The sequence below is a fragment of the Mustela erminea genome, chromosome 9 (genome assembly GCF_009829155.1).
Source record: "Mustela erminea isolate mMusErm1 chromosome 9, mMusErm1.Pri, whole genome shotgun sequence".
NCBI classification, from domain to species: Eukaryota; Metazoa; Chordata; class Mammalia; order Carnivora; family Mustelidae; genus Mustela; species Mustela erminea.
Window position 1 is genome coordinate 97,522,917 of NC_045622.1, and position 72,089 is coordinate 97,595,005.

General features: G+C 39.2%; 4 protein-coding genes across 4 annotated transcripts; all 4 read left to right on the forward strand.

Annotated features, from left to right (window-relative positions):
• The first annotated feature begins 10,039 nt into the window (after positions 1-10,039).
• On the forward strand, positions 10,040-10,969 carry LOC116599686 (olfactory receptor 4X1-like). The gene has a single exon (XM_032359669.1). It carries the CDS (start codon positions 10,040-10,042, stop codon positions 10,967-10,969), a length of 930 nt encoding a protein of 309 aa, XP_032215560.1.
• Positions 10,970-19,078: 8,109 nt separating this feature from the next.
• LOC116599860 (olfactory receptor 4S1-like) lies at positions 19,079-35,818 on the forward strand. The gene is given in 5 exon segments (XM_032359812.1): positions 19,079-19,170; positions 29,558-29,564; positions 34,918-34,966; positions 34,969-35,496; positions 35,499-35,818. Coding segments are annotated over 5 exon segments (996 nt in total).
• Positions 35,819-47,677: 11,859 nt separating this feature from the next.
• On the forward strand, positions 47,678-48,607 carry LOC116599616 (olfactory receptor 4B1-like). The gene has a single exon (XM_032359570.1). It carries the CDS (start codon positions 47,678-47,680, stop codon positions 48,605-48,607), a length of 930 nt encoding a protein of 309 aa, XP_032215461.1.
• A 17,456-nt stretch (positions 48,608-66,063) lies between these two features.
• LOC116599354 (olfactory receptor 140) lies at positions 66,064-66,972 on the forward strand. The gene has a single exon (XM_032359166.1). It carries the CDS (start codon positions 66,064-66,066, stop codon positions 66,970-66,972), a length of 909 nt encoding a protein of 302 aa, XP_032215057.1.
• Positions 66,973-72,089: the final 5,117 nt, after the last annotated feature.

The window sequence follows — 72,089 nt, forward strand, 5'->3', positions numbered from 1 at the left end:
GACTTATTTCACTCAGCATAATCTCTTCCAGTCCCATCCATGTTGCTAAAAAAGTTGGGTATTCATCCTTTCTGATGGAGGCAGAATACTCCATAGTGGATATGGACCACATCTTCCTCATCCATTCGTCCGTTGAAGGGCATCTTGGTTCTTTCCACAGTTTGGTGACCGTGGCCATTGCTGCTATAAACATTGGGGTACAGATGACCCTTCTTTTCACTACATCTGTATCTTTGGGGTAAATACCCAGGAGTACAATTGCAGGGTCATAGGGAAGTTCTACTTTTAATTTCTTAAGGAATCTCCACACTGTTCTCCAAAGTGACTGCACCAACTTGCATTCCCACCAACAGTGTAAGAGGGTTCCCCTTTCTCCACATCCCCTCCAACACATGTTGTTTCCTGTCTTGTTAATTTTGGCCATTTTAACTGGTGTAAGGTGATATCTCAATGTGGTTTTAATTTGAATCTCCCTGATGGCTAGTGATAATGAACCCTTTTTCATGTGTCTGGTAGCCATTTGTCTGCACAGCAAAGGAAACAGTCAAAAAAACAAAGAGGCAACCCACGGAATGGGAGAAGATATTTGCAAATGACAGTACAGACAAAAGGTTGATATCCAGGATCTATAATGAACTCCTCAAACTCAACACACACAAAACAGACAAGCATATCAAAAAATGGGCAGACGATATGAACAGAAACTTCTCCAATGAAAACATACAAATGGCTATCAGAAATTATTTAAAATTTTAAAATTAAAATATTTTGCAAGTTAGATAGCTTATTGTTTAGTTTATTCTCTCTCTCTCTCTCTCTCTCTGTGTGTGTGTGTGTGTGTGTAGGAATATTTTATATTTAGTTGGCTTTGAGTCTTATTTATAAAGTTTGTGGTAATCACCAAATGGATGCACCATCATTTATAAAAGTTGTCTACTGATAAGTATTTGGACTGTTTTTAAATAATGTTACATCTGGATCACAGGGAAAAAGCCATGAGTGGAGAAGGGAGTTGGGGGAAATTGGAAGGGGAGGTGAACCATGAGAGACTATGGACTCTGAAAAACAATCTGAGGGTTTTGAAGGGACGGGGGGTGGGAGGTTGGGGTACCAGGTGGTGGGTATTATAGAGGGCACGGATTGCATGGAGCACGGGGTGTGGTGCAAAAATAATGAATACTGTTATGCTGGAAATAAAAAAAAAAATAAATAATGTTACAGTAACTAACCTTGATTTAAGTATGTGCAACCAAACTAGGATTTATTTCCAGAAATGAAACTGCTTGTTCAAATGTGGGTATTTATAAATGGATAGATAATATCAGATTGCCCTTCATAAAATGTGTACCCATTTGTACTCTCAACAATTTTGTCTTTCCCATGAAATATTTTGTTAAATTTGTTAATGTAATAGTTGAAAAAATGGTAGATCCAAAAATTTTAATTTACACTTCTATTATTTCTGAGGTTGGGTGTATTTTTATATATTTAAAAGCCATGTATTTTCTGTAAACTGCTTCTATCATTTTCCTATATTTAGATTGTAGTCCATTTTATTATGTTCCAAGGACAGGTTATATATAAAGAATTGTCCTTTCTGATATGAATTGTAGATTCCCTCCACATGTCATTTTTTTTTACTTTGTTTATTGTGTGTGTGTTCTGATATATAAAAGTCTGTTTTTTGGTAGTTAATTATCATTATATCCCTTTGTGGTTTCTAGAATAGCCAGGACTGCACTGTTTCTTATATTGGAGCTTTAAAAATGCTTTCATATCTTAAAGGCTAGTTCCTTCTTGTTGTTCTTCTTTTTCAAAATTCTGCTAGATACTGTTTCTTCACATGAACTTTAGATTTAGTTTTACTTCTCTTCCTATTCTATATCCTCATGAGAATTTAGGATTGACATCATATTACATTCATAACAAGTATTTAGAAAGAATCATAATCTTAATGATGTGAGTCTTCCCATCCAAAACCATGGTTTGTCTTTCTGTTTGTGGATGTCTTCTTTTGTCTTCCCTGGTAGAGTTTTAAAGTTAAAAAATATTTAAAACTGTGGTATTTTAATTTCTAGCTATCTGAGATATAATTGGTATAACACTGAATATAACATAATCAGGTAATATAACACTGAATAAGTTTAAGGTATACGGTATGATGATATAATACACACATATATTGCAAAATGATTGCTAGAATAAGATTAGCTTACACTTTTATCACCTCACATAATTGCCTTTTTAATGGAGAGAACATTTAAGGTCTATGTTCCTAGCAACTTTTAAGTATATAATAAACAGCATTATTAACTGTAATAATCATGCTATACATGATTTTACCACAGCTTATTCATCTTATACTGAAGTTTGTACCCTTTGACTAACATCTCCCCATTTTCCCCAACTCTGGCCCCTGACAACCACTACTTTCCTCTGTTTTTATGAGTTTGGCATTTTAGCTTCTCTATATAAGTGAGGTATACAATATTTGTCTTTCTCTGATTTTTTTCACTCAGTGTAATACCCATAAGTCCATCTGTGAAGTTGTAAAAGGCAATATTTCCTTCTTCTTCATGGCTAATAATTTAATATTTCATTGTATATATTTCATTTCAGCTTGAAGATCTCCTTTTAGAATTTCTTCTAAGCCCAGTTTAGTGGTGAGGAACCCTACCAGCATCTGTTTGTTTGAGAAGGTCTGTATTTTGTCTTCATTTTGAAGGACAACTTTGCTGGATAAAGTATTTTTGGTTGGCATTTTTTTTCCTTTAGCACTTTGAATATACCATTCTACTCTCATTTGGTCTGGAAAGTCTCTGCTGAGAGAGCCAATGATAGCCTTAGAGGTCTCTTGTTTGTGAGAATTTTCTTTTTCTCTTATTGCTTTTAAAATTCTCTCTGTCTTTGCTTTTATTTTATTTTATTTTTTAAATTTTTAAATTTTCTATTAACATATAGTGTCTTTGCTTTTAAATAGTTGTATTATAACAGTCTTGGAGAAGATATTTTCATGCTGAAATTTTGGGTGACCTATTAGCTTCATGGACTTGGATGTCCAAATATCTCCCCATATTTGGTAAACATGAAACCATTCTTTCTTTAAATAGGCTCCTCCCGCCACCTTCCTTCTCTTCTCCTTCTGCAGTAGTTCTAGACTGTTTCTTTTAATGATATCCTGTTGTTCACACAGGATTTCTACACCCTTTTCTTCCCTCTCCCCGTGTTCTCCTTTGACTGCATAAATTCAAAAGTCCTGTCTTCTACTCCTAGATTCTTTCTTCTGATTGGTCAACTAGGATAATCATTCACAACATCTACCTATATCAGAAAATCGTGTTGTACACCTTGAATGCATACAATTTTTACTTGTCAACCACAATTGAATAAAGCTGGAAAAATTAAAATAAACCCAATATGATTTTTATTACCTTTCTAAGCAAATGGTGTGTGTGTGTGTGTGTGTGTGTGTGTGTGTGTGTGTGTTTGCATGTGCACATGAATGTGTAGGTGTGTGACAGGAAGATATGATGTAAGGCAGGAATGAAGTGCACTCTCTCTATGTCCTGCAGGCCAGCAGAAATGCATGCATGGGTCACTATTTGTGTTTCTCCATTCCAGTCTTCCAATCTTTGCTACCCTTAGAAGTCCTTCCTAGGTTCAGACTGTAAGCCAGCTGTCAGTGCTATTGAGAATCTTCAACAATATTTTCTTCTCCAGAGTTTCCTTAGTGAGAAATTGAGAAAGACTGAGTTTATGACAGTAGCCAGTGTCATTTAGTATGAAATAGTAGGAAGTTACTGATGTATATGCAGAAGGAATTAACATAAGTTTCTTAAAGTAGTGATAATTCCTGGTGCTTTAAAAAAGTTTGAGTTTTTTTTGCAGTGTTTCAGATGGGTCATGGTTAGGAGGAAGAGACCACATGTATACCATAGATTCATAATTTGTTTGCTCCAAGATATGGAACTTTGGTGAAGCAGCAATACTACACAGAGCAGAAGCAGATGGGGGTGATTCCTACTTTAATTTCCCACTGGCCTCTTTGTTTCCTAATGGGGCACCTGTTTGGGCAGGAAATGTTATACCCAGACATTTAACCCAGATGCACAGTTTATTAGCTGCATAGGTTTGAACTATTCTCCTAATCTTTCTGAGCTTCTTTTATTGAATCTGTTGAATGGCAATAGTAGGGTATGGTAGTAGATTGTTACTATGACCATCTGTGAGATGTTAGAAAGGTTGAAAGACATAATACTGCCCAACACAAGTGTGGTTTCTAGGAGACTATGCTGAACAGTTAGGGAGCTCTAATCTTCCTGAAGCCTTTGCACGTGAGAACTGTGTGCTGAAAATTTGTGGTAAAACACCTAGAACTTTAAGAATGAGCAGCTGGAAGATCCTTGTGCTAGGAGTCAGGAAGGAGCTGTTTTTTTTTTTTTCTTCCTTTTCAACTGTTTTCCCAAGTGAATAATATGGACAAGATGACCCTGGAAGGTCTTTCCATGTCTAGCATTCTCTGATCAGGTGACCTGTTGGAGTATGTGTGTGAAGTAGTCCAGGTCCACTGGGCTCAAGTCTCCCTGGAACTCACTGGCATCATTGCTCCAGTGAGGGGGCAAGGTCAAAATAGGACACCAAGAGCCTTTTGCAGAAGTCTGTGGTGGGGACAGAGGGATGTTGTGATACTGAGTTCTCTCTGCCACTTGCTTGAGAATGCAGAGGGAAACCTCTAGGGACCAAGACAAGAGGGTGGTTAATCATGTGGGACAAGTAGAAGTACCAACTTTGTAATTGGATTAATTACAGATATATCCCTTAGTCTCTTGGAAGGAAGTCCTTGGCAAGTTGACTTTTGCTATTCTCAGAAATCCCCCAGACAGGAGATGCTAAAAAGTTTAGGGAATTAAATTCTCTGATTGAAGTCTACCATCTCCTACACCTTAAATGCTCCCAGCTTCACAGTGCAACAGATAATTTCCTCAAACCTTATTTTGATGGATTTTAGAGTAGAATGGCCTTGTACTGTTCCCCTGTAACTTTCTAGTGAGAAGGTTATGAAGTGTTGGAGGCACATGGAGGTGGTAGCATTGATGTTACTTGGTGAGTCCACAGAAGAAGATCAGAATTTAATGTCACCTTTATGTGTGGTAGAGATCCTGAGTCTGTTCATTCACTGAGCCCTTACCATGGGCGGGCAGAGCCTCCAGCAGAGTCTTTCACACACAAGGGCACCCTTTTTGGTGTTACTCTGGCTTCCACACACTTCCATGTATAGAAAGGCTTTCTTAGATTTGCTCACTCTTTCAGCCGATGGGGCAGACCTTTGACATCACCCTGTTAGTCTTTCCTGCCTACTTAAATGACAGGGTGAGGAAGTAACTCTGCATCTCAGCTGACAGCAGGTGTTACAGTGATTCTCACCAGAGCTACTAGTAACATGGCCAGTGTGGAGCCATTTGCAAGGCTATTTATTTATTTATTTATTTATATTTCTTTTTTCTTTTCAGCATAACAATATTCATTGTTTTTGCACCACACCCAGTGCTCCATGCAATCCATGCCCTCTCTAATATCCACTACCTGGTTCCCCCAACCTCCCACCCCCCCACCACTTAAAACCCCTCAGATTGTTTTTCAGAGTCCATAGTCTCTCATGGTTCACCTCCCCTTCCAATTTCCACCAACTCCCTACTCCTAACTCTCCATGTCCACCATGCTATTTGTTATGCTCCACAAATAAGTCAAACCATATGATAATGGACTCTCTCTGCTTGACTTATTTCATTGAGCGACTCACACATTTTTGAGATATTTTGAAAAATTCAAGGGGCCCAATATATTCTCACAACTGGCCTTCTCTTGTAGAAATGAGGGCTTTCGTCCCACTTGAGCCTGGATGGAGATTAAACTATTCAAAAGCCTACATTTTACCAAGGACCACCTTGAATCAAGATTTCCAAGATTTAGATCAATGAACGTTAACATACGCCTTTTATTTCTCTGATCAGTTTATCTATAGAGGTTGGTAGTGAAGCAAATATGTTTTCCTGGGGTGACCTGTGGAAGTGATTCAGTCTTCCGACTACAAAAGATTCAGAAGATAAAGGTAAGAATCAAGGCAATAAACAACATTTAAGGTGGGTTCATTCACTTGTTCTCTATGAAGCATGCTTTGGAATTATTTTCACAAAGAGACTTTTTTTTAATACTTGATATCCCTACATATCTGTTAGCCTCTGTGCTGTTTACAAGACACGCACGGTGATACCTTGGTTTTGACGTGGGTTTAGTCACAGATGGAGGATGCAAGGATCACATAGAAACTCATTTGCATCTGAGTTCCCAGCTCTGAGGAAGGTATGACACAGGTCATAAGAGACACTTCAGAAACCTTCAAAGCTTACAATCTCTATTATGTTGAGAGATGTGACAGGGGCATGTGAAATTGCTAAAGAATAATATAATCCTTGGTGACAAAGTGCTGGAGCTAAGGTCTCCTGTCACCAAGGCATGTCTGCCATGCACAGGCTTCTTTCCCTCGCAGCTCACTTTGGCTGACTCTGGAAATATCCTCTCCCCGCTGGTATCTCTGAGTTCTGCTCAGGCTTTCTGCCCAGAAATTATACCTCAGGAAGGTGGAGAACTGAGCAGAACAGACTATTGTTCATTTTCTTGCTGGCATATATTTTTAGATCCTGTTCTAGCTTTGCTTTGCTGGTGTTACAAGTAGTAATCTCTCTCTTTGACCACTACTTCTGTTCTGGAAGCTGGTCATGGGTGGGCAGCAGGGGAGGAGCCAGTGGGTGAGAGGAAACTGAAGTGGGTCTAGTCCAGCTTCTGCCTGAGAAGCCACATGGTGCTGGGTCCAGATGCCCCTTCTGTGGGAGGAGGAATCCATGAGCTTCCTTCCAAATCTAGCAGCTTATGATGACCCAGTGAGGGAACTAGCAGGAGAGACCCTGCTTGACTCCTCTGGTATGGGATGTCATTGGAGGACAACTTGCAAAGGATTCTGGACAAGGCTGGTCAGAGCAGTTTTATTTTTCAGAATCCACAGAACAAGGATTTCTGTGACAGGAAATGTATAGTGAGAAAACATAAGATAGGGCGGATTTGAAAGATTTGAAAAATGCTCACAGAAGTCATGTATCGAGGCCACTCTGTTTTAGGCTTCTAAGTGCATCCCACTTTAGGTTTTCTTAACCACAAAACCTGGAAGCATGCAGTTACTTGCTGGTTGAGAAGAACACATACTTAACTTTCAGGGTCTCTTCCTTGGCTCTGCCAGTTAAAGTCAGAATTAAAGTCACTGCACAGGTGACATGTCTCTGCACTGTTGGTGGTTTACCACTCTGATGTTCTCATTATGAAATCTCTCTTGAATGTTCGCCATATCTACTCAGAGTTTTGAAAATGTTAATTTCCTTTTCTTTCTTCCATTGTAAAGACTTAACAACTGTAACCTTTTAGAGAAAAATTTGTTGGTTACACGGTGCATACATATAGATATATACATTGTATAATCATCTTGCCATCTTATTTTCAATAATTTTGGAAAGACAAATGCAACTTTTTTTTTGAAAATCTGAAATCTAAAGTTGTCCTTACTTGGTTACACGGTGCATACATATAGATATATACATTGTATAATCATCTTGCCATCTTATTTTCAATAATTTTGGAAAGACAAATGCAACTTTTTTTTTGAAAATCTGAAATCTAAAGTTGTCCTTACCAGTTCTCTGAGAGGAACTCTCTGATACCAAAAGGAATTTTAGAAACAAACAGCATTTACCTTCAAATCTAATTTCACAGGGTATTTGCCTAGTAATAGAGCCATTTTTCTCATTAGGGTGAAGTATGCCATATGTTGATTGCCTAACAAGTTGATGCCTTGATGATGCCTAACAAGTCATATCTGACTTGCCTTAGCCCGTATTGTGGAATGGATTTTCTACAGTAAGTATCAGAGTTTCTCAGACTCAGTTATTCTGCATCCTCTGAAACTAAACAGGCTTCCTAACGGGGGTAAGACAGAAGCTAAGGTGGGTGGGAAACAAAGTTGCCAAGCTTCAATCATTGTCCTTGGAGGTAGGAATGGAGAAGGGCGAATGTGAGTCATATGAATTTGTTTAATTGATTACTAATGGTAAAACATACATAACATAAAAATTTACCACCTAAACCGTTTTGAAGAGTACAGTTCGTGGTGTTCAGGTACATTCGTGTTGTGCATCCATGGCTATCCTCCATCTCAAGAACTTTCATTGTCCCAAGATCTGAACCCATTAACTCTACATCCCCTCCCCCAACCCCTGACATTCTACCCTCTACCCTTCTACCCTCTGTGTCTATGAGCTTATACCCTAGGGACCCGTGTAAGTGGACTCCTGCAGTATTTCTCTTTTGGGGACGGGCTTGACGTGTTGTTTAGCATATTCAGTCCCATTTCATTAGGTAGCCCTTTGTTTTGTATGCTTGTTGTAAGATGCTTAACTCAGAACCCAAATGCTGCAAGACTATCCAAGCAAAGGTGGGTGGCAAGCCAGCCTTGTGGAGTGGGGGTCCTTATTATGTCCCCATCACACACTGCACTGACAGGGTGACAAGCAGAGTTAAAGCATAATCAATTACATTCTGACACTCTTATCAGTTGTACCCCTACAGAGTTATAATTTGTTTTTAAACTCATCTTTCAAAACAGCATCATGGAAAGATATTATTTGTTCTGTTTGTCAGATGAAAATTCCAGGCTTTCTAGGGTTTCTGTACTGTTCAGTGTCACACGGCCAGGAAACAGCTGTGCTATGATTGTAGCCAGGACTTCTGATTCTAAACTCAGGGTTCTGTGGCCAGGTCACAGTGCCATGGCTGCTCTCCCGTTCATGGAGGACTGGTCTGGATGGCAAGCTGGCTGTCAAGTGCAGGAATATCCACTTTGGATACCTTCCTGTTTGCTGACTGGCTTGTTTCTGTGGGAATCACCACTTCGGAGGCTGTGATGGTGGATTATCTGTGTCTGATCACCCTCTGTCAGTCCTTGGAGGCCACTGCAGTGCATGTTAGGGTTTCTCTAGCATGCCTTTGCTTCAGGAGGCAGTCCTGACACCCACTTCAGGCTCTTTCCCTTTGTGGAATTGCTGTGCTCTGAGGCCCTGAGTGCACATGAGGGGATGTCTGCTGGGCCATCCCCGTGGAGTGGTAGGCTGTTATGGAATGTGCCTGACTTTTGAATTATTTCTTAGACATTGGTCAGAACTATTGAAGCAGTCTGCTACTGACTCACATCTCCCTCTGCCATCTCTCCCTTTATGGACGATGGCTGAAGTTGGTGACTGTCCTTCCCCCCTCCAGCTTTTTAAAAACAACTGCAGGGGAGCCTGGTTAGTTCCACAGGTTGTGGGATAATTGAGGTTGAGAAGGTCTATAAAAGGCCTAAGACTGATGATTCACAGACCTGTACCCCTGAAATAAATAATACATTATATGTTAATAAAAAATAAAAATAAAAAAATAAAAGGTCTATAAAAGTTCTGTAAAAAATTGGTTCCACATCAAGGTATAAGATAAGACTGACTTGAAATCTAAATTATACAACCAGTATGAGACCCACTTCAGGAGCATAAGATTAGTGGAAGCATTTAAGTCTTGAAGAATTCAGACCTCAGTTCAGGTATGAACTGTGAGGACTTGATTGAATCTCTGAGGCTCAATTTTCTCATGTAGAAAATATCCTCTCATTTTTGTTGTAAGAATTCTTTAGCTAATGTAGGTGTGTCTGCATTAGAGAAAACCCTTTGAGGCAGCATTATTACAAACTCAGTTCTATTTTGGGACTGATATCAAACACTTGATGATTGTTTTTTCGTCTACTTGTCTCAAGGAGAACATGTTTTGGAGGAGCCCAAGGCTGAGAGGGGACTCAAGAGGGGAAGAATGAAAATTGTCTTCAACACCTGAGAAGGATTTTTCTAAGTATTGGAGGAGAGTTCTTTGATTTCTTGATTCTAGTCCACTAGCCCCTGTGCTTTAAAACATGGCAACTGTAAACAATGTGACTGAAATCATTCTCTTGGGGTTTTCCCCCAAACGGGATGTGCAGAAGATCATTTCTGTGATGTTTCTCCTCATGTACACAGCCATTGTGCTGGGTAATGGCCTCATTGTGGTGACAGTCATGGCCAGCAAAGGGCTCACCTCCCCCATGTATTTCTTCCTCAGCTATTTGTCCTTTGTGGAGATCTGTTACTGCTCTGTCACAGCCCCCAAGCTCATTCTTGACTCTTTCATTGAAAGGAAAACCATTTCCCTCAAGGGATGCATCACTCAGATATTTTTCCTCCATTTCTTTGGTGGCACTGAGATCTTTCTCCTGACAGTCATGGCCTATGACCGCTACGTGGCCATCTGTAAACCCCTGCACTACACTGCCATCATGAACCGGCGTGTGTGTGGCCTCCTGGTGGGTGCAGCATGGGGTGGGGGCTTGCTGCATTCTGTTGGGCAAACGTTCCTCATTTTCCAGCTACCCTTCTGTGGCCTCAATGTCCTTGACCACTACTTCTGTGATGTCCACCCTGTGCTGAAGCTGGCCTGCTCAGACACCTTCCTTATTGGTGTGCTCATCATCATAAATGGTGGCACCATTTCAGTGGTCAGCTTCATGGTACTACTTGCTTCCTACGTAGTCATCTTGAACTCACTGAGGACGCGGACCTCAGACGGTCGGCGCAAGGCGCTGTCCACCTGTGCCTCTCACATTGCCGTTGTGGGTTTGTTCTTCATTCCCTGTTCCTTTGTCTACTTGAGGCCTTGTGTCACCCTCCCTGCAGATAAGATAGTTGCTGTGTTTTACACAGTGATCACACCTCTCTTAAACCCCCTCATTTACTCCTTCAGGAATGCTGAAGTGAAAAATGCCATGAAGAGACTGATGAGGAGGACAGTGATTTGGGAAGAGAAGTAGATGATTTTGTTGGGGGAAATAGGAGGAACAAGGGTTGGGAAGTTGGGGCAGTGAGATCTCACTCTGTCTCTACCTTTAATTGATGGGCTGGCCTTTCTTGGTCAGTCACCTTTTATTTTTTTCTTTAAATTTCGGTTTTCTCATCTTTATGGGATCGGACAGGATGAAGGAGCCTCTAGAATGAGGTCTACAGGTCTTCTACTGATGCATTTTCATATTTGACAGTGACCTTGAGGCAGGTTGGCTGTTTTTGAAAGAATGAACTCTTCTAGAAAACCAGGTTCTTTCTGGGAATAATAAAGAGGTTAAGTAGAAGAGGAGGAGGGCTGCCTTGGGGTCATTGTCCGTGTGTCTTTTGTGTTGGAAGAGCCTGAACCTTTGGATTTGGGGAGGAGGAAGGTAGGGAGAGATACAGAAGTCACTCAAATGCTTAGACATTTTATTAACTTGATATACTGAAGGTTTGCCCAGTGAATTCTGGGCAGCCCAACTGACCTAGAAGGGTTTAGTGCACAGAGCAGAAGTCATTAGAGCTTCAGATGTAAAAGTGGTTGTTATCTTTCTCTTTTCTTCTCAATAATCTAATTGAGATAGCAATATTACATCACTGAACACAAACACTCACTCTTGATATTGTTTCTGAGAATAATATTTATGGGCCCAGCATGCTTCCGCTGCACAACAAGAATAATATTTATAAATAAACAAGGAACATGTATGTTTATGTATATTTTACTATTAACCAGGATATTTCATATATTTTATCTCATTTAATCCTAAAACACTATGGTGACCCTGATATGAGGAAGTGGAGATGCAACATGGGGGCTTAAGAGGGTAGGAGAAGAATAAATGAAACAAGATGGGATTGGGAGGGAGACAAAACATAAGTGACTCTTAATCTCACAAAACAAACTGAGGGTTGCTGGGGGGAGGGGAGTTGGGAGAAGGGGGGTGGGGTTATGGACATTGGGGAGAGTATGTGCTATGGTGAGTGCTGTGAAGTGTGTAAACCTGGCGATTCACAGACCTGTACCCCTGGGGATAAAAATATATTATATATTTATAAAAAATTAAAAAAAAAAAATAAAAATTAAAAAAACCCCACTATGGTGAGGTGGGTGTGACTCTCCTCTTTTATAGATGAAGAGACTGAATCTTGGGGAGATCAATATTTTGATCAAGGTCACACAGCCTAAGTTCAAACCTAGTTCTGCCTGATTTCTAAGCCTTTGCTCTCTGTGTACATTCCTCTGCTTCTCCTTAGAGATCACTGAGCATAAATACTTCTAAATCTCTGAATTCCAAATCTGAGGGCTGATATTCTCCTTATTGTTGGGTATTTCCCTCCAGAATCATTTCAGAGCAAATAAAAATTGTTTTTAAAAACTATGTAGCATGAACTGCCTTATGAGTGTTCACAGGGATTTCTGGGTCTGTAGAAAACTAGTGTCTGAGATGCCAGATCTGGAAGTAGAGGGTAGGAAATTAGGAAGATATGAAGCTTCTTTTAGCTCAAGGTCCTCTTCTAGTGCAGGCAAAACATGGGCATTGAACTGCAAGAATTACCTAATTCATGGGATTAAAACTCAATATGCTGGCCAAAGAGAGATTTTTTTCCCCCTTATGACATAATGTTGAAAACAGAATCATTCTTGAGAATACCATACAGATTGGAAAATGGGTAACAGGAGTCAAAATCTATGGGGTGCCTGGGTGACTCAATGGGTTAAGCCTCCGCCTTCGGCTCAAGTCATGATCCTCAGGGTCCTGGGATCGAGCCCTGCATTGGGCTCTCTGCTCAGTGGGAAGCCTGCTTCCCCCCCACCTCTCTGACTGCCTCTCTGCCTACTTGTGATCTCTCTCTCTTTCTGTCAAATAAATAAAGTCTTAAAAAAAAAAAAAACTATATGAGTTGAGAACCCACAAATAAATTTCCTAAAATTAAATCTCAGGAAAGTGCTGCCCCACAGGTGCTACAATGTTCACTTTGCAGTGCAGGAAAATGCAGCTCAAAGATTCTTCCAAAGCCTTTGATATTTTGTCTACTTGAGTTGTTTGTCAACTATATTTCAGAGTCCAGAATTCTTCACAGGTGAGTTCAGGATCTTCCTGTGTTGCTGTCTTGAACACCCCCTCTGAAGAGAGAGAGAGCGTGCACATGCAAGAAGAAGGAAAGGAAGAGAGAAAATCTCAAACAGGCTTCACCCCCAGTGCAGACCCCAATGTGGGCTTCTATCTTATGACTTGGCATGACCTAAACTTAAATCAAGAATCAGATGCTTCACTGACGGAGCCACCCAGGTTCCCTATCACCTCTCTGATTTTCGAGTGTTGAAACAGCCTTGCTTTCTTAAGATAAACGCCACAGGGTCTATTATCGCTTGTATACATTCCTGCATTTTATTTAAATGTATTTTAGTCAGAATTTTTTGCATCTATGTTCATGAGTGATGTTTGTGATTTCCTTTTTTTAAAAATTAATTTATTTATTTTCAGAAAAATAGTATTCATTATTTTTTCATCACGCCCAGTGCTCCATGCAATCCATGCCCTCTATAATACCCACCACCTGGTACCCCAACCTCCCACCCCCCCACCACTTCAAACTCCTCAGATTGTTTTTCAGAGTCCATAGTCTCTCATGATTCACCTCCCCTTCCAATTTACCCCAACTCCCTTCTCCTCTCTAACACCCCTTGTCCTCCATGATATTTGTTATGCTCCACAAATAAGTGAAACCATATGATAATTGACTCTCTCTGCTTGACTTATTTCACTCAGCATGATCTCTTCCAGTCCGGTCCATGTTGCTACAAAAGTTGGGTATTCATCCTTTCTGATGGAGGCATAATACTCCATAGTGTATATGGACCACATCTTCCTTATCCATTCGTCCGTTGAAGGGCATCTTGGTTCTTTCCATAGTTTGGCGACCGTGGCCATTGCTGCTATAAACATTGGGGTACAGATGGCCCTTCTTTTCAATACATCTGTATCTTTGGGGTAAATACCCAGGAGTGCAATGGCAGGGTCATAGGGAAGTTCTATTTTTAATTTCTTGAGGAATCTCCACACTGTTCTCCAAAGTGACTGCACCAACTTGCATTCCCACCAACAGTGTAAGAAGGTTCCCCTTTCTCCACATCCTCTCCAACACATGTTGTTTCCTGTCTTGTTAATTTTGGCCATTCTAACTGGTGTAAGGTGATATCTCAATGTGGTTTTAATTTGAATCTCCCTGAGGGCTACTGATGATGAACATTTTTTCATGTGTCTGATAGCCATTTGTATGTCTTCATTGGGGAAGTGTCTGCTCATGTCTGATGCCCATTTTTTTTATATGATTATCTGTTTTGTGTGTGTTGAGTTTGAGAAGTTCTTTGTAGATCCTGGATATCAACCTTTTGTCTGTACTGTCATTTGCAAATATCTTCTCCCATTCCGTGGGTTGCCTCTTTGTTTTGTTGACTGTTTCCTTTGCTGTGCAGAAGCTTTTGATTTTGATGAAGTCCCAAAAGTTCATTTTTACTTTTGTTTCCTTTGCCTTTGGAGACGTATCTTGAAAGAAGTTGCTGTGGCTGATATCGAAGAGATTACTGCCTATGGTCTCCTCTAGGATTCTGATGGATTCCTGTCTCACATTGAGGTCTTTTATCCATTTTGCGTTTATCTTTGTGTACGGTGTAAGAGAATGGTCGAGTTTCATTCTTCTACTTATAGCTGTCCAGTTTTCCCAGCACCATTTATTGAAGAGACTGTCTTTTTCCCACTGTATATTTTTTCTTGTTTTGTTGAAGATTAATTGGCCATAGAGTTGAGGGTGCATATCTGGGCTCTCTACTCTGTTCCACTGGTCTATGTGTCTATTTTTATGCCAGTACCATGCTGTCTTGGTGATCACAGCTTTGTAATAAAGCTTGAAATCAGGTAATGTGATGCCCCCAGCTTTATTTTTGTTTTTCAACATTTCCTTAGCGATTCGGGGTCTCTTCTGATTCCATACAAATTGTTGGATTATTTCCTCCAGCTCTTTGAAGAATACCGGTGGAATTTTGATCAGAAGGGCATTAAAAGTGTAGATTGCTCTAGACAGTATAGACATTTTAACAATGTTTATTCTTCCGATCCAAGAGCATGGTCTGCCATCTTTTTGTGTCTTCTTCAATTTCCTTCATGAGCGTTCTGTAGTTCCTCAAGTACAGATCCTTTAAGTCTTTGGTTAGGTTTATTCCCAGGTATCTTATGGTTCTTGGTGCTATAGTAAATGGAATCAATTCTCTAATTTCCCTTTCTGTATTTTTATTTTTAGTGTATAAGAAAGCCACTGATTTCTGCACATTGTCTTTGTATCCTGCCACGTTGCTTAATTGCCGTATGAGTTCTAGTAGTTTGGGGGTGGAGTCTTTTGGGTTTTCCATATAAAGAATCATGTTGTGATTTCCTTTTTAAAACATTTTTTGTTAGGTTTTGGTGGTAGAGTTATGCTGTTTGGATGAATTACTTGGGAAGTTTTCTCTTCTATTTTAAAAAACATTTAGTAAATTTGGTGTTATTTCTCCTTTAAGTGGTCTTAGCTTGGAATTCTTTTGGTGTGTGTGTTTGTAAACTGTGGGTTCGATTTATTTAACAAGATACAGGGCTATTCAGGTTTTCTGTCTCATTTGGGTCAGTTATGTAAGTTGCTTTTTTTGGGGGGGAGGAATTTATACTTTAACCTGAGCTGTAGAATTTGATGAGCTTAAGTCAACAAATGACATTAATATTAAAACTTAAGGTTATTCATAATATTCTCTCATTATCCTTTATTTTCTGAAGAAGGTGTAGTGCTAATCTTTTCCTTTCTCAGATTAAAAATTTGTGTTTTCTTATTTTTATTTTTGTCTTTTTTTTTTAACTTCAAAGCCTATTTAGGGATTTCTTAGTTCTCTTCATATCTTCGCAGAATCATTGTCTGGCTTTTAGAAAAAACATTTTCTATTTTTGTTTTCTATGTGATTAATACCTATCTTCTTTTTTTCCTTCTACTTTGATTATATTTACATTTTCTCTTATTTCTTTTCTCTCTCAAGGTATAGACTTAGTTCATAGATTTTACACTTTCTTCATTTTTAATATAAGAATTTAAAATTGTAAAATATCTTTTTTTTAAGGTTTTATTTATTCATTTGGGAGAGAGAGAGAGAGAGAGGGAGAGAGAGAATGAGATGGGAAAAGGTCAGAGGGAGAAGCAGATTCCCCGTACAGCTGGGAGCCCGATGTGGGACCCAATCCCTTGACTCAGTGATCATGACCTGAACCAAAGGCAGTTGCCCAACCAACTGAGCCACCAAGGTGCCCCAAAACTGTAAAATATCTTTACGCAATGCTTTAGCTGCCTCCCACAAAATTTCTCATGTATTTTCATTATTATTCAGTTGAAATGTCTTCTAATTTTTAAAAATGACTTCTTTGACCATGGGATTATTAACAAGTACAGAGTTTATTTTTCCAAATAGTTGTTTTCTTTCCTTGATATCTTCTTTTACTGATTTCTAGTTTATCTTTTTCCTTTCTTTTTTCTTTTTTGTTTAAATTCTATTAGCTAACATATAGTACATCATTAGTCTCAGATATAGTGTTCAACAATTTATCAATTGTGTGTAAAATCCAGGCTCATCACATCACATGCCATTCTTGATGCCCATTACCCAATTATCCCATCCCCCCCACCTCTTCTCCAGAAAACCTTGGTTTGTTTCCTGTAGTTAAGAGTCTCTCAGGTTTTTTCTCCCTCAACAAAGACTTCCCATTCAGTTTTCCCTCCCTTCCCTTACAATTTCTGGGCTGTTTCCTATGTTCTCACACATGAGAGAAACCATATGATAATTGTCTTTCTCTGATTGACTTATATCACTTAGCATAATACCCTCCAGTCCCGTCCATGTTGATACAAATGGTAATATTCATCCTTTCTGATGGCTGCATAATATTCCATCACACACACACACACACACACACACACACACACACACACACACACCCCACATCTTCTTAGTCCATTTAGCTGTTGATAATAGACATCTTGGCTCTTTCCACACTTTGGCTATTGTGGACACTGCAGTTATGAATCTTGGGGTGCAGGTGCCCTCTAATTTCTAGTTTAATTCCACTGTGAATGATGTCATTTTTTTTTCATTTATTTGAAACTTGTTTCATGGCCTGTTGTAATGTCTATCTTGGTGAGCGTACCACATATGCTTGAAAGAGTAGGTATTCAGTTTTAGGGTTCTATGCTCTACAAATATCAGGTAGGTTAAGGTGGTTCATATGATGTTGTTTGGATCTATGTTTTTAGTGATTTTTAAAACTGAATCCTATTTCTTTCTTTCTTTTTTTTTTTTTTAAGATTTTATTTATTTATTTGACAGAGATCACAAGTAGGCAGAGAAGCAGGCAGAGAGAGAGGAAGGGAAGCAGGCTCCCTGCTGAGCAGAGAGCCCGACGTGGGGCTCGATCCCAGGACTCTGGGATCATGACCTGAGTCGAAGGCAAAGGCTTAACCAACTGAGCCACCCAGGTGCCCCCTGAATCCTATTTCTGCTTGCTGGGGTGTGTCATAGTGGTGGTGTTAAAATCTCTAGCTATTATTGTGGAATTATATACAGATTTCTTTCAGCCCAAGAAAGAAAACACTGCAGATGAGAGAATGGCATATCAGAGATCTTAAGCCACTTGTTAAAGGTTATGTATCTCCAGGTGGCAAAGTCAGCATTTAAGCAAGGCAACTTGACTCCTTAGTTCATACTTTAAAGCACCCTATTATGTTGCCCACCCCCCATGTCTGTCTTATGTTCCTCACAGGGAAGAAATGCTTTTCAAAATGTTATGGTAACATAAGGCAAGAGTCAAATGTCAAGTTTAGTTTAAACTGGTCTTTGTTACTTAAAAAAAAAACCAATAAAAAATCCATTCCTATTTAATACCAGCTACTTATATTTCTATATTTCCATATAATATATATTATATTTAATACCTCCTCAAATAGATAGCATAAAACCATGTTTGTATAGTAATTGCTTAATAACTACTGCTGAATGAACGAATTTGGGATGATTCAGCACAGAGATCCAAAGTCAGGATAAAAACAGTGGCTCCCTTGGCCTGTCAAGTTTGAACCACTAAGTTAATGTGACAAGGGGGAATGGCTGTCCCTATGGCCCACTCTTCTAACTGGGATGCAATGCCCCTGGGGTCTCATTAGCAAGCCTCAAGGCACTCTTGCGAACCATGAATGTGCTCTTGCTTCCAAAGAGGAACTCACTTCTGGCAATGGCTTTGGCTGGCGTGACTCCACATACGCTTCCCTGAACCTTCTGTGTTTAAAAATTTTACTGCAGCCTTTCACTTCTCTGACTTCTTGACTTCTTGACGTCCGTGGCTCCACTGAAGAGAGTGGAGCTCACTCAGGTCTGTTCTCACGGAGTCTTGGTGTTCTGGGGACTCTCTGGCTGGAATAAGCCTGAACTGCCCAAGGATCCTTACAGAAAACAGGCGTCCTCCCTGGCGTTGCTCTCTCTGTTTTATTCTCAGTGTCCAGATATCAGCCCTGCTGCACAGTATCTTAGTATTTCTTAGGTTCCTGCCTTTGAATGCATCAAGTGTGAGTTGATTGATTTTTTTTTCTTGTATCTCTGGAATCCTCCTCCATCAGCCATTTTCTTGTTCATCCTTTAGCTGCTGAGGACACGTCCTCTCTGGGCGATCAGATGCTCCTACTTCCCAAGTCAGGAGTGTTGTCTAGTGATTAAGAAGGTGCTTTTGAACCCTGGTTTGCATTACTGGCTCTGGCCTTTACTAGTGCAGGAACGTGGCCAAGTCACTCATTCACTCTGACCCTCATTTTCCTCATTTGAAAACATAGGAGCAATCACAGTAGTGCCTCAGAGTGATGTTGTGTTGATTAAGTGAGATGATGCCTTTAAATCACATTGTGTAGGTCCTGGCATACAGATCTCCTTGATCAAGGCAAGCAGACCGTATACCACTATGGTTACTATTCCCTCTGCCCAGAGGGTGCCTCCACACAAATCTTATTCTTTAGAGGCTTGCCATATGACTGCCCAGACCATGGTGGAGTTATTGCTCACGGCCCGGGAGAGTGGAGGGGTCAGAGTTCACAGAGCCGCCGGCTTCCCCAGCCTTTCAAACAGGCTGTCCTGGTATGTGGTCTCTGACACCACTTAATTGTTTGGAGATGGAGGAATTCAGGGTGTGTTTCACTGAGCTGCAGTCTTGGCTCCCTTTTCCTGTAGCCCAGGCCCACCCTGCAAGGTGTTCTTTCCTGTAAATGAAACTTCTGATACCTGAAGCTTGAAGGACTGTTAGAAGATTTATTTACGGGGCACCTGGGGGGCTAAGCATCTGCCTTCAGTGGGTTAAGCATCTGCCTTCGGCTCAGGTCATGATACCAGGGTCCTGGGATCGAGTCCCCCATCAGGCTCCTTATTCAGTAGGAGGCCTGCTTCTCCCTCTCCCTCTGCCTGCTGCTCCCCCTGTTGGTGCTTGCTCTCTCTCTCTCTCTGTCTAATACATAAATACAATCTTTAAAAAAGATTTATTTACATTCTAGTCTTTTAAAGTAGGAATGTTTCTAGATTGCATTATAAACTTCCTTTCTCTTTCAAGACAGACAATGTATCTGAAAACTGGTAAGGGATCCCATACAGTGTAAGGCATTGCAAACATGTAATGTGGACCTCTAACTCCCAACCAACCCCAGACAAAGCAGTGAAAAGAATTAGTAATGACAAAAAGCTACCTACTTGCTTTTTCTATTTTTAAAAAAATATTTTATTTATTTATTTCGAAAGAGAGAGAAGGAGTGCAAACACAAGTGAGCATGAGCAGGGGGAGGGGCAGGAGTAGAGGGAGAGAGGAAATCTTTTTTTTGTTTTTTTTTTTAGATTTTTGACTGAGAGAGAGAGAGAGATCACAAGTAGGCAGAGAGGCAGGCAGAGACAAAGAGGGAAGCAGGCTCCCTGCTGAGCAGAGAGCCTGATGTGGGGCTCAATCCCAGGACCCTGAGATCATGACTCGAGCTGAAGGCAGAGGCTTAACCCACTGAGCCCCCCAGGTGCCCCAAGAGAGGGAATCTTTTTAAAAAAAATTTAAAATTTTTTAATCTTTAAATTTTTTAAATAATCTTTTTATTTTTTAATTAATTTTTTATTTATTTCCGGCATAACAATATTCATTATTTTTTCACCACACCCAGTGCTCCATGCAATCCGTGCCCTCTATAATACCCACCACCTGGTACCCCAACCTCCCACCCACCCGCCAATTCAAACCCCTCAGATTGTTTTTTAGAGTCCATAGTCTCTCATGGTTCACCTCCCCTTCCAATTTCCCCCAACTCCCTTCTCCTCTCTAACTCTTTTATTTTTTTTTACTAACATATAATGTATTATTAGCCCCAAGGGTACAAGTCTGTGAATCGCCAGGTTTACACACTTCACAGCACTCACCATAGTACATACCTTCCCCAGTGTCCATAACCCCACCACCCTCTCCCTAGCCCCCTCCCCCGGCAAGCCTCTGTTTTGTGAGATTAAGAATCTCTTATGGTTTGTCTCCCTCCCGATCCCATCTCGTTTCATTGATTCTTTTTCTACCCCCCAAACCCCCCACGTTGCATATCTACTTCCTCATATCAGGGAGATCATATGATAGTTGTCTTTCTCTGATTGACTTATTTTGCTAAGCATAATACCCTCTAGTTCCATCCACGTCGTCTCAAATGGCAAGATTTCATTTCTTTTGATGGTTGCAGAGTATTCCATTGTTATATATATACCACCTCTTCTTTATCCATTCGTCTGTTGATGGACATCTAGGTTATTTTATAGTTTGGCTATTGTGGACATTGCTGCTCTAAACATTCAGGTGCATGTGCCCCTTCGGATCACTACATTTGTATCTTTAGGGTAAATACCCAGTAGTGCAATTGCTGGGTTGTAGGGTAGCTCTATTTGCAACTTTTTGAGGAACTTCCATGCTGTTTTCCAGAGTGGTTGCACCAGCTTGCATTCCCACCAGCAGTGTAGGAGGGTTCCCCTTCTGAGAGAGGAAATCTTAAACAGACTCCATGCTGAGCAGGAAGCCTGAGGTGGAGCTTGCTTTCAAGACCCCAAGACATGCTACCTCCTTTGGGCAATGTACACTGTGAATCTCTGAAGTTTTTCAGTAGTAGAAGGCCAAGGAAGGAAGGAAGGTGTACACACCAGCATTGCAAGAGGGAGGGGACTGGAAGAGAGCCCTGCGGGAGGGATAAAGAGAGCTCTCTGATCAGATGATCTACAGTGTCTCCCAGATTGCATTGTAGTTCCACTTGTTGGTGGAACTCGCAAGTACTTAAACACTAATTTTTTGAGCTTCCTTTTCTTCATCTCTAAAATGAGCATATTATAATAGTTATCTTAAAGGTTGTGGTGATCATGAACTGGGAGAAGGTGTGAAGCTCATGGACGGAGTCTGGCCTCCAGAAGCTCTGCCATGGTGATGGGGACGTGATAGCAGGAGGGGGGATCACTTACATTCTCTGCCATCCTGATTCATATCCTCACCAACTAAGAGGGCCAAGGGTATATTGATGGTTTAAGGATGGCATGAGGGTATGAGAGAGGAGTAATTTAGTAAGTATGTAAGTAAATAAGATAAGTATGAGAGAGGAGGAAACAAGGACAGAAATGAGTATAAACTTGGGCAAATTACTTAATCTCTCTAAGCCTCACTTTCCTTATTTGTAAAATGGGGCTAAGTATGGTAAATACATAAGAATGTTTTGAGGATGAAATAACATAAGCCATGTATTATTTTATTATTGTATAATACAAATCATGAAAGTGAAGCACAGATGATGATGGTGATTTTCCCTGGGAAAGTCTAGGTCAGAATAGAATCTCTTGAATGGAAGGAAAGGGAGGGTAAGTCATGCTGTGGAGAAGCACGTTGTTTGCTCTTTAAACTTGGAGGGATTGGCTTGAAGAATCGGTAGCTGAGTACCTTGTCCATTAGGTATCCCTAGTTTTATGATTCTTTGTATTTGATATTTAATAAAAAAGTTTTGAAATAAATGGAAATGGGAAAGAAACTTGGAAATAAATCCTACGACATTGCCCTTGTGAACCAGTCCCCCACCAAGTCTGACCAGCGGCCATTGAGATCTAGTAATGCTTGATATGTAGTGGGCACCTACTAAATGCTGGGCACTGTGCTATTTCTACATTATCTCACAATAGTTACCCTAGGTGATATGTATTACTATCTGCACCTGACATATGAGGGAATTATCTTTCTGAGAGGTCAGGTGACTTGCCCAATGTCATTTGCCTACGCATTCACTTCCTTATTCATGCATTTCTTTGCTCAACATGCTTTCATGATTTTTCCAGGTCTGCCTCTGGTCTATCCCAGCTGGGGTAGACATTTACATGGAACCTCAAAGTTTCTATATAACTAAATGCTTTCTATAGACAGTATTTTAACTACGGCATAAAGAGGTGTTATGGGTATTGGTTATGACAATGTGTGACCTTGAGAAAATAACCATGAGTTTTAGATCCTGCCTATGTAAAATGAAGGAATAAATAAAATGCATTTTAAAGGTAATTGTGTTGATTTAAAATAATATATGCAGGGAGCCAAGTCTGTCTGGCACATGTTAGTGTCAGTTAACATGAGCTCAATGAAATAAGATTACTTGCAGTTGTGAAGTCCTGTATATGTATAGGTTGTTACCCTTATTTTTGACTTCCATTATTTATTTTGACTTCTATTATTTATTCATTCATTTAATGAAAAAATACGAATTTAGAACTATTATGTGCCAGGCATATTCTAAACACTTGAGGTATATTAGATAAACAAACAGACAGTAAGCCCTGCTTCATACAACTCCTGTTCTAGTAGAGGATGCAGACAATAAAATAAATATAATAAATAAATTGATTATATAATATGTGCAATGGAAGTAATATGTGCAATGGAAAGAAGAAAAAGTGGAACAGAGTAAGGAAGATTGGGAGTGCTGAGATGTCGCAATTTTGAACAGGGTGATCAAATAGTTGTCTTGAGAAAGTGTGTTTGCAAAAAGACTTCAGGGACATGAGAGAGTTAGCCAATAAATATTTAAGGGAAGAATGTCCTGGGTAGAAGGAACAACCAGAGCAAAGATTCCAAGGTGACAGCATGCCTGGTGTGTTTGATGAATATTATGGAGGCCAGTGTGCTTGAAACAAGGGAACGGAGGGGAGAGCTGGAGGAGATGAGGTCAGAAAGGCAGTGGGGGTAGGCCCATGTACGGCACTGTGCATCATGGCAGTTGTCCTGGGTTTTACTCTGAATGGAAGGGCACCCATGGAAGGGCTTGGAGGAAGTGCTTCAGCTGTCATGAGGAGAGCAGACTCGGGGAGCAGAATGTGGTAGAGGACAATTAAGGGAACCACTAGGAAGGAAGGGAGAGGTGGCTGTGGCTCAGAGCAGGGAGGAAGCTGTGGACATGGTAGAAGTAGATTCTCATTACATTGTGAAGGCAAAGACAAAATAAGTCTTAACTGAATAGGTGTGAGATGTGAGAAAAGAGGAAACAAGGAGGACTCCCAGATTTTTAGGCTGGCCATTCAGAAAGGCATGGTCACATCATTGGAGATAGAAGTCTGTCTGGAGAATATATTTTCTGGGAGAGGGAAGGTGTTCCTTTTGGACATGTTGAGGTACACAGGGCAGATATTTATTCATTATTTTATTTTACAAACACAACCTGAACTCACTATGTGAGTGCATATTGTGTGCAGACATTGAACATTACCTATATACAAGTGGTCAGAAGCCTTGCTATCAAGCAACTGAGAGTCTAGTGGGGGCATATAAATGAACAATTAGAGCAAAACATCATCATGACAGTGTGCTCCAGAAGCAATGGAACATAGAGGAATTGATGGGTATCCTTATCTTTTTAAACCTTTTTTTTCTTTCTGGAAATTTCACCACATTTACTTCTTTAAATTTGAACCATCTTTCATGCATTCTGTTCTTCCTTCTGGGACTTCTTTTTTATTGAAGAATAGTGGACAGACATACAGTGTTACATTAGTTTTAGGTGTACGACTCAGTAAATCAAGAATTCTGTATATTACGCAATGCACATCATAAGCACAGTCACCAGATTGTACCATACAACATTGTTACACTATCAACTAATTAACTAATTTTTATTTGAGTATAGTTGACACATGATGTTACATTAGTTTCTGGTGTACAACGTAGTGATTTGACAAGTTTATACATGAAGCTATGTTTGCTACAAGTACAGCTAACCATCTATCCCATTATATCACTATTACAATGTCATTGACTGTATTCTTTATTCTCTGCATTTTATTCCTGTGACTTACACTTTCCATAACTGAGGCCTGTGTCTCCTCTCCTCTTCATGCATTTTGCCCAAAACGCTCTCACCTTCCTCTTTGACAATGATCAGTTTGTTCTCTGTATTTATATTTCTGATTCTGCTTTTTGTTTAATTATTTTGTTCTAGATTCCATATATGAGCGTAGTCTTATGGTTTTTGTCATTCTCAGTCTAACTTTACTTAGCATAATATCTTCTAGGTCCAACCATGTTGTCTCAAATGGAATGATCTCATCCTTTTTAATGGTTGTGTAACAGTCCGTGAGTGTGTGTGTGTGTGTGTGTGTGTGTGTGTGTATCACATTTTCTTTATCCATTCATCTTCAGATGGGCACTTAAGTATCCTCTGTGTTTTGGCATTTGTAAATAATGTGAAATAAACACAGGGGTGCATTTTTTTTTTTTTTAGTTAGAGTTTTCATTTTCCCTGGGTAAATACCCAATAGTAAAATTTTTAGATCATATGGTATTTCTATTTTTAATTTTTTGGGGACCCTCCATACTGTTTTTCAGTGGTTGTACTATTTTACATTTCCACCAAGAGTGCATGAATGTTCCTTTTTCTCCACATCCTTGCCAACACTTGCTGTTTCTTATCTTTCTTGATGTTAGCCATTCTAACAGGTGTGAGGTGATATCTCATTGTTGTGATTTGCATTTCCCTGATGATTAGTGATATTGAGCATCTTTTCATGTGTTTATTGGCCATCTTGCATGTCTTCTTTGGAAAAATGTCTGTTCAGGTTCTCTGCCCACTTTTTATTTATTTATTTATTTATTTATTTATTTATTTATTTATTTTTGGTGTTGAGTTGTAGAAGTTCTTTATATATTTTGCACATTAACTCTTTATTAGATATATAATTTGCAAATACCTTATCTATTCAGTAGGTTGTCTTTTTGTTTTGTTGATGCTTTCTTTCACTGCTCAAATGCCTTTTATTTTCAGTGTAGTCCCACTAGGTTACTTTTACTTCTTTTTTTCTTCCCTTAGGAGATGTAGCTAGAAAAATGTCACTCTGGTCAATGTCAGAGAAATTATTGCCTGTGTTCTCTTTTAGGATTTATATGATTTGGGGTCTCACGTTTAGGTCTTTAATCCATTTAGACTTTACTTTTTGTGTATGGTGTTAGAAAGTAGTAGTCCAATTTTATTCTTTTACGTGTAGCTGTCCAGTTTTCCCAGCAGCATTTTTTGAAAAGTATGTCTTTATTGTATATTTGTCTCTTCTTTGTCATAGATTAATTGACCACAAATGTGGGTTTACTTCTGAGCTCTCTGCTCTGTTCCATTGATCTATGGGTCTATATTTGTATCAGTACCATACTGTTTTGATTACTACAACTTTGTGGTACTTTTTGAAATCTGGAATTGTGATACCTCCAGCTTCTTTCTCAGGATTGTTTTGGCTATTTGGGGCCTTTTGTGGTTCCATACAAATTTTAGTTTTATTTGTTCTAGCTTTGTGAAAAATGCTGTGTTGGTATTTTGATAAGGGTGGCATTGAATCTGTAGATTGCCTTGGGTACTTTGGGCATTTTACCAATGTTAATTCTTCCAACCCATGAGCATGGAATATCTTTCCATTTGTTTGTGTCATCTTCAATTTATTTCATCAGTGTTTTATGGTTTTTGGAATACAGGTCTTTCTCCTCTTTATTTCCAGTATTTTATTCTTTTTGGTGTAATTGTAAATGGTATTTTAAAAATTTCTCTTTCGGGGCGCCTGGGTGGCTCAGTGGTTAAGGCCTCTGCCTTTGGCTCAGGTCATGATCCCAGGGTCCTGGGATCGAGCCTCACATCAGGCTCTCTCCTCAACGGGGAGCCTGCTTCCTCCTCCTCTCTCTCTCTGCCTCTCTGCCTACTTGTGATCTGTCAAATAAATAAAAATCTTAAAAAAAATATTTCTCTTTCTGCAACTTCATTGTTAGTGCACAGAAATGCTATTGGTTTCTGGGTATTAATTTTTTATCTTGCCACCTTGCTGAATTTATTTATTACTCGGAGTAGTTTTTTGGTGGTGTCTTTATAATTTTCTATGTAGAGTATCATGTTATATACAGATAGTGACAATTTAACTTTTTTTTTTTTTTTTTTTTTACTGATACGGATGCCCCTTCCTCTCTCCTTCCCCGCCATTCTTTTTCTTCCTTCTTCTTTCCTCCCCCTTTCTTTCTTTCTTCCTCCCTCCCTTCCTTCCTTCCTTCCTTCCTTCCTTCCTTCCTTCCTTCCTTCCTTCACCTGATTGCTGTGGCTAGGACTTCCAGTACTGTATTCAATAAAAGTGGTAAGAGTGGACGTCCTTGTTCTTGTTCCTGACCTTAGAGGGAAAACTCTCAGTTTTTCACCATTGAGTATGATGTTAATTGTAGTTTTTCATATTTGCCCTTTATTATGTTGAGGTGTGTGGTATGTTCTCTTTCTTCCTATTTTGTTTAGAGGTTTTTGTTTTGGTTATTATCATGAATGGATGTTGAATCTTGTCAAATGCTTTATCTGTGTCTTTTGGGATGATCATATGATTTTTATCCTTTGTTTTATTGATGCAGTGTATGATGTTGACAGCTTTGTGAATATTAAACCATCTTTGCATCCTGTGAATAAATCCCACCTGATTGTGGCAAATGATCTTTCTTTATACTGTATTGTCAGATTTGGTTTGCTAGTATTTTGCATCTATATTCATCAGCGATATTGGCCTATAGTTTTCTTTTTTGATGATGTCTTTGGTTTTGTTATCAGGGTAATCCTGGCCTCATAGCATGTATTTGGAAGCTTTCTTTCCTCTTCTATTTTTTGAAATAGTTTTAAGAGAATAGTAATTAACTCTTCTTTATTTTTATTTACTTATTTTTTGAGAGAGAGAGAGAGAGAGAGAGAGAGAGAAAGTGAGTGCAGAGGGAGAGAGAAAATCCCAAATCCCAAATCCCAAATCCAAAATCCATGCTGGGCAAAATCCATGCGGGGCTTGATCTCACAACCCTGAGCCAAAATCAAGGGTCAGACACTTTAACCAACTCAGCCATCCAGGTGCCCCTAAATCTTCTTTAAATGTTTGGCAGAAATTCACTGTGAACTCATCTTATCCTGCACTTTTATTTTATTTATTTTTTTTAGTAGTTTTTTGATTACCAATTCAATTTTATTACTTATAATTGGTCTATTCAGATTTTCAATTTCTTTCTGGTTCAGTTTTGGAAGATTGTGTATTTTTAGGAATTTATCCATTTCTTCTAGGTTGTCCAGTTTTTTTGGCATATAATTTTTCATAGTATTCTCTTATAATCATTTGTATTTCTGCTGTGTCATTTTTACTTCTCTCTCATTTCTGATTTTATTTATTTGTGTCCTTTCCCTTTTTTCTTGATGAGTCTGGTTAAGGGCTTGTCAGTTTTGATTATCTTTTTAAAGAACCAGTTCTTGGTTTCTTTTTTTGTTTTTTTTTTTTTTTGCTTTTGTCTCTATATTACTTATTTCTGCTCTAATCTTTATTATTTCCTTTGTTCTACTCACTTTGGGTTTTGTTTGTTCTTTTTCTGGTTCCTTTAGGTATAAGATTAGATTGTTCATTTTTTTCTTGTTTCTTGAGGTAGACCTTGTATTGCTATATATTTCCCTCTTAGAACTGCTTTCACTGTGTCCTAGAGATTTTGGACTCTTGTGTTTTCATCTTCATTTCTCTCCATGTATTTTTTTTTAATTTCTTCTTTTTTGTAAAGATTTATTTATTTATTTATTTGACAGATCACAAGTAGACAGAGAGGCAGGCAGAGAGAGAGAGAGAGAGAGAGAGAGAGAGAGAAGCAGGCTCCCTGCTGAGCAGAGAACCCGATGCGGGACTCCATCCCAGGACCCGAGATCATGACCTGAGCCGAAGGCAGCGGCTTAACCCACTGAGCCACCCAGGCGCCCCTTTAATTTCTTCTTTGACACCTTTAGTGACCCCCTGGTTGCTTAGTATCATTTTGTTTAGTCTCCAGGTTTTTTTTTGTGTGTTTTTTTTTTCTAGTTTTTCTTTTCCTTGTGATTTATTCTAGTTTCATAGTGTTATGGTCATAAAAGATGCATGGTATGATTTAGTCTTCTTAAATTATTTATTCTATTTTCATAGTGTTATGGTCATAAAAGATGCATGGTATGATTTAGTCTTCTTAAATTTATTGAGGCTTGTTTTGTGGCCTAATATGTGATCTATTTTGGAGAATGTTCCCTGTGCACTTCAAAGTAGTGTGTATTCCATGCATCTGGATGTTTATAGAAGCAACGTCCACAATAGCCAAACTATGGAAAGAACCTAGATGTCCATCAACAGATGAATGGATAAAGAAGATGGGGTATATACATACAATGGAATACTATGCAGCCATCAAAAGAGATGAAATCTTGCCATTTGCGACGACATGGATGGAACTAGAGGGTATTAAGCTTAGTGAAATAAGTCAATCAGAGAAAGACAATTACCATATGATCTCCCTGATATGAGGAAGTTGAGATGCAACTGGGGAGTTTGGGGCTAGGAAAGGAATAAATGAAACAAGATGGGATCAGGAGGGAGACAAACCACAAGAGACTCTTAATCTCACAAAACAAACTGAGTTGCCAGGGGAAGGGGAGTAGGGAGAGGGTGGTTAGGTTATGGACATTGGGGAGGGTACGTGCTATGGTGAGTGCCGTGAAGTGTGTAAACCTGGTGATTCACAGACCTGTACCCCTGGGGCTAATAATACATTATATGTTAATTAAAAAATAATAGTGTGTATGCTATTGTTTTTGGATGAAATGTTCTGTATGTATCTGTTAAGTACATCTGGTCCAATGTATCACTCGAAGACATTGTTATTGTATTATTGTATCATTGTATTACCATCATTTTCTCTCCTTATGTCTATTAATATCTGCTTCATGTGCTTAGCTGCTCCAGTGATGGGTGTGTATATATTTACAATTGTTGTATCCTTCTGTTGGATTGATCCCTTTATCATGATGTAATGCTTTTCTTTATCTTTTGTTATCACCTTTGTTTTAATGTATTTTGACTGATATAAGTATTGCCTCATGGCTTTTTTTTTTTTCACTTCCATTTGCATGATGAAAATTTTCCCATCCCTTCATTTTCGGTTTGTATGTGTCTTTAGGTCTGAGGTGAGTTTCTTGTTGGCAGCATATAGATGTATCTTGTTTTTAAATCCACCCCACCACTCTATGTCTTTTGATTGGTGCATTTAGGACGTTTACTTTCAAAGTAATTATTGATAGCTATGTAATTATTGCTATTTTAAAAATTTGTTTTCATAGTTCTTCTTTGTTCCTTTTTTTTCTTTTAAAGATTTTTTTTTATTTTTTTGACAGGCAGAGATCATAAGTAGGCAGAGAGGCAGGCAGAGAGAGAGAGAGGAAGGAAGCAGGCTCCCCGCTGAGCAGAGAGCCTGATGCCGGGCTCGATCCCAGGATCCTGGGATCATGACCTGAGCCGAGGGCAGAGGCTTTAACCCACTGAGCCACCCTGGCACCCCTTCTTTGTTCCTTTCATTTTCTCTTGCTTTTTCTTTGTGATTGATGAATAGCCATTAGTGTTTTGTTTGGCTTTCTTTTTATGTTTTGTGTATGTATCATAGGTTTTGTGTTTGTGGTTATCATGAGATTCCTATATAGCATCCTAAGTAAATAGCAGTGCATATTAATTTGATGGTCATTTAAATTCAACACATTTTATATTTATTTTAATTTATTTTATTTTTTTAATTTAAATTCAATTAGCCAACATAGAGTACATCATTCATTTCAGATGTACAGTTCAGGAATTCATCAGTTCACATTCTATATTTTTAAAAAACTCAGAAAAAGGATAAATCTTTTTCTTTTTCCTTTTTCTTCCCTTTTTAATTCATTCTCCACATTTTAAAAAAGAGATCTTATTTATGTATTTGACAGAGAGAGACACAGCAAGAAAGGGAACACAAGCAGGGGGAGTGGGGGAGGGAGAAGCACAGGGAAGGCAGGGGCGGCTGATGTGGGACTCTGTCCCAGGATCCTGGGATCATGACCTGAGCAAGAAGCAGACATTTAATGACTGAGCCACCCAGGTGACCCCTTCTTCACATTTTATACAGAGCTGTCATATGTTACATCTTTTTATTCATAGTCTTTAAATATTTAATTATGGCCATTTTTACTTCCCACCTAAAGAAGCCCCTTAAAAAAAAAACATTTAACATTTCTTGTAAGGCTACTTTAGTGATGATTAACTCCTTTATCTTTTGTTCTTAGAGAAAGTTTTGGGTCAATCTGGTTTGATCTGGCTTCTTGTGGCTTTGTTTTGGAATGCTGCCAGGACTGGCCTCTGACTTTCCCAGTACCTGGCAATGGTTTCTTTACTGGCCTCTAGGTGTTTTGTTAGAACCTAATTAACTGCCTCTAACATTAAATGTTCTTTTATTTATTTATTTTACTTACTATTATTTTTTATTATGTTCTGTTAGTCACCATACAGTACATCATTAGTTTTTTAAAACTACCGGATTTTTTTCTGAGCCCAAGGACAGAAGGATCTGTTCCAAGGCCCTTAGAACTATTCCTCCCCTCTCCTGCTTATAGCACCAGGGGTGGGGTTCTCTTTGTAACCAACATCTCTGTCTCTCTTGCTGTTCTTTTGCCATTCTATCTTAGGTTGTTTAGTAGCTGTTCAGTCAGCCCCCAGCTCTTCTGGAATAGTTCTATTAATAGGTACAATTTGTTGCGTTCTGTGGAGAATGTGAGTTCAGTCTTCTTCTTCTTCTTTTTTTTTTTTTAGGGCCTCTTTCTGCCTTTTTTTTTTTTTAAATTTATTTTCAGCGTAACAGTATTCATTGTTTTTGCACCACACCCAGTGCTCCATGCAATACCCGCCCTCCTTAATACCCTCCACCTGGCTCCCCGAATTCCCACCCCCCACCCCTTCAAAACCCTCAAATTGTTTTTCAGAGTCCATAGTCTCTCATGGTTCACCTCCCCTTCCAATTTCCCTCAACTCCTTTCTCCTCTCCATCTCCCTTTGTCCTCCATGCTATTTGTTATGCTCCACAAATAAGTGAAACCATATGATAATTGACTCTCTCTGCTTGACTTATTTCACTCAGCATAATCTCTTCCAGTCCTGTCCATGTTGCTACAAAAGTTGGGTATTCATCCTTTCTGATGGAGGCATAATACTCCATAGTGTATATGGACCACATCTTCCTTATCCATTCGTCTGTTGAAGGGCATCTTGGTTCTTTCCACATTTTGGCGACCATGGTCATTGCTGCTGTGAACATCGGGGTACAGATGGCCCTTCTTTTCAATACATCTGTATCTTTGGGGTAAATACCCAGTAGTGCATTGCAAGGTCATAGGGAAGCTCTATTTTTAATTTCTTAAGGAATCTCCACACTGTTCTCCAAAGTGGCTGCACCAACTTGCATTCCCACCAACAGTGTAAGAGGGTTCCCCTTTCTCCACATCCCCATCCCCTCCAACACATGTTGTTTCCTGTCTTGCTAATTTTGGCCATTCTAACTGGTGTAAGGTGGTATCTCAATGTGGTTTTAATTTGAATCTTCCTGATGGCTACTGATGATGAACATTTTTTCATGTGTCTGATAGCCATTTGTATGTCTTCATTGGGGAAGTGTCTGCTCATGTCTTCTGCCCATTTTTTTAATATGATTATCTGTTTTGTGTGTGTTGAGTTTGAGAAGTTCTTTGTAGATCCTGGATATCAACCTTTTGTCTGTACTGTCATTTGCAAATATCTTCTCCCATTCCGTGGGTTGCCTCTTTGTTTTGTTGACTGTTTCCTTTGCTGTGCAGAAGCTTTTGATTTTGATGAAGTCCCAAAAGTTTATTTTCGCCTTTGTTTCCTTTGCCTTTGGAGACATATCTTGAAAGAAGTAGCTGTGACTGATATCAAAGAGATTACTGCCTATGTTCTCTTCTAGGATTCTGGTGGATTCCTGTCTCACGTTGAAGTTTTTTATCCATTTTGAGTTTTTCTATGTGTACGGTGTAAGATAATGGTCGAGCTTCATTCTTCTACATCTAGCTGTCCAGTTTTCCCAGCACCATTTATTGAAGAGACTGTCTTTTTTCCACTGTATATTTTTTCCTGCTTTGTCGAAGATTATTTGACCATAGAGTTGAGAGTCCATATCTGGGCTCTCTACTCTGTTCCACTGGTCTATGTGTCTGTTTTTATGCCAGTACCATGCTGTCTGGATGATCACAGCTTTGTAATGAAGCTTGAAATCAGGTAACATGATGCCCCCATTTTATTTTTGTTTTTCAACATTTCCTTAGTGATTCGGGGTCTCTTCTGATTCCAGACAAATTTTTGGAGTATTTGCTCCAGCTCTTTGAAAAATACTGGTGGAATTTTGATCAGAATGGCATTAAAAGTATAGATTGCTCTAGGCAGTATAGACATTTTAACAATGTTTATTCTTCTGATCCAAGAGCATGGAATGGTCTTCCATCTTTTTGTGTCTTCTTCAATTTCTTTCATGAGTGTTCTGTAGTTCCTTGAGTACAGATCCTTTACATCTTTGGTTAGGTTTATTCCCAGGTATCTCATGGTTCTTGGTGCTATAGTAAATGGAATCGATTCTCTAATTTCCCTTTCTGTATTTTCATTGTTAGTGTATAAGAAAGCCACTGATTTCTGTACATTGACTTTGTATCCTTCCACGTTACTGAATAGCTATATGAGTTCTAGTAGTTTGGGGGTGGAGACAGGAATCAGAATCCTAGAGGAGAACATAGGCAGTAACCTCTGCGACATCAGCCACAGCAACTTCTTTCAAGATATGTCTCCAAAGGCAAAGGAAACAAAAGCGAAATGAACTTTTGGGACTTCATCAAAATCAAAAGCTTCTGCACAGCAAAGGAAACAGTCAAGAAAACAAAGAGGCAACCCACGGAATGGGAGAAGATATTTGCAAATGACAGTACAGACAAAAGGTTGATATCCAGGATCTACAAAGAACTTCTCAAACTCAACACACACAAAACAGATAATCATATTAAAAAAATGGGCAGAAGACATGAGCAGACACTTCTCCAATGAAGACATACAAATGGCTATCAGACACATGAAAAAATGTTCATCATCAGTAGCCATCAGGAAGATTCAAATTAAAACCACATTGAGATATCACCTTACACCAGTTAGAATGGCCAAAATTAGCAAGACAGGAAACAACATGTGTTGGAGAGGTTGTGGAGAAAGGGGAACCCTCTTACACTGTTGGTGGGAATGCAAGTTGGTGCAGCCACTTTGGAGAACAGTGTGGAGATTCCTTAAGAAATTAAAAATAGAGCTTCCCTATGACCTTTGCAATGCACTACTGGGTATTTACCCCAAAGATACAGATGTAGTGAAAAGAAGGGCCATCTGTACCCCGATGTTCACAGCAGCAATGACCATGGTCACCAAACTGTGGAAAGAACCAAGATGCCCTTCAACAGATGAATGGATAAGGAAGATGTGGTCCATATACACTATGGAGTATTATGCCTCCATCAGAAAGGATGAATACCCAACTTTTGTAGCAACATGGACAGGACTGGAAGAGATTATGCTGAGTGAAATAAGTCAAGCAGATAGAGTCAATTATCATATGGTTTCACTTATTTGTGGAGCATAACAAATAGCATGGAGGACACGGGGAAATGGAGAGGAGAAAGGAGTTGAGGGAAATTGGAAGGGGAGGTGAACCATGAGAGACTATGGACTCTGAAAAAACAATCTGAGGGTTTTGAAGGGGGGGGGTTGGAGGTTGGGGGAGCCAGGTGGAGAGTATTAAGGAGGGCAGGTATTGCATGGAGCATTGTGTGTGGTGCAAAAATAATGAATCCTGTTATGCTGAAGAGAAATAAAAACAAAAAGAACAAGAACAACAACAACAACACACCAAAGGATGGGGTTTGGAGAACTTCTAGTTTGGTGAATAGGCGGAGATTTGGGCACAGTGAACTCAGAGAGCATGGAAGCTCCATGCTCTTACCACAAACTTTGCCTTATGGATCTCTTCCATCTGGCAATTCCTGAGTTATATCATTTTATAACACATCATTTTTCTGAATTCTGTGAGCTGCTCTAGCAAATTAACCTAACCTAAGGAACATGGTCATTGGAGTCTTTGATCTATAGCCATTAGGTCAGAAGCCCTGGTGATAACCTGGGTTGCAATTGGCTTTGCAATGCGGGGCAGGGTCCAATCTTTCCGGCCTGAACTCTTAACCTGTGGGATTTGAAACTATCTCCAGATACATAGTGTCAGAATTGAATTGAATTATAGGACACCCAGCTGGTTTCTGAGAATTGCTTGTAGGTGTGGGGAACTCTTCTCCCTGCATTGCAGTTCGGTTTCAGAATCATTATTAGACCTGAATAGAGTTTTCTGATTCTCTGGATTTGGGAAACTTTCTTATGTCACACAATTTGTGTCCTTGAAGAGCTAAGTACTTTGTCGGTGTTCAGGGCAGAGGAGCCACGGCAATCAAGAACAACGTGACTGAATTTGTGTTGTTCGCCTTTTCCAGAGTAGGGAAATGCAGCACGTGTGCTTTGTGGTCTTCTCCCTCTTCCACGTGCTCACTGTCTTGGGGAACATTCTGGTCATTATCACCATCAATGCCAGCAAGACCCTCAGTGCTCCCATGTATTTCTTCCTCAGCCACCTGTCTTTTGCCGACATGTGCTATCCATCTGCTACCACACCCAAGATGATTGCTGACAATTTCGTGGTGTGCAAGACCATCTCCTTCAATGGCTGCATGACCCAACTCTTTTCTGCTCACTTCTTTGGTGGCACTGAGATCTTCCTCCTCACAGCTATGGCCTATGACTGCTATGTGGCGATCTGTAGGCCCCTGCACTACATGACCATCACCGATTGGTGGAAATTTGGCCTGCTGCCTGGGGCCTCCTGGGTGGCTGGCTTTGGGCATTCCATCTTACAGACCATTCTCACAGTCCAGCTGCCCTTTTGTGGGCCCAATGAGATCGACAACTTCTTCTGTGATGTTCATCCCTTGCTGAAGCTTGCCTGTGCAGACACTTGGTGGGGCTTATTGTGGTGGCCAACAGTGGCATGATCTCCTTGGTGTCCTTTATCATCCTTATTATCTCCTATGTGGTCATCTTATTGAACCTGAGAAGCTGGTCCTCTGAGGGCCGGCGCAAGGCTCTGTCCACATGTGACTCACACATCATCACTGTCCTTTTGGTCCTTGTGCCCCCAGGTTCCAAATACTTTGGAACCTCCCTTATCTTTTTTTCCCCCAACTCCAAAGTGTACATTCAATTGCCCCTCACAATCCCGGGCAGAAACTGGCTGCAGCTCTTGCTGCCTATGGGTCCTGTTCCCCTCCTTTACTAAAATCACTTTTTTTGCACCAAAGACCTTTCAAGAATTCCTTCTTGGCTAGTGGCTGCAGACCCCAACAACACTACTCCAAAAACACATCAATACTACTTCACCATCCCCCAAGACGGAAGACAGGCTTTCCTTCTCCCAGGACAGCAGCCCAACCAATAAGCGAGGTCACAGCTCAGCCAATGAAAGGACACTATGCTTAGAACTCTCAGTTTACTCAAATGAACTTTCTGTTTACAGGAGCCACCCCACCCTTTCCTCTATGAGTTTCCAAATGCTGGTTGCAATTCTCTGCTCTGTAGGTGTAAACCCACTCTTGTTGGTACGATAACTGGCAGTTTTATTTTCAAGGTTGACGGTGAACAGACACTGAGTAGGAGGGATCAGGAAGTTTTGAAGGAGGGAGGATTGGTGGCGATGTGTGGGAATGGAGAGCAGAGCCAGTTCTTAGCTAAGTTCTCAGCCCTTCTCTCTCTCTCCAGCAGAGCAGGGACTATGGTCCCCATTCATCCCCCTCTGTCTTCCTTCATTTTTCTGCTAGGAGCCAGGCTTATGCAGGGTGAAATTAGGAGAGCTGCATGGGATGTCTTGCTTAATTATCGTTGGTTCACAAACCAACCCTTGTAGACAGAGGGCAGGGAGAGATGGAAGAAAGAGACAGGCCACTCCAGATCAGTGGATGGCAGGTTTAATGAGCCAGGGAAGTTATGGACGAGGCAGGCTTCAGTGGCACCCAGGCCAGTAGATCTCTACACCCACTGCTAGAATCTTAAAAATTTATACCGAGGCTGTACCCGGGTTCAGTCCAGATGGTCTCACTAACTCCTTACTCTTCAAGGTGAGTGCCTGGAAGTGGTGGGCAGAGTGAACATTCCAAGGAGAGGGGATGGTGGGGAGACTCCACTTGCCTGAATCTAGCCTGAGGGTCAACCAGTGACCATGACCTCTCAGTGACCTTGTCCACTGACCATTAACCTCAATGACCTCCTCTATTGACCATTAACCATTGGTGGTTAATGACCCCATTGGGTTTCAATTTCCATGTTTACCAGTGAAGACAGTAAAAATACCTGCTTGGGAAGGTTGCTTTGTCAAGTCCTGGGTCAGGGTCTGTTGTGCAGATGGCTGCCACACTCTTTCTTTAGGCCCTTGTCTTCTCTTCCTTCTTGTCTTCCTATTCCTGTGTTCCTGCCTTTTCTCCTAAAACCCAGAATACCTTAATACTCTTCTAAATACCAGATGGATACATTCACTCCTCCAATGTTTACTGATCACATAGCATGTGGTAAGTATGCTCTTTTGTTTTTTCCCATCTGGATTTGTGTTTAGCCAATGCAGGCCACCCAGCCCCTCCTCACAGAGGTGGATGAACTTGGGGGATGAAAAAAGGCCACTGAGGTGGGAGTGTGTATTAGGATGGAGCCTGGGGCGGAGTGAAGGTGTACATGAGACACTGGTCCCTGGCCTTGGCTGCCCACGTCTGACTCCATTTCCAGCAGGCTGCAGGGCAGGAGAAGACAGTGAAGGAGACCACGAGGAACAGGTCCAGGGCTTGCTTCCACCTCCAACCCCTCTTCCTTTCTCTCCTGTGTCCTTCCTATGGAAGTCCAGGAACCAAACTCTCCACCTGGCTGGGAAGGTGAGGGAGAGAGGGTGGATGGAAGGAAGGAAGGAAGCATTGCACTCCTGAAGCTTATGTGCGTGATAAAAGTTACTGAATTCTTCTAGTATGTAAGATACTATTGTAAGTGTCTTTAGTGAGTCTTTGTCTCTGGACCGTGAACTTAGCAAGAATTTCTCAGTTTCTCCAGAACAGGGGTAATGTGGGCAACTGTTGGCAGTGAAAGTACATAAAGGTTATGGGTTAAAAATAAAAAGGGATAGAAAGAGATATGGACAAGGATATGGACAGACCTTGACATTCTTTGCCATGCTCTTCTTTATTTTGGTGTTCTTTAATGTTTTAAATCAAGTTGATAAATTTCGGTACCCAGTTCCTTGGATTAGATGTATTCTTAGGACACTTATGGCTTTGCTGCTATTGTAAATAAATAACATCTTTATTTTTTCCAGCTTTATTTACATATAGCTTACATACAACATTGTGTAAATTTAAGGTGTACAAGGTATTGGTAAGACACATTTATAAGCAAATAAATTACCATCCTAGTATTAGCCAAAACCTCCATCCTGTCATATACTTAAATTCCTTTTTGTGTAAGAACATTTAAGATTTACTCTTAGAAACATTCAAGTGTATCAAACAGTATTAAGTGTATCGACATACTCTGCATTTGATCTATAGAGCTTGTTAATCTTCTAACTGAAAGTTTGTACGCTTTGACAAATATCTTCCCGTTTCCTTTATCCCCCAGCCCTCATACCCACTGCTCTGCGGTTTCTGAGGTTTTTTTTTTAGATTTCCATGTAAGTGATACAAAACATTATTTGTCTTCCACTCTCCAACTTATTTCACTTAGCATAATGTCCTTAAGAACAAGCCATATTGATGAAATGACAAGATTTCATTCTTTTTCATGGCTGAGTAATATTCCATTGTGTATTATATTATCACATCTTCTCCATCCATTCATCTGTTAACAGCCATTAGATTGTTTCCAAAGCTTGGCTATTGGGAATAATGCTGCAATAAATACACGAGTGCAGATATCTCCCTGATATGCTGTTTTCCTTTCTTTGGATGAATACCCAGAAGGAGGATTTCTAGTTCATATAGTAATTCTGTTTTTAATTTTTTTTAAAGGATTGTTTATACTGTTTTGCATAGTGGCACGTACCATTTTACAGTCCTGCCAATAGCACATAAAGATTCCCTTTACATCCTTGCCAACACTTATTATCTCTGGTCTTTTTGGTAATAGGTGTAGGCCATAGCTCTTTGTGGTTTTGATTTGCATTTCTCCAATGATCAATGATATTGAATACCTCTTCTTGTACCTGTTGACTATTTGTATGTTTTCTTTGAAAACTGTCTATTCATTTCTCTGCTCAACATTTATTTATTTATTTATTTGTGTGTTTGTTTATTTACTGAGCTATTGAGTTGAATGAGTTCTTTCTATATTTTGGATACTAACCGTTTATCAAGAGTAGGATTTATAAATGTTTTCTCTCATTCTGTTAGTTGCGTTTTCATTTTGTTAGTTACCTTTACTGTGCATAAGATTTTAGTTTCATGTAGTCCCACTTGTTTATTTTTGCTTTTTTGTCTTTGCTTGCTTCTTTTGTTTGTTTTTTGCTTTTTGGTGTCAGATCCAAAAAAACATTGCCGTGACCTAAGTCAAGGAGTAGTCTCCTACGTTTCCCTTTAGGATTTTTATGGTTGCAGGTCTTATGTTTAAGTTTTTAATCCATTTGAGTTGATATATGTGTATGATAAGAAAGGGCCCAGTTTCATTTTTTCCTATGTGGCTATCCAGATTTCCAAATGCTATTTATTGAGGGAGACTTTCCTTTCTTCATTGTTTATTCTTGGTAACTTGTCATAAATTAAATACCATGTATGCATGAGTTTATTCCTGGGTTCTTTACTCTGTTCCATTGATCTATGTGTCTGTAATAAAGTTTGAAATAAAAATGATGCTTCTGGCTTTGCTCTTTCTGATGATTGTTTTGTCTGTAGAGGGTTTATTTGTTTCCATACAAATTTTAGGACCGATTTTTATATTTTTGTGCATAATGTCATTGGAATTATGATGGGGATTGCATTAAATTTGTAGATTGCTTTGAGTAGTATGGCTATTTTAGTAATATTTATTGTTTCAATCAATAAGAATGGGATATCTTCTCATTTTTGTGTGTCCTCAATGTTTTTCATCAATGTCTTATAGTTTTCAGCACACAGATTTTCACCAACTTGGTTAAAATTATTCCCAAGTATTATTATCTTTTGGATGCTATCATACATGGGATTTTTTCCCTTGATTTCTCTTTCAGATAGTTCCATTATTTAGTGTATAGATGCACAATTGAGTTTTTTCTCAAACCATATACTTTGTTTTTAATTTAAAAAGTACATTATATAAAGCAGGACTTATTTTTCAAAGTATATGATATTTACACAATTTTTTCCCTCTAGTCAATACAGTGAAAAGTCTAATTTTCATTTCAGAAAGTTTGGCTTTTTTATAGGAATACTACTGGTTCATCATGGTAAAGACTTTGAAAATCAAATCATGAATTTGAATTTGGAAAATTTCTGTATAGTAAAATGCTATGCTTACCTCCTGTGTCTTTTCCTTAGCTAGATTCCTTAAGTTTAATTCTCTCTTTTTAAAAAATTTCTTTTCAGTGTAACAGAATTCATTGTTTATGCACTACACCTAGTGCTCCATGCAATACGTCCCCTCTGTAATATCCACAACCTGGTTCCCTCAACCTCCCACCCCCTACCCCTTCAAAGCCCTCAGGTTGTTTTTCAGAGTCCATAGTCTCTCATGGTTCACCTCCCCTTCCAATTTCCCTCAACTCCCTTCTCCTCTCCATTTCCCCGTGTCCCCATGTCCTCCATATTATTTGTTAAGCTCCACAAATAAGTGAAAACATACGATACTTGACTCTCTCTGCTTGACTTATTTCACTCAGCATAATCTCTTCCAGTCCCCTCCATGTTGCTACAAAAGTTGGGTATTCATCCTTTCTGATGGAGGCATAATACTCCATAGTGTATATGGACCACATCTTCCTTATCCATTCATCCATTGAAGGACATCTTGGTTCTTTCCACAGTTTGGTGACATGGCCATTGCTGCTATAAACATTCTTTTCAGAATAGAATGAAACTTCAACTTCTGTAACTTTTTCAATGTGCTAGTTAACTGAGCATTAAATCGTGTACTTGATTATATATGGTTAGTGCCTATATTTTGGGTAGTTATATTACATTTTTTTCCCTTCAACATTCTTTTCTAAACTATTAACAGAGTTTTCTTTGCCCAAAATAATTTTTTAACCATTATTTTTTCAAATTTCTTTTCAGTGTAACAGTAATCATTTTTTTGCACCACACCCAGTGCTCCATGCAATCCATGCCCTCCTTAATACCCACCACCTGGCTCCCCCAACCTCTCACCCCCCACCCCTTCAAAACCCTCCAGTTGTTTTTCAGAGTCCATAGTCTCTCATGGTTCACCTCCCCTTCCAATTTCCCTCAACTCCTTTCTCCTCTCCATCTCCCTTTGTCCTCCATGCTATTTGTTATGCTCCACAAATAAGTGAAAACATCTGATACTTGACTCTCTCTGCTTGACTTATTTCACTCAGCATAATCTCTTCCAGTCCCGTCCATGTTGCTACAAAAGTTGGGTATTCATCCTTTCTGATGGAGCCATAATACTCCATAATGTATATGGACCACATTTTCCTTATCCATTCATCCATCGAAGGACATCTTTGTTCTTTCCACAGTTTGGTGACTGTGGCATTGTTTCTATAAACATTGGGGTACAGATGGCCCTTCTTTTCACTACATCTGTATCTTTGGGGTAAATACCCAGTAGTGCAATTCCAGGGTCATTGGGAAGCTCTATTTTTAATTTCTTGAGGAATCTCCACACTGTTCTCTAAAGTGGCTGTACCAACTTGCATTCCCACCAACAGTGTAAGAGGGTTCCCCTTTCTCCACATTCTCTCCAACACACGTTGTTTCCTGTCTTGCTAATTTTGGCCATTCTAACTGGTGTAAGGTGATATCTCAATGTGGTTTTAATTTGAATCTCCCTGATGGCTACTGATGATGAACATTTTTTCATGTGTCTGATAGCCATTTGTATCACAATTGAGTTTTGTATATATTTTTTTATCTTGCAACTTTACTGAATTCATTTATCCGTTTTAACAGTTGGCTGTTATTTATTTCCATACAAATTTTGGGACTTTTTAAATACTTCTGTGCAAAATGCCATTGGAATTTTGATAGGGAGTGCATTGAATCTGTAGATTGCTTTGGGTAGTATGGAGAAAGTCAGCAAGACTTAATGAGCATGTATTATATGCCAGATATTGATAGATGGTGAGGCACTAGGATCTGAGTGACTTATACATAAATCTGTTAGAATTGGTAGGTATGTTGAGAATAGTCCAGCTGAACTCTGTCATTTTATATAGAAGCAGAACCAGTTAAGAGTGAGAAGTGGAGAGATGAATAATGCACTCAAGTTAGGTTATCAGTTAATCAGTTATGACTAGAGCTAGTGCCCAGCTGTCCTGGCCCCGTCAAGTCCTTGTTTTCCTCTCTATTCATTCTCCTTTCCATTCTTAGTAGTTCGGTCTGGAAAAAATTCCCTTTATGTCCTTCCTTCAACTTTCTTCTCATTATTATATATATTCTCTTTTTTGCCCAATTATTTGGTACAAAAACTTTACAGAAATCTCACTAAACTAATTGAAACAGATTTTGAAACTTTCCTAATCATAGTTTGTTTGGTAGTGTTTCACCCAAGAGAAAAGAAATTCCATGGGGGGAGTTTTTCCCTTGAATATTGTGTGTGGCTTAATTTATTTTCAATAGTTCAAGGATCTAAACATTTAACAGAACCTTGGATTCTCAGTGGGTAGCTTTGTTTTCTACATGAAAAACAGCATCTTAAATTCTCTGAGCTTGCTGATTTATGTGGCTTTTGTTTACTTCTTCAATATTATCCAAATATCAGCCCAGACCCAGATCTTCTAAACTTTCCTCTTTTGTGATTTATCTTAGATGCCATCTATTTATTTTCTAAAAGCTCCCTGGAACATGGTGTTTTCTTACTGGGAACAAGATCTGATTCTTGAATCACAGTAACAGCCACCTGGAATGTTCTAATGGTAGCTTAGAGTTTTTAAAAGAGCACTAATTTCTGATATAGTAGCTTGGGAAATACCTAGTGTGTGGCTTTGGGAAACAATGAACCTCTCAGCCTCAGTCACTTCACTATGAATAACGGAAGTTAGAGTAAAAGGTCTCTAAATATTTTCAGCACCACTCTCAGGGGGCTTAGTTGAGTGTGAGCTGGACTTTGCTCATTGGACCTATCAGTGAAAAATCAGCTGGGTGGGGACTATTAGCCAAAGCAACTTACTTGTCCAGGGACCAGGATTCCCAGAGAGCAACCCAATGCTCCAACCTATTTTAGTTTTCCCAACCAGATCATCACCTTGAGAATGAGCTATTCCAATGGAGTGACTCCTTTCATACTTGCACTTGAGTATTTTGAGATCCATCTTCTGATCTAATTCCCTGTTCTAAGGTGGAACAAAACCACACCAGATGTTCTGATCTAAAGGTAGGTGATATGGCTGGAAAGAAGGTACAAAGTCAGCTGTAGGATGTTGGGGGAAGACAGTTCCTTTTTTTAAGCCATGAGTTTTCATTTGTAAATGAGGTAGTTTGGTTAGAAGAAGTTTTGGGGAATGTGAGCAGAGGATGTGGCTAAGAATCACATTTATTCATTTTTTAAATTTAAATTCAATTAGCCAACATACATTACATCATTAGTTTTTGATGCAGCGTTCAGTGATTCATTAGTTGCATATGACACCCAGTGCTCATCACATCATATGTCTTCCTTAATGCCCATAACCCAGTTAGTTACCCCATCCCTTCACCTACCTCCCTTCCCACAACCCTCAGTTTGTTTCCTGGAGCCAAGAGTCTCTCATAGTTTGTCTCCCTCTCTTATTTCTTCCCATTCGGTTTTCCCTCCCTTCCCCTGTAAACCTCTGCTCTATTTCTTATATTCCACATATAAATGAAACCATGTAATTGTCTTTCTCTGATAGACTTATTTCATATGGCATAATACTCCCCAGTTCCATCCATGCTGATGTGAGTGGTAGGTATTCATCCTTTCTGATGGCTGAGTAATATTCCATTGTATATATGAACTAAGTCTGCTTTATCCATTCATCTGTTGAAGGGCATCTCTGCTCCTTCCACCATTTGGCTATTGTGGATATTGCTGCTATGAACTTTGGGGTAGAGGTGCTCCTTCTTTTCACTACACCTGTATCTTTGGGGAATTCATTCATTTTTATTATTAAATATATGTAACATAAAATTTGATGATTTTAAAGTCCTTTACAGTTTTGTGATTCTGTGAGGTACCATTTTGGAATGATGAAGTGGGAAGTGGGAGTGTGTGATTGGGAAGGAGGTTTCATTAAATCACCTGAGATCAGTCACATTGGGTACCTCAAGCTCTCTCTTACATTTTTTTTTTAAATTTTTATTTATTTGACAGAGAGAGAGAAATCACAAGTAGGCTGAGAGGCAGGCAGAGAGAGAGAGGGGGGAGGAAGCAGGCTCCCTGCGGAGCAGAGAGCCCGACATGGGGCTCGATCCCAGGACCCTGGGATCATGACCTGAGCCGAAGGCAGAGGCTTTAACCCACTGAGCCACCCAGGCACCCCTCTCTCTCACATTTATTTGTGAGTGTTGTCTACATTCTGTCATTCTGCTCTAGTCTGGGGTCCAGTAGGTTGCCTGATGTGGAGTCTGGATGCTCACCTGCTGATTTAGGCTTTCACATGCTTATCACATTTTTTTTCCATGCCCCTCAGTGAGGCAGCATTGTGGGGAGAGAGAAAGTACTTCTCACCAGCTCTGTGGGAGAGGTGGTGGAAATGGCTGGTGGCACATAGCAGAAAGAGGAATAAATGCAGAAAAGACAGAGATGATAGGAAAAGGTAGTTAAAAAAAAAAAAAAAGACTATCAGATATTCCATCCCCTCAGGATAAAGCCTAGAAAAACTTGACTTGATATTATTTCTTTCTTGCTTTTGAGTGATCTCTCAGATTGGTCCTGTTTTATTTTCCTTAATTTCAGCAGTGGATAATAAAATAAATAGTTAAGTTCATGCTCAGATAAAAGGTATTTGTTTGTGTAGGCGAATATTCCTCAGACCTCTAATGAAATGTTTAACTCTTAGGTGTTACATACTTAGAAATTATACATGGCAGTGCTTATAGAGCTTGGGATCTATGGTTAGGCTGCTTGGATTGGAATCTTGGCTCCACTCCTGTGTAACCTCTGGCCAGGTGATTCACTTATCTTTGATTCTGTTTCCTCTTATGTATAAAAAACCTCACAGGTTTGTTGTGAGAGTTAAATCTATTAATGTATATAGAGCACTTGTAAATACATGGCACAAGGACTATTGCAATGCTAGCTATCATTATTCATGAAAAATGAGTTAATAATAACAATTTAAAAATATTAAACAGATAGCTTTTGATTATGATGGTATATGATGGAGCACAGTCCCAGAAGCTACAATTATAAAACCATCTGTTAATTTCTATAAAATTATGTAGTGTGATAACATACCATAGGAACACAAAGGAGAGAATATATTATTCCTCTTATATTGTAGTGAGGTTCTTTGTGTAATTAGAAAGGGCGAAAACTAAACTCAGAGAAGGGAGAAAGGACACTTTGAAGTAGGAAATAGCTGGATAACCATCATTTGGGAATATACACGGGTGCAAAAATAGGCAATGGCCAGTTCACACTGGACCTGGAATCCATAAAAAGAATATTATAACTTAGGCTGTAGGCAATAGGGAGTTATTGATAGATATTGATAGATTTTAGAGATGCAACAGGACCAGATTTACATTGAAGGATAATCACCAGAGTATTTTCCAATGCTCAGGGAATGGGGTGGAGTATTAAAGGCCAGCTTCACTGGACACACAAGACTGGAAATGGGTTGGAAGGTGGGTGGTGTTGGAAGGACAAGGAGAGGATGTTTCTGGCTAAGTGAGGCTTTGTGTTGGGAACGAGCAGTGTAGGCTTTGGGATGGGGAGAGGACATGAACAGAGGGGAGTTGAAGCTTAGTGGGTGAGAGGCGGATTGCTGAAGTGGCTCAGTATGTGAAAGTCTTTAAAAGTGGGTCCAAGGAGCTCAGGTTCTCCCCTGGCTATTTCTATGCAGGGGAGGATCTGAGGAAAGAAAGGTCTAGGACACATTTTTCAGGCTGCAGTGTGTGGGGTGGATGGGCAGGCGCATCGGGAGATGAAGAGGCATTGGTAATTTGGGCATCTGTGGATAGCATGTGAGTAGGGGTGGTAGGAAGAGTGGCGAGAAAAGGTACACAAGGCTGGGGAATAGTTTAATGAGAAATTCATGGGGTGTGGTGATGACTGGTGTGTACATGAAGGGGAGGCATGGATCAAAGGTGATATCAGACCTAGAGTCTGGGCAGCTTGAAGAGTTTTAAGAACATTTGATTGTTAGTGAGTCTTAAAATCTTTTAATATGTATACTGATTTTTTTACTTATACTTTTGTGAATCACCTGTTTATATATTTTGTCCATTTTCTTTTGGGATACAGGTGTATTTCTTTTTTTTTTTGGTATTTTTTATTTTTTATAAACATATAGTTTTATCCCCAGAGGTATAGGTCTGTGAATCGCCAGGTTTACACACTTCACAGCACTCACCATAGCACATACCCTCCCCAATGTCCATAACCCCAGCCCCCCTCCCCAGGTATATTTCTTATAGAAGACCGTTTTCATGTTGGGTCATTAAGCCTTTCTCTAGTATTTTTCTCACTCTAGAATGCTAATTTCTTTATTGTTTTTAAAGTTCAGTGACTTTATTTAAACTTCAGCATGTGTGCTTGTCTGAGGAATTCTGACATACACACTACCTTATTTTGATCTGTATCACTGAATTTGTTTCTTTGTCGATTCTGGTCCTTGCTGTTCTGGTGTGTTTTTAATTCTTCTTAAGTATATTTCTTGCAAATTTCAGTATGAAATCAGAGTTAATAGGAAGAACAATGAAGATAACATTCTGAGCTGAGGATCGACGTGCTCATGCTTTTCATCCCTGTTTTTCATGGGTCATATGTGGTGGAAAAAATTCCCAACATGGCACCTAAATCTAGAGCAAATGTTTTCAATCACGTGATATTTTTAGCTTGAAGTATATATCTGATCTGTATTTATTCTGTATAGTCTTGTGTGTTTATACATATATGAGAGGTGCTCAGTAATTATCTGTTCCAAGGGAGTAACTCATGGAGACATCTTAAGTCTTGTATACTTTTAGGGTCACTACAACACGGAACCCGAGCAGGGAGGCTGGCCAGTCATAACAATGCTCTTGGAAGACAAACTCTCAGAGTTCAGGATCTCTCAGTAGTTTGCTTAGTGGGGCAAGAGATGGGAAAGTAATAGTGAAATGGAGATAGATGAAGTCTCTCCAGAGGATTTGAACACTTCTTATACAAACAAGGTTACAGAAGTGGCAGCCTGCAAAAGAATCTGACTTGAGTAAGTTGAAGACTGATGTAATTGAGTTGAGAAAACCATACTCAGGAACTTTTGGAAAGGGAAGAATTATTAGTAGGAAGATGTTTCCTGAGGCAGAGATGAGGAAACAAGGGATTCAGGAGTAGAAGTGTCTCATGAGATTTTCCCAATAGAAAAGAGCTATCCAAATACAATGAAGATAATAAATGCTATGAAGATAATAAAGGCTATGAACTTGAACAGCTCCCAAATTCAGAATATCTTATAGTGAACTGGAAAGAATCCTGGCTGAAGTCAGAAAGCCTGGTTCTGAGACCAGAATTCACTACTTTCTGTGTGACCCTGGGTACATAGCCAATCTCCCTGAGCATTACTTTTCTAATATACAAATTCGTTAGATTGCTAATATTTAATGCTGAATGAGTACATATGGGTCAAAATGAATGAATTGGTGATTAGTATATTGTAAGGTGAATTACAGAGTCTAACATGTTATAAGTGATAAGTGAGGTGAATCAGTTGCAATCGGTGTTTGTTTTATTGCAGGTCTCTCTGTCCAGAACACCTAATTGTGTCCAGTATACCTAATTGGATTCTATGGCAAATACAGGTAACGTGACTGAGTTAATTATCATCGGTCTTTTCCAGGATCCAGAGGTACAGAGAGTGTGCTTTGTAGTGTTTCTTCTTGTGTACTTGGCCACAATGGTGGGCAATGGTCTCATTGTCCTGACAGTCAATGTCAGTAAGAGTCTGCATTCCCCCATGTACTTCTTCCTTAGCTACCTGTCTCTGGTGGAGATCACTTACTCCTCTACTGTTGTCCCTAAATTCATCACAGACTTACTTGCCAAGATTAAAACCATTTCCCTGGAGGGCTGTGTGGCTCAGATATTCTTCTTCCACTTCTTTGGAGTCACTGAGATCTTCCTGCTTACAGTAATGGCCTATGACCGCTATGTGGCCATCTGCAAACCCCTTCACTACAGAAACATCATGAGCCGGTCTGTGTGTCGCCTTCTGGTGGCTGGCTCCTGGTTTGGGGGCATAATTCACTCTATGGTCCAGATCCTTGTTGCTGTTCAGCTGCCCTTCTGTGGCCCCAATGTGATTGACCACTATTTCTGTGACCTCCATCCCTTATTCAAGCTTGCCTGTACTGACACTTCTGTAGAGGGAGTTATTGTGTTGGCCAACAGTGGCTTAATCTCTGTTTTCTCCTTCTTCATCTTGGTAACCTCCTATATTGTCATCCTGTTCAACTTGAGGAATCATTCTGCAGAGGGGAGGCGCAAAGCCCTCTCTACCTGTGCTTCTCACATCACAGTGGTCCTCTTGTTCTTCGGACCTGCCATCTTCCTCTACATGCGACCATCTTCCACCTTCACTGAGGACAAACTGGTGGCTGTGTTCTACACGGTTGTCACCCCCATGCTGAACCCCATCATCTACACACTTAGAAACGCAGAGGTGAAAAATGCAATGAGGAAGCTTTGGGGGAAGAAAGTGAACTCAGGAGTGGAATAAAAATGAAAACATGCACAAGGTTATTAAGAACAGGACCAAATATGCATTCTATTTTTGGTCAGTTGTAAAGAATAGAACAAAAGTTAACTTATTCATATTTTTTGTGATAGTTAGATGACTGCTTACCCTCCATGTTATCAATCATAACTCTTTCATTGTTGTATTTTGGAGACTTTAAAATTGAGCTGCATTTTTTTCCTTCTTTTGTTGTCTGTAGTTCATAGTACATAGACTTCAGGAGGGGTCATCTAGACTGGAATTCCAACCCTATCATCTTCTACTGGTACAACCTTGGGTTCATGCCTTTTACCTCTTGGCGTTAGCATGCTGTGGTATGTGGAAAGTCTTTGGTATTTGGAGACAGCAGTTTATATTTTGCTTTGTCTTTTCCTACTGGTGTGATCTTGTGGGAGTCTCCGGAAAGCATATCTACTTCATTTGGGGTACCTACCCCATTAATCTAATTCTAATGCCTGAAATTCCGTAGTAGGAGCTTTATTTCATGACAGTAGGGCATTGTTAGAATGGCCATGTCTCTTGGAGGTGAAATACAAATACTTACATTTGTCATATCTTCTTGATGAATTGATTTATCATTATAAAATTATCTTTTTTGTCCTTTGTTACTATGTTTGGTTTAAAATCTATTGTGTCTGATATAAGGATCAGACACAGTAGATTTGTCTACCCCTGCTTTTTAGCTACCCCTGCTTTTGTTTACCAAGGCATGAGATTTCTTTCCTTTTCTTTTTAAATATTTTATTTATTTATTTGACAGAGAGAGATTACAAGTAGGCAGAGAGGCAGGTGGGGGTTGGGTGGGGGAAGCAGGCTCCCGGCTGAGCAGATAGCCTGATGTGGGGCTTAATCCCAGGACCTTGGGATCATGACCTCTGCTGAAGGCAGAGGCTCAACCCAATGAGTCACCCAGGCACCCTGGAATTTCTTTTCTATTGGTTTATTTTGAGCCTGACTTGCCCCTAAATCTGAAGTGTATCTCCTATTAGCACATAGTTGGGTCTTTTTTATTTTATTTATTTATTTTATTTTTTCTTATTCAAATCAGCCACCATGTGCTTTTTGATTGGATTGAATCCCTTAATATTTAGAGTGAATTATTGATATGTAAAAGTAATGTCTATCTATTGCTTTCTGGCTATTTTTTATTTCCATTTTTTCTTTCTCCTTCTGTTTCTGCCTGCCTTTATAAGATGGTGATTTTCTCTGGTGGTGTGCTTTTGAGAATCTACTCTGGGTTTTTGCTTTGCTTTTATCATGAGGGTTACATAAGATACCTTATAGATAAAATAATCCATTTTAAGTTAATAGAAAATTAACTTTGATTGCACACAAGATATCTATCCTTTACTTCACTTATGTATTTTTGATGTCACAGTTTACCTCTTTTTACATTGTATATTTATTAACAAATTACTGTACATATTATTACCTTAATACTTTTTCCTTCAACTGTTATAATATAGTTAAGTGGTTGTCACATCAACCTATTATAGAATTTGAGTTTTCTAAATCTGATTGTATATTTACATTTACCACTGTGTTGTATAATTTGGTGAGTTTTGTGTCACTAATTTGCATCTGTTCCTTCAGCTTGATGACTCTTTCAAGCATTTCTTGCAAGGCAGGTCTAGTAACAATGAACTCCCTCACCTTTTGTTTGTGGAAGTATTCCTCTCTTTATTTGTGAAGGACAACTTTGTGAGTTGGAATATACTTTGCCTTTTTTTTTTTCTTTGTCTTTTAAAACTTTGAATGTATCCTGTCATACTCTCTTGGTCTGCAAGGTTGCTGATAGCCTAATGGGCATTATTTTGTAGGTTATAATTGCCACCCCCCACCCTTTTCTGATTCTCTCTTTATCTTTTTTTTTTTTTTTTTTTTTGGTAAGAGTTTTATTTATTTATTTGTCAGAGGGAGAGAGACAGCACAAAACAGGGGGAGTGGCAGGCAGGGAAAGAGGGAAAAGCAGACCCCCTACTGAGGAGGGAGCCTGATGCAGAGTTCCATCCCAGGACCCTGGGATCCTGACCTGAGTCAAAGGCAGACGTTTAACCGACTGAGCCACCCAGGCATTCCATCTCTCTTTATCTTTGGTTTGACGTTTTCATGTAATGTGTCTTGGAGAAAATCTTTTTACATTGAGTTAACTTCTTGTACTTGGGTGTCTAAGTATGCTGAGGTTTGTGAAGTTAGTTTTCTATCTACAAAATATGCAGAAAATAAAGTTAAGAATCAAGGCAACAAGGCAGGTTCATTTTCTTAATCTCTATGAAGCATGTTTTGGAATTATTTTCAAAAAGAAGAGCTTACTTTTCAGTGCTGGATACCTGCTCCCCTTATCCTTTAGCCTCTGTGCTGTTTACAAGACACCTGCAGTGATACCTTGGTTTTTTATTTTTTATTTTTTATTTTTTTATTTTTTATAAACATATATTTTTATCCCCAGGGGTACAGGTCTGTGAATCACCAGGCTTACACACTTCACAGCACTCACCAAAGCACATACGATACCTTGGTTTTTGAAATAAATTTAGTCACAGATGGAGGATTCAGGAATCAAATAGAAAAACTCATATACATCTGAATTCCCTGCTCTGAAGAAGGTCTGACACAGGGCATAAGAGATGCTTCAAAAACCTTCAAAGCTTATAGCCTTTATCATGTTGGAGAGATGTGATGGGGGCATGTGAAATTGCTGTAGAATAATATATCCCTTGGTGACAAAGTGTTGGAGTCCAGATCTCCAGTCACAAAGGCATGTCTGGCATGCACAGGCTTCTTTCCCTGGCAGCTCAGTTTGGCTGACTCTGGAAATATCCTCTCCCCACCGGGATCTCTGAGCTCTGCTGAGGCTGTCTGTACAGAAATTACACCACAGGATGGTGGAGAACTGGGCTGGAACACATTGCTGCTCATTTTCTTGCTTGTATATAATTTTAGATACTGCTCTAGCTTTGCTTTGCTATTGTTACAAATAGTAATCTCTCTCTTTGACCACTGCTACTGTTCTGGAAGCTGGCTGTGGATGGGCAGCAGGGGAGGAGCCAGTGGGTAAGAGGAGAGTGAAGTGGGTCTAGTCCATCCTCCATCTTCCATTCCTCTTCTGTGGGAGGAGGAATTCATGAGCTTCCTTCCAAATCTAGCAGCTTGTGATGGCTCAGTGAGGGAACTAGCAGGAGAGACCCTGCTTGACTCCTCTGGTGTGGGATGTCATTGGAGGACAACAGGCAAGCAAAGGATGCTGGACAAGGCTGGTCAGAGCAGTTTTATTTGTCAGAATCCACAGAATGAGGAGTTATGTGACAGGAAAGATATAATGAGAAAACATAAGATACGGCAGATTTATTGTGAAGATTTGAAAAATGCTCACAGAGGCCACTCTGTCTTTGGCTTCTAAGTGCATCCCAGTTTAGGTTTTCTTAACCACAAAACCTGGAAACATGCAGTTACTTGCTGGTTGAGAAGAACTCGTGCTTATCTTTCAGGGTCTCTTCCTTGGCTCTGCCAGTTAAAGTCAGAATTAAAGTCACTGCACAGGTGACATGTCTTTGCACTGTTGGTGGTTTACCACTCTGGTTATTTCGTTATGAACTATCTCTCAAATGTTTTCCATTTTGATACAGAGTTTAATTTTTTTTGAAGATTTATTTATTTTAGAGAGAGAGTGGGAGTGGAGGGTAGTGTAGAAGGAGAAGGAGAAACTCTGTTTAGACTCCTGCAGAGCATGGAGCCCAACTTGGGGCTCGATCCCAGGACCCCGATATACGACCTGAGCTGAAATAGAGTTGGTCACTTAATGGACTGAGCCACCCAGGTGCCCCTGGAGTTTCATTTTTTAAAGTTTTTATTTAAATTCCAGTTAACGTACAGTGTAATATTAGTTTCAGGTGTACAATGTAGTGATTCAGCACTTCCATATGACACCTGGTGCTCATCAAGAGTGTGCTCCTTAATTCCCATCACCATCCCCTCCCCACCTGCCCTCTGGTAACCATCAGCTTGTTCTCTAGAGTTAGGAGTCTGTTTCTTGGTTTGCTTCTCTCTCTTTTTTTCCCTTCCCCTATGTTTATCTGTTTCATTTCTTAAATTCCATGTATGAGTGAAATCATATGATATTTGGCTTTCTCTGACTTAATTTTGTTTAGCATAATGCACTCTAGCTCCATCCACATTATTTAATATATATGAATATATGTAATATATATATGATATATATATGAAATATATATATTATCTATATATGTATGTATTCTTTATCCATTCTTCTATTGATAGACATTTGGGCTCTTTCCATAATTCAGCTATTATAGATAATCCTATTATAAACATCGGGGTACATGTGTCCCTTTGAATGAGTATTTTTGTATTCTTTGAGTAAATACCCAGTAGTGCAATTGCTGGATTGTAGGATAGTTCTATTTTTAACTTTTTGAAGAGCATTCATGTTGTTTTCCAGAGTGGCTTCGCCAAAGAAGTTAATAGTTTTAAATGGCCCATTATCAGTAGTTCTTTCTGCACCTGTTTAAGACGACTTTCTTAAGTCAAGGTCAAGAAGATATTAATTGATATTTTATTCCAAACCCATAAAGTTGTGTGTTTGCCACTGAAGTTCTTATTCTGCTTAAAATTAATTGTTGGGTATTAAGAGGAGAAGTTTTGGTTTTATTTATTTTTTCTTATATGGAAAACCAATGTTCTGTTATCACTTATTGAATGAATAGACCTTTTCTCTATTTATCTACAGTACCGCTTCTGACATATATCAGATTTCTGTATTTGAATGAGTCTGTTTCTGGGCCAATCCTATATTCTCTTAATTACTGTAGTTTATGTCTTATTATCTGGTGGGGCAATTTCCTCTAATTTTTTTTAAAGGACTAGCTTATCTGTTTGAGTCCTTTAATCTTCTGGACAATTTTATTATTTTATTTTATTTTATTTTAATTTTTTTCCCAAAGAATCCCCATTTTATTACAGAGAGATTCTGGACAATTTTAAATCTAAATTGTCAAGTTCCAAAAAAATAACTTACTGAGATGTTGTTTGGAATTGTATCTATCTATAGATTACTTTGGGAAGAACTTACATTATATTCACAAGTATGGGATAACTCTGATTTGATTACATGTGACTGTAAACAAAGTCCTCTGAAAAATCCAAAAGCATAGAGTTCTGAGACTAATAAAGTGACATATTAAACATTTGTTCCCAGGGAAACTGTAAAGTGAGTAGAGGAAGCAGGTGAGAGGAGAGAAATATAAACAAGGATGCATTTTCAGGTGAATTCCAGCAGAAGATCACTTTAGACTGATTTTGCAGGAGAACCCTGGAGTGTAAATTATGCCTGGAGTTTGATGAGAAGCAAGTGACTAGAGTTTTAGACTTTTGCTAAGGGCTTCTGTGGGGTTGGTTGGGGCATAAATTCCCAGGCACTTTGTTCTTTCTATTATATAGAGAAAATTGACTCCAGCGCGAGGGCAATATGGGCAACTGTTGGCAGTGAAAGTGCATAAATGTTGTGGGTTTAAAAAAAAAAAGGATTAGAAAGATATGGATGGGTATGGATGGACCTTGACATTCTCCTTTATTTTGGTGCTCTTTATTTTTATTTTTTCACTTTGGTGTTTAATGTTTTAAGTCAAATTGATATATTTCTGCACCCAGCTCCTTGGATTAAATTTATTTGAGGAACGTTAGGGCTTTGTTGCTATTTTAAACAGTATCCTTAAGAAGTGCATCTTCGGGGGGCTTGGGTGATTCAGTTGGTTAAGCATCTGTTTCTTGATTTTGGCTCAGGTCATAATCTCAGGGTGGTGAGACTGAACCCTGCACCAGGCTCCACACTCAGCCCGGAGACAAATGGTCTCTCTCTCTCTGCTCATACTTGCTCTCTCTCTCTCAAATGAATAAATAAATAACTAAAATATTAAAAAAAAAAAAACAACCTGAGGGTTTTGAAGGGGCAAGGGGTGGGAGGTTGGGGGAGCCAGGCGGTGGGTATTAGGGAGGGCACATATTGCATGGAATACTGGGTGTGGTGCAAAAACAATGAATACTGTTACGCTGAAAAGAAATAAAAAAAAAATTGCATCTTTTAACTTGTGTCATATAGAGTGTAACGATTTTTTAATTGTATAGCCATCTATGGTACTAAATTCTTACTATTGCTAATAATTTTTCTGTAACTACTTTTGGGTTTTCTAGTAGACAATCATATCGTCTGGGAATGCTGTTGGCGTTCTTTCTTCCTTTCCTTTTTTAAAAAAATAAGGCAACAATGAGAGGTGACTTTCATCTAGCACAGTAGAAAATAATTTATTTCTGTGAGTATTTTATTTTTTCTTATTTTAAACATTTTGGGGGAATATATTAGATTACTGTGTCAATTACTTTAGTAGTAGGTATAAGACTATTAGGGCTTTGGGGTGCCTGGATGGCTCAGTGGGTTAAGCCTCTGCCTTCAGCTCAGGTCATGGTCTCAGGGCCCTGGGATCGAGTCCCACATCAGGCTCTCTGCTCAGCAGGGAGCCTGCTTCCCTCTTTCTCTCTGCCTACCTTGTGCTCTCTCTCTCTGTCAAATAAATAAATAAAATCTTAAAAAAAAAGACTAATAGGGCTTTATTTATACTTTTTGAGTTGGTTTTAGTAAAAGAGTATATATGTACATATACAATCCATATGATCAAGACTTTAAAATTTATGAAATATATTCATATTTTAATTTCAGTGGTAGGAGGAGCATCCTTGGGGATCTTCCTTTATATTTGAGAGGTCTGCACTGGATCTGTTTGTTCTACATTGAGATTTCTTGGGGAACCTAGTCCCCTGTAATGCTCTTTTGTAAGACTCCTATAGTACCATGTTTAATTTATAGGTTGACTGTAAGTCCCTAGGTGATCTGCATGCTAGAACTGCCATATACAATGTAAGGTATTTGAGATCTTGTAAAAGAAGAGTGGGGGAGTTCCACATTGTGGGGAAAGTTAATGATAAATTTCTTTCTTTGGTAAATTTGCGCATGTTTTAGTAAACTACAGTTTAACATGAATCTCGTCTAGTGGATTCCGTTATATTACCTAGCTTAACCATCTTGAAATGCATATGTGTTTAAAAGCTTCTTAAATTCCTCGTATCAGAGGCGTTGAGAGGTGGGGAGGGCTTAGAGGGGGAAGGGAGGGAAAAAAATGAAACAAGATGGAACCAGGGAGGGAGATAAGCCATAAGCAACTCTGAATCTCACTGAGGGTTGCTGGAGGAGGATGGGGTGGCTGGGTTATGGACATTGGGGAGGGTATGTGCTATGGCGAGTGCTGTGAATTGTGTAAGACTGATGATTCACAGACCTGTACCCCTGAAGCAAATAATACATTATATGTTATTAAAAAAAATTCCACAAAGGAAAAAAAAGCTTCTTGCATGTGTGCATGGGTGGCTCATTCAGTTAAGCTTCTGCCTTTGGCTTAGGTTATGAGTCCAGACTTCTGGGATCGAGGCCTGCATTGGGTTCCTTGCTCAGTAGACAGTCTGCTTCTTCCTCTGCCTCTCCCCACTATTCGTGCTCACTCTTTCTCTCTCTGTCTCTTGCAAAAAATAAATAAAATCTTAAAAAAATAAAAGCTTCTTGCAAATAAGTCTTGTACTGAAAATAATACCAATAGTACAAATGCACACACACACACAATCCCTTCTGGATGTTGATAAATCTCATTCAAAATGTACGTTTTGCATTATAGTATAAAATATAAAGCCATTAAGGTTAACAACATGTTTTAAAATATTTAATTTCAACTTCTCATTCTTTACATTATTTGATATATTTAAAGTATATCAAATAACTGTTAAACAGTACGTCTAGGTGATTTATAAATGTATTATAAATCAGAATTTTTAGTGATAGAGGTAGATTAAGAAGTTAAAAGATTACTACTTTCTTAATCCACTAGTGTTTTTCATCCTCACACTATTGTAATATGTAATTATTTCTTTGCTTGTTTACGCTCTTTCCTCTACCAGACTAAGCACCTCTCAGGGCAGGAACCCTTTCAGCCTTGTCAGCTATAGTATTCTCAGCACCTACTACAGTGTCTATCACATAGGAGGAATTACTAACATTTACTGAGTGCATGGTAAATGTAAGGCAGTGTTCAATGTTTTTTACATCATCTCCTTTTCTTTAAGATAAAATCTGCACTAACATAAAATTGACCACTGAAAAGTGTAGAGTGACAGTATATTCAAATTGTTGTGCAAACACCACCTTTATTTAGTTCCAAAATAGTTCACCCCTCCCCCCAGAAGGAAACCCATACTTCTTTAACAATAAGTATCATTCTTCACTTACTTTAAGCCCTGGTAACCACTAATTCACTTTGTCTTTCTGGCTTTATTTATTCTGGATATCTGATGTAAAAGGAATCATACATGATCATATGTGGCTTCTTCCACTTACTGTAATGTTTTCAAGATTCATTGCATTGTATCATGTATCATTACTTCATTTCTTTCTATGGATGAATAATACCCCATTGTATAAATAGACCACATTTGTTTATTCAGTCACCAGTTGATGGTTATTTGGAATGTCTACCTTTTTGACTATTGTGAAGAGTGCTCTATGAACATTTGTGTATAAGTACTTGCTTAAATATCTGTTTTCAATTTTTTTTGGACATATATCCAGGAGTAGAGTTTCTGGGTCATATGGTAATTCTGTATTTAACACAAAAATATTTTTTAATTGAATAAATTTACATGTAACATTGTGTAAGTTTAAAGTGTACAGTGTGTTCTTGATACATTTATATATTGTAATATGATTACTGATGTAGATCTATTTAACACATTATATAATTATATAATATTGTTTATATTCATTATACTGTACATTAGATATTTATGGCTTATTTACTATTTATTATATGTTTGTACCCTTAAACACATCATTCTTATCCTAACACCCCACATCCCCTGAAAACTGCCATTTCACTAATTGTTTTTTACAGGTTTAACTTGTGTAGATTCCACATACAAGTGATATCATATAGTACTTTTTTTTGTCTCACTTATGTTGCTTAACATGCTATAGGTCTTTCCATGTTGTCACAAATGGCAGGATTTCTTTCTTTCTCATGGATTAATAATATTCCATTGTATATATGTACCATATTCATCACTGATGGGCATTTGGTCTGTTTTCCATGTCTTGGTTATTGTGACTAATGCCATTATAAACATGGGAGGGCAGATATCTCATTGTAATCCTGTCTTCATCTCCTTTGGGTGTATACACAGAAGTGGAATTGCTGGATAGCATGGTAGATCAATTTTTAATTTCTTGAAGTGCCTCCTATTTGTTTTCCATAATGGTTAGACCAACTTGCATTCTCACTAACAATATATATAAAGGTTCCATTTTTAGTACATCCTCACCAGTATCTGTTGTTGCTTGTTTTGTTTTCTTTCTTTTCTTTTTTTTTTTTTTATAAGATTTTGTTTATTTATTTGACAGAGAGAGATATCACAAGTAGGAGAGAGGCAGGCAGATCGAGAGCAGGGGAAGCAGGCTCCCTGCTGAGCAGAGAACCTGATGTGAGGCTTGATTGATCCTAGGACCCTGAGACCATGACCTGAGCCAAAGGCAGAGGCTTTAACCCACTGAAGCACCCGGGCACCCCTGTCACTTGTTTTCTTGAGGAGAGCCATTCTAACAGATGTGAGGTGATAGTCCATTGTGATTTTGATTTGCATTTCCTTCATGATTAGTGATGTAGAGCGTCTTCTGATCTGTGTCTGTTAGCCATTTTGATGTCCCCTTTGGAAAAATGTCTGTTTAATCCTTATGCTCATTAAATTTTTTTTTGTTGTTGTTGAGCTGATATATTTTTAGATATTAACCCTTTATCTGATACATGGATGGCAAAAATTTTTTACCATTTTCAGGTTGTCTTCATTTTATTTGTTTTGCCATGGAAAGCTTTTGAGTTTGGTGTTCCACTTGTTGATTTTCACTTTTTGTTGTTTGTGATTTTGGCTGAGAAAGCTTTCTGATCCCAAATTACATCCACAAAATGAGTTATTATATCTACTAGCTTGACTATGCTATGAGGTTAGGAGATATGTGTGTATTTTCTATTTAATCCTCCTGAATCCTAAATTCCATTCTGTATAATGTCAGCTCAAAGATGTTGCGTCCTCTTAGATTGAAGGATGGACAGACTGAAGGCCAGAGAAGTGAAGTGGTTTTGACAACACTGTAGATTTTCTGAGCTGGATTCTAGCTCTTGATTTCCCCATTCCCCTACCCTTTTCTGAACGACTCTTCTCTTTCTGTGAAAATGAGAGGTTAAATCTGTATAAATTTTTCATTGTCTGTACCAGGTTTTATATTCCACAATTTCAATAAAAATTCAATAGGCTGCCTAGAGTTTCATTTTTACAGTTCTTTTATGCACTCTCTGGGTGATATATGACCAGTGGGAGGAGGAAATAGACAAATGCATGAAGCAGGTGGCACCATGCACCAGCCTGCTACAGTGTAGAGCCAAGCCTCACAGACCATCATTTGAGAATTGGGATGCTAAAAATACCATGGAGGTGTGAGGGCCATGGATGGATGCTCCTGGGAATTTCATTAGGAAAAATTTTAGAAGATTTTTGGATTCACACTTAAAAAAATGACACTTGAGTCTTTCAACACACTAAGAACAAGGCAGAATTCATCTTAAGCTTCTGAAAAAAAATTTTCCTAAGCACAAGCTGCTTTGCTTTACTTACTAACATAAAGTAAGAAAAGCAAAATGGAAACTATCATGGGTGGAAAAGTCATAGTGATGCTCACTGATTTTTACTTTCCCCTGGAGGGGTGGAGATGGACATCTGGGGTTCTGGACATGGGGCGGGGGGAGGGAAGAGAAGACTTGGCAAGTGGGATAGGACCAGACTGGAAGCAGGATCCCAGGAGACGGAGTCCAGAGACTCCCTGGCAGGCAGTGTGGTTGGTGGCCACTGGGAGCACTGTGCCTGATACTCACATTTAGGATATTTTTACTACTATTCTTGCTTTATGATATCCTCAGTTTCTGTAATTCAGTCCAGTGTCCACATGCTGAAGAGAAGGAAAGGAGACATTGGGGTAGCACAGAAGTGGTGGTGAGGTGGCTTGCATGTGGTTAGGGAACAGTAACACTGATTATGATAATGGTGATGGTGTTGGTAATGGTAGTAGTGATAGCCGTGCTTACACAGCAAAGGCTTGTGTAGTATGTGCCAGGCATTGTTCTAAGCCTGTAATTGATTTTATGTAAATGTTCTCATTTTATTCTCATATTGACCATGTGAGGTAGGCACTCTCTTTTTCCCAGCTTCACTGAGAGATTATTGACAAATAGCATATATAAGTTTAAGGTGAACAGTGTGATGATTTGATATATGTATATGTTGAGAAATGATTACCACAATAAGTTTAGTTAATGCCTCCATGTCCTCCCATACTTACCATTTTTTTGGTGTGTGATAACATTTAAGATTTACACTGTTAACAACTTCAAAGTATATAATACAGTATTGGTAATCAGAGTCACCATGCTGTACATCAGATACCCCACTAGATGCTATTTTTAGCACCATTTTACAGATGGGGAAACTGAGGCACAGGAGGTTTAAGGTTAAATAATTTTCCCAAAGGGAAAAACTTTAAACAGAATCCTTGAGGGGCGTGACTTCCTGCTGGCACCCAAGATAGTATGGTAAGCTATTTTATTTGGATAGTTACATGAAGTACTTCTGTGGAAGATTGGAAAATCTAGGGCCACAGGTTCAGCATTTGTGATAAACTTTGTCCACTTTTCTGTATTTTCACACCTTGGCCTTGAGCCACATCAGGAGACTTAATAGCCTCTGAGGCAGGGTCTCACAGGACTAGGGTGTTTAAATTCCTGGTCCAGTTCCAGCTTCTTCCAGCTGGCTAGGAGAAGGGAGATTGTCTCTTTCAGGAACTGACTCTCCAGCTCAGACTCTCAGGGAAGTCACTTTCAACTTGTTCCAGTTTTCAGGGCAAGAAGGACAATAGGATTCCCAGTCTGGTCAGGTCATGTAGTTAGTGATTTCATCCAAAAGGCCTGACATTAGGGCATTAGAGCTGGGGTGATTTAGGTGATGGAGCAGCCATCTTTCCCTGTCATACTCCCCCTGCTCTGACCCCAGAGAGCCAACAGAGACTTAGGATCAACTGTAGGTGAGTTCAGTCCTATGGTTGTTGCAAAATGTGGCATGTTACGATCTCTTCTTATAGGTAGAAGGTGAAATTTCAACTGGTATTTCAGAAATTTTCAGTCCTTTTTCTAGAGAAAATGTCTAAGTAAAAGAATAAATTGTACATTATTTAAGTATTTCAACTTGGCTGTACAAGTAAGTTTTCTCTCAGTGTTGATATTTTTTCTGTTAAATTCAAATTTTCTATTTTTTCATGCAAAAAGACAATGGAGTAACCCATTTGATTCTTGGTAATGATCCCGATTTTATCTTTCTCTTTTCTGAATTTTGATTAAAGTTACCAAAATCCTATCTTTTACTTGGTATTAGGGTTTGAATCGAGAAAAGAAAACACAAATAATAATAATACTAATAATAATCAACAACTTACTTTTTCTTAGAACTTTAAAAGTGTCCACAATCTATTCACTTATTTTCTTTCTGATCTTAGCAGCATCCTTCAGAGTCAAGTAGAGTATTGACATCATTATTTTACAAATGAGGAAACTGAGGCTCAAATTGGCTGATTGGAGCTACTGAGACCTCCATGATTTGATGGCTATTTTAAACTCTCAGGATCCAGTAGTGTTAAGAACATGCCATCAGACTCAGACTTGGAATGTCCCAGTCTCATATAGTGAGTCCTCCACCCATTTGGAATTGAGATAAACTTCTTTCACATGATTTCTTCACGTCCTGTGCCAGCCTTTTTTATTTCGTAAGGATCTAAGCAGACAGATAATAAAGAGTGTTCTCAAGCTCTTTCCTAAAAAGACTAAGCTTCTTTTTAATCAGAAATATATTCTCAGCCATGTTTCTCCATGAGGATCATTGGATTTACCTGGCAGTCGCCCAGCACCATCTTCTGAGATTCTGCAGCATTCTGTAAAAGCAATTCTTGTGATTCATTTGACTTTCTCTGCTTATGAATCTCACAATTATGGCTGAGGACTGGAAGCATCAATACTGGTCAGTGCATTGAAATTTATAAGCCTGATCCACAATTTGGATATCAGACTTGGAGCTTAGATAGTAAGAAGGGCACGGTAGAACTTGAAATAAAGGGGATCTAAGGTCAGCAGGGCTCGGATAGGGTGGGGAAAGTGCTGCAGCAGAGGGAGACCAGTGGTGGGGTAGGATGGGACAGATGGTGGGGAGGCCTGAGTGCTACCAACCAGAGCCCATGAGGTGGAGGCAGCAAGAGACCCAGGTGAACCTTAAGTTTATCTATGTAGTGTGAGACAGACAGTAGGTGGTGCTGGGGGAACTGAGGTTAGCATTTGTAAAAGTTAAGGGTAGTTTACATCCTAAATCACATCCAATTTGGGGTAGGACTCTTCTTCATGCTCATCCAATTCTTATTCTATCACAGTCAGAATACCCTACACTTGTGAAATGGGGACCAAGCTGACTTCAGTTTCTGCTTCGTCAGCCACCAGCCCATAGTATCTGTTGTTTGAATGAATGAGTGGGCATATATTTAAACTTACTGTGAATCCAGGGGCATGGGGATTAACTCTGAATTTATATGACTCACAAATAATTTGAATGTGAAATTCTGCTCATGTGATAGTAGCTCATCTTTCAAGGTGAATGCAGAATGTTTAGAATTCTTTGTAACAGCTGAGATAACTAATCTTGGAAATGCACAGGCCAGAATCAGTGGGTTGGTGGCCAGGGCCTTAAAGGAGTCATCTGGACTAGAGAGATCCCTGAGGGTCATTTCTGTGGGGATAACAGGAGAAAAAGTGAAAACAGATTTTATTCCTCTGGATAGCACAAGGAAGAGGAAATGAAGCACAGAGAAGTTAAAAACCTGCTCAAGGTCACACCATTAGGAAGTCTCTGAGATAATGGGGAGGTTGTAAAGTGAGTGCAGCTGCTCATGAATGCAAGGAAGAAGTTGTGTTGACGAATGGGCTCAGCCAGTTACTGCTGATAGCACTAGGCCACACCACCAGCTCTCCTCAATTGACAGGGAGGAATACTATGGCTCAGGAAGATGAGGGGATTTTCGTAAGCCTCACAGTTACCTCAGAGAAGAGTCAGCACTAGAACCCAGACTTCTGACTCCTGTTGTACTGCTTGGGAGAGAAAGAAGCTAGAAACTCTCCGTCAGGTAATGGCATGGTGAATACCGTGTGGGTTTGACATCAGAGGGAGCTGTGGTCAAATTCTGTTCTACCACTTATAGCCCTGTGATAGTATGTAGGAGAAGAAAATTATTGACATTTAATTTTATCATCTGCAAAGGAGAAAATAAAACCCACTTTTCTAACTCATTGTAATGATGAAACAGTATGGTGCATAATAAAGCACAGAGTTACACATTCAAAGAGACCCAATTAAACAGACTTAAACTTTTCTCTACCAGTTTCAACAACTGCATTGACAGAACACTCAAGACCTGGCATCTAAGGGGCTGAGATTTAGAAACCTTGATCATCTATTAGTTATTTCTCATTTCCCTCTAAGTTACTCATTGTAGCTTTAACAATTTCTGAAAGGGAAAAATATATTTGATAGTAAAACATAGGAAGTTGTTCAACATTCCAGTGGTCAAACAAATTCAGATTTTAAAAAGTGAGAAGAAGTTTAACAAAAAATAAATCCTGATATCCATTATTAGCTGGGGTGAAAGAAGTAATCTATATTTTGGTGTCAGTTATATAAATTGGGGACTGCCTTTTTTGGTGAGAGATATCAAAAGTCTTTATAATATCTATATTCCTCTGTTTAGTCTATAAATCTGAGAAATTATCCTAGGGACCCAGAGATAACTTAATGCACGATGAGGTTTTTTTGTAGTATTAGGAAAAAAAAAAAGACTATTATTATGTACATTTACTTGACAGAATAATGGGCAATCATTAAAACAATGCCTTATAATAATATGGGAAATGTTTATATTCATCAGGATAATATATTAAACATATGGTGTGATTTCAAAAGTTTCAATGAAAAGTGAACAAAAATCTGTAGATAGGAGAAAGAATTGAAGTAAAATATATTAGAAAGTTGGCAAGATTTTTTTTTTTTTTTGGATGCTGGTACTGAGTAATTTTTTTCTCTTTAAACATTTTCTAAATTCTGTCTACTCAGCATGAGTTGTCTTTGTAATTACTTCCCTCCCTTTTCCTAAGAGGATCTGCTGATACACAGCCTTAGCAAAAACCAGGGCTAGCAGCTTTGTCTTTCCTTGTGCTCCTTTTGTCCACTCTGTGACTGAGCAATCTGGGTTCTGAAGTGTGTAATGTTGTAGTAGAGAGGGACAAACTGGTGAGTCAGGAGATATGGGAACTGTGTTTAGTCTCCCACAACCTAACTTCTCTGACTTGGGTCAGCTATTTAACATCTCTAGATCAAAATGTTAGCACTTGAAAGCCAAAGATATTTACACCAGCTTATCATACCAAAAAACTAACCTTAGTGACTTTTTAGAAAAGAAAATGAAAGTGATGTTTCAAGAGGTCTCCTATAGTCCATAAATGGATGAGAGCCCTTATTTGTTTTTTGAACCCATTCACTTAGGATTGTGGGAGTTTTCCAAATGAGAGAAAAGATTTTGAAATATTTTTTTTTCTCCCTGCAGGAACTTTCTTTAGTCCTATCCAGGCATTAAACATATGCATCATTCAAAGCAGGGGAAAGAGGACCAGATGATGCAGAAGGACAGACCAGACGACTTGTTAAGAATACTATTGGTTCTATCAGTGTACTATGTTAGAAAGTAATTAATTCTGCTAAGAACTGATCAACTTCTTTAGATCCAGGTATTGTAAGTTTCCTTTTTAAAAAAATTCGTTTAGCAAATAGTCATTGACCACTGTTTTAGGTCTGGCGATATGGATATTAAACACAAAAAATCCTCTTTCAAAATACTTTAAGAATAGGGTGAGAAGATAGAGGGAGACCAGTGCAACATAGTGTGTGTGCAAAGAGTGTGTACAAAGAGCTAGGATAGAGATGTGATCTGGGTGCTGTAGGAATACAGTGCAAGTCCTTATAATCTAGCTTTGGGTTGGGGAAGAGACCATCTTTCTTGTAGAGATGATATCTGAGCCTAGTTTTGGAGGATGTATGGGAGTAAGCCAGTAGAATTGGGAAAGATTGGGAAAATAGCATGTGAATGGCAATGAAGTGTTAGTGAGTGTGACTTGATCACGGAATTTAGGATAGTTGAGTATGGCTAAAGTATATGGTATTGGACAAGGATGGATAACACAGGTAGGTGATTAAATTCCAGGGACTTGTAATGAAATTAAAATGCTTAGATTTTATCTTGAAGCTAAAGAGGAGTTTTTGGAGGATTTTAAGCTGGATGATGACATGATTGAAAGATTGAATTTTACACATATTACTGCCTGTAGTGTGGCTGATTGAACAGGTGTCTGGGTGAGATATGAGGCAGGAGAGAACAGCTATGGTGTTATTGGAGCAGCCATCAGATTATTTTGCTAATTGATCTAAGTCTAGTGCTGAGAACTATGATTGGGGTATTGTAGGTGTGCAGAATGTTCTGGAAAAAATGGATGGATGCATGGATGAAAGTTAAGGAACAAGATTTGACAAGGTGTGTTGATGAATTTTGAAATTATGAGATGGATTAGTAAAGGGAGAAGTCAAGAATGACTTACTCCCATGTTTGTGGTGGGTGTTGGAGGAAATACAGAACGGGGGCAAGTTGAGTTGGGGTTGAGATGAGGAAGTCAGTTTTTGAGGAGATGCCTGTGTGCATTGCAAAGTGCAACTGGGAATTGAAAATTTGACTCTAAAAAAGCCAACTACAAAAAATATTTAGGGAAATTATTTTCCCATAAGTGGTTATTTTTAATAAACTAAAATTTATATAAATTACAGTTTTTGTTACCAAAAACCCCCTGAAGATATTTTCAGTCAGAAAATAGAATTCATTCCCATTGGTTAAAATGCAAGAGATGTAATATTTTAGGAGTTGTTTATTTTTTCTGCTACTTAACTTTGTACTTAGTCAAAATTATTAATTAGAAATGCAGAAAATGATTTGTATTATTAGTAGGTTCCTGCTTTGAGACTCAGGATTTAGGATAATGCTATTCCACAAACACTGATTTCCCCCAACTTTCTGAAATTTCTTGAAAGAGGTAGTAACAAATTATTCTTGGTGAATCTCTCTTCACCCAAGTCCTTGCTATAGCTCAGGATTCATGGATAGTCCACGAAACATCACGGAATTTTTCATGCTGGGACTCTCACAAAACTCTGTGGTGCAGAGAGTTTTATTTGTATTCTTTTTGATCGTCTACCTTGTCTCTGTTGGAGGCAACCTACTTATCATGACCACCATTATCATTAGTCCCACCTTGGGCTCCCCTATGTACTTTTTTCTCTCATGCTTGTCTTTTATTGATACTTGTTATTCCTCATGTATGACCCCAAAACTCATTGCTGACTCCTTGTATGAGGGGAGAGCCATCTCTTTTGAGGGCTGCCTGGCTCAATTCTTTGTTGCCCATTTACTGGGAGGAACTGAAATCATCCTGCTCACAGTCATGGCCTATGACCGCTATGTAGCCATCTGCAAACCCCTGCACTACATGACCATCATGACCAGGCATCTTTGTGCCCTACTGGTGGGCGTGGCTTGGCTGGGAGGCTTCCTGCATTCACTGGTTCAGCTCTTCTTGGTCCTTCAGCTGCCCTTCTGTGGCCCTAACGTGATCGATCACTTTGTCTGTGACTTGTATCCATTGCTAGAACTCGCCTGTACGGACACTTATGTCATCGGTGTGCTGGTGGTCGCCAACAGTGGTGTGATCTGCCTGTTGAACTTCCTCATGCTGGCTGTTTCCTACATTGTCATCCTGCATTCCTTGAGGTGCCATGGTGCAGAGGGGAGACGCAAAGCCCTGTCTACCTGTGGGGCCCACTTCACTGTTGTTGCCCTGTTCTTTGTGCCTTGCATATTTATTTATATGCGGCCATCGTCTACTTTGTCCATAGACAAAATAGTGGCTGTGTTTTATTGTATTTTGACACCCATGTTCAACCCCCTGATTTATACACTGAGAAATGCAGAGGTAAAAAATGCCATGAAAAATCTATGGAAAAAATGAGCAGTTGTGGATAGAGGATACAGGTACAGCAGGGAAAGAAATAACCAGTCATTCTCAATAAGAATTCATGTTCTCATGATGAGAGCTGAGGGACTATAAAAATTTTCAGGATAAAACTGATTTGAATGTTTAAAATTATGTCTAATCTGTTCATATCCTATGTTTCTGACCAGACAAATTATTATATGCAACTTAAATTTCTTCTTAACAGTTTACACTAAATTGCAGGACATAAAAGCACCATCTCTTTCTCCCTCACCTTTGTCTGAGATGGATCCTTCATTAGCCTGGGGTACTAATGATGAATAGAATCCCCTTATTGAAATGTTACTAATCTGGTCCTCCAACTCTGCACATCAGAATATTGATCAGAGTAGTCACTGATGGTTCACTTATACCTGATTCTGTCTACAATTTTTTTTCAAGATTTTACTGAAATATAGTTTAATGTGATCTTATTACACTTAAAAACATTCTGGGAAGAGTCCATCAGCTTCACAAAATTGCCAGGAATCCACAGCAGAGAAAAGTCAAGACTACCTTTACTGGCATGTTTCAGACAGAGACTGCTACTCCGGCTGGGTCTTGGACAGAAGAGCACAAGGTGCAGAGAGTGACTGGGTCTGGGGAACATTGGGAGGGACTCAGCGGTCTCGGGTTGCCCTGAGATGGACATTGTCCTCACAGCATAATCTACACTTCCTCTTCATCTTCCATGTGGATTCTTAGATGTTGATCCAAGGCTTTCCTGCCATGAACAGTTTTGAAGATGCAACCTGGATACCAACAGTTGAATGTCCTTTCTTGCAGGCATCCCTCTTTGTTCCCTTGACCCTAGGGAAGAACAAATGAAGAGGCTTTTTGGGCATTGTCACTGTCTGTGGAGGGACAAGTTGGTTTTGGAACAGTAATATTGGAAAGAATCTACAGCTTGGGACTCTGAGAATACAGCAAATAAAATTAGGGATTGCTGAACTCAAATCATGAAAGTGCACAGAATAGGTTTATACTAAAGTTAACATAACTATCATATGTTGTGAAATTCTGCAATTAAAGTCTAAACATTATGTCCATGTGACCACACACATACACATACACAGAAACTGTTGAACATTGACTTGGTACATCAGTTTACAAATGGGGTCTCATATTGTCCTCATAAGAAGTTGACATAATTTTCTTTTTAAAAATGAAGAAAATGTATTCACAGAGGTTGATTTACTTAGCCAAGTTTGAGCTGGAATTTAAATCCAGATCTTTCTGTCTGCCTTAAATTACGATCTTGCCAAAATGCATAGTGCTTTACTCTCTACAGATCTTCCTCTGAATGTATTATTTTGTGTTTCCTGCTTGTAAACTTCCTGTTATCAATCTTATTGTAATCTTTGCCCAGATTTATTTCAAGTCCAGAGTCACTATTCAGTATAACATCCAGGAGGCTGTGATTCTCTCTAATTCACTTGGTAAAATGCTTGCTCCTGGTCACTCGTTACTGTGGAAAGGCTTTGCTTTCCATTTGTATGTCTTATTGTAACTTGAATTCTCTGGTCACTGTCCCAGGTATTCTGCTTGAGGGCTATATTTTATTGATAATACAGTGAAAAGAATTTTGTAAAAGTTTCTTTGGCAGGAAGAAGACTATAGACAAAAGTAAAAAAAAAAAAAAACAAACCACAACTCACTAGATGGGATAACATTTCCTGTGCAATATTTTTAAGTATTTTTCCTGGTTTCCATAGCTCTTAATTTCACTGTTTCATATCTAATGCCAGTAGCAACACGTTCCCCCACAATCTTATGTTCCATGGTACACAGATTATGTTCATTGGTTTAAACTGGTGGCATTTGTCTATATTTGTTTTCATAGAGTTTACAACTTAAGATAGAACTTAAAAGCCAGGTTATGAAACAACACATGGCCTGGTGATGTAAAATTTTGTACCTTGTAATCTGCCTGTGTAGGTCTGGATAGGGATGTGTATTTTGAAGTAGGTTTATCAAAATGGCAACGGTACTTAATTTTGTGGTTTGATTCTATTTTAGTTTGAACTTTTACCCATGTATTTTTAGGTGTTTGTTTTTAATGTACAATAAACATACATGATTTCCCCCAAACAACAAAGAGACATTATGAACAGAATTTACTGGAACTCATAAATAAACTCAAGCTGGTTCTTTGATAACAAACAGCATCCCAGATGACGTTCTAGATTCTACAGGCATCATACTGAATAGAATCACACTCAAATCTTATCTTCAAAAAAAGACCTAGTCCCTGGGAATTAGAATTAGAAAGCTCATTAACATAATGGATTTTCCTTTTAATAGGCCAAAGGAGAAAAACTGTATGATTCTCTCAGTATATTGTGTTAAAGTATTTTATTTCAGCTCTCAAAGCTATCCTGACAGTGACTACAATTCTTTTAGGCTCCTGGAGGTGATTTAAAATAAGAAGGCTCTGGCAAGTCATGTTTTAGGAACTTTTATTAGTTATTTTATCCCTCACCCAATGAGAGTGGGGCAGTGTCCCATTCCAGAACACCCAACTCAGAGTGTCTTTCTTAAGATTTTTGCCTCTCTGTCTCAGAGCAGTGAAATGTGTGAATCTGAACTCAAATAGTATTCCAAGGTCTTTGAGAATGGCATTATAGTATAGACCACTGCTCAAGTTCCAGACTGGACACAGGGTGGCCTACCTTTGAGAAAGAGCAGAAGAACACTCTGGAAGATTTGCTAACAGAACTGACTTTGGGATCACAGCCCACAGAAGATGGGCTGGAAACTGCAACCTGAAACTAGCAAGATTAATTGCCTGCTAAAATTAAAAGTTCAACATTCTCAATTTTAAAAAGATCAGGTATCATTACATAATATTCAAAATATCCAAGATACAATCCGACAATACTAAACATACAGCCAAGGAGGAAATCTCAACCTGCAAGTGGAAAACAACAACAACAACAACAACAACAACAAAAAAACCCAGCAGACTCAATGACAAAGATGGTGGAATTTTCAGACAAAGACTTTAAAGCATCATTATAATCATGATCTCATAGTAAGGGGGAATGTATTTGAAACAAATGGAAAGGTAGAAAGTGTCAGCAAAGCAATAGAGATTATAAAAAAGAATGAAATAAAAATTGAGAACTGAAAGTTTCAATGGCCAAAATTAAGAATTCACTGGCTGGGCTCAGTGGTATAGTAAGAATATAAAAGAAAGATGAGGGGGAGAGAAGATGGCAGGGAAGTAGGAGGAGGCGCCCTTTCAACCTGTACCCTAAAGTGAGCTGATTACCTTCCAAAGAACTCTGATCACCCATGAAATCAGCCTGAGATCAGAATTATACACGTCTGGGTCTCTACAGGGGCAGAAGATGCTAGTGGGCAGGTAAAGCAGAGTGGGAACATTGGATTGATATCGGAAGATAAACAAAAGGGGAGTGAGCCACCAGTGGCGAACGATTGAAAAGTAATACCCCAATATGAGAGTACCCAGCATCTGGGGACCAGCATTAACTTGGAGACTGGTTGAAAGCACTCAAAGAGAGCAAAGGATCATGGGCGCGGGGGGGGGGGGGAGAATTGTGGGAATCTGGGCAGCTAGGGAGAGGGGCTTAAGTTCCGGGACCCAGGACAGCCTCCCCTGACACTGAGCCAGAGAGTGCAGCGGAGAAACCAGGTCTTGGTCCCTGAGCCGCCAGCACACCCAACACGTGGGGTCTGGCTCCTGTGAGGGGCTGGGAGCCTCACCAGAGGGCAGAACACTGAGTTGTGCTACAGAGCCCGAGATGCGCTTGCCCCTCACCCTCCCCTGAGAGAGATGCAGGAAGGCCCAGCCTGGAGTTCTTAGGCCAGCGCCATTCCACCAGAGCCTGAGACGTGTGCACGACCCTCACCCTCCCCTGAGAGAGGTGCATGCAAGCCCAGCACTCTCAGACCCTGAAAGACCAGGCACTCACAGCCCCGGCCCTCGGGAAAATCTCAGTGTGCGATCACTGCTTGGAACCTCTCTGGCGGTCTGGAGCTGCCCAGACAACCACCGCTGCCATGGTTTTGGGTACAAGCAAAAGATCCTGTGTCCCCAGGGACCGCGACTCAGAACCTGCTCTGCCAGTGGCCAAGGGGGATTTTATTTGGGCTCTGCAGCACCCACAGGAGAGCAGACTGAGGCTTCTCTCTGAGAGGGGGGTCAGGGTGCAGTTTGCTTTCCTCTAAACCTACAAAAACCATCAAAAGTGGTCAAGGCAAGAGAAAAAAAAAAAGTGAACAAACAAAAACCTCCAGAAAACAAAAGCCTGAAAAAACTGGTTTCTTCAGAGACCACACTCTTGAGGGGGGTGGAAGGACTTAACTCAGGGAACATCATTGACTGAAAACCCACGTGCCAGGCCCCTCCCCCAGAAAACCAACCAGGGAAGAAAAAAAAAAAAAAGGATGACAAGAGAAAAACCACCACTACTTCATAGGACAATTTTTATTTTTAATTCGTTCCTAGTATTCTGGCTCATTTTTTTATATAAATAATTTTTTAACCTATTTACCATCACAGCGAGATGTCCAGTACATCAAATTCCATAATAACCTTCTAACCTGAACTTTTTGATATATACACCTGTGTTTTTCTTTTGCATTTCTATTTTTTAAATTTCTTTTTAAAAAAATTTTAGTTTAGGTTAGTCTAGTTTATTCGTTTTTATTTTATTTTCTAATATTCATATAGAGTTAAACTTCAAGGTAACCCCCTTTCCTCAATAATGCTACCCCATAGGTAAACCAATTTTTAATCCTCCTTTATCTTAGGAAAGTTGAGTTCTTTAACAAAGATATCAAGATACATCCAGGAAGAGTCAAAATAACCTTCCACACCCACACTGAGAATTTATAACCACTCTCCCATATTTTTCTTCTGCCACTGTTTCTGTATATTTGTGTTTGTCCTGGTAGTATATAAATCATACTTGGGGTTATTTTTGATGAGGATCTTCCTTTTGTTGCTTTTATATATGTATATATTTTTTCTCTTGTCATAAACTTTTAACAATCTTTTTGTTTGTCTGTTTTTGTTTGTATACTTCATAAATCTTACCTTGGGGCCCATTTGGGCTGAGCCTTCT

Excerpts from the sequence above, each read along its gene's own strand:
- LOC116599354 (XM_032359166.1), top strand. The coding sequence starts at position 66,064 with ATGGATAGTCCACGAAACATCACGGAATTTTTCATGCTGGGACTCTCA.
- LOC116599686 (XM_032359669.1), top strand. The coding sequence starts at position 10,040 with ATGGCAACTGTAAACAATGTGACTGAAATCATTCTCTTGGGGTTTTCC.
- LOC116599616 (XM_032359570.1), top strand. The coding sequence starts at position 47,678 with ATGGCAAATACAGGTAACGTGACTGAGTTAATTATCATCGGTCTTTTC.